We start from the raw sequence: 72089 nt of genomic DNA, 5'->3' as shown, positions 1-72089 counted from the left end.
CATAGTTGCATCATAAGCCACAGTTGTGGCAATGCTGGATCCTTAACCCATTGTACCTGGCCAGGGGTCAAACCTGTGTCCCAGGTGGAGAAACTCACATGTCCTAGAGATATATGGATAGACAAATTGTGGTATATCCAGACAATGGAATATTATTCAGCCATCAAAAAGGAGTGAGGTATTGATACATGCTACAATATGAATCAACCTTAAAAACATGATAAGGGAAAGAAGCCAGACACGAAAGGTCACATATTGTAGGATTCCATTTATATTAAGTATTCAGAGTAGGTAAGTCCTCAGAGACAGAATGTAGATTGATCACCGACAGGGACCTAGGGCGGTAGAAAAATAAGAGCTATTGCCTAATGACATGAGATTCTTTTTGGGGGTGATGAAAGTGTTTTAGAACTAGATGGTGGTGGTTGTACAACATTGTGAATTTGCAAAATGCCACTGAATCGTTCAATTTAAAATGGTTAATTTTGTATTATATGAATTTCACCTCAAAAAACAAAAAACAACTTAAAGATAATTATGTTCCCCAGACATATATAGACCTAGGATCTGATGCTGGTTGTTTCATTCACTTATTGTATTGGCCCTGGCCAAGTCATTTAGCCTCCTCTGAAACTCGGCTTCATTACCTGTAAAAGAAAAGGAATAAAAGTACCTACTTTGTATAGGAAGAGTAAGTAGCAAATATTAGTTCTTTATCTTTAACACATTGGAATTTGTGTACAGCCAGCATAATCCCATGAGACTCATTAGAATTAATTATTTAGAAAAAAACCACATTCCTGTTTTTTGAAGATAAAGTACACGTATTATAGAAAATATAAAAACAAAATGAGAAGAAAGAAAAAAAATTAAAATGGCTTGTAATTACACTGCTCCAAAATAAACACTATTCATATATTAAAAAATTTTGTTTATGTTTCCCTACTTTTCATGCCCTCAATTCCTAATCTGTCTAATCCGTCTTTTTTTCTCATCCTGTTTCACCTTCATCCTCCTTTTTCTCCTTCTTCTTTCCCTTCCTTGTAATTAGATAATAATATTTCTATAATTTTCTTGTTTTTATCCCCCAATCATCATTACACTTTAAGTATTTTTCCATGTCATTAATATGCTTAAAGTATACTGTCATGACTAAATAACATTTCTATGTATATACAATAATTTAAGGATCTATTCTTCTATAGCTTTATGTCCAGGTTATTTAAAAATTTCTCATATTATACATATTGCCATAAGGAAGTCATACGTAGTATTTTTAAGGGTATGAGCTATGGGGTCAAAGTTATTTTGGATGTTATTTAACTGGCTCATCTTCAGAAATCTTACCGGACAAACAGGCTTAATTATGATCTTTACATCTTAAGGTTACCGGATCAAATGAGATGTTTAGGGTAAAGCAATTGGCTTAGCAAATAAGGATGAATTTGAGGATCATTGTCATGTTTCCTCCTCCAAAACCAAACAACAACTTTAGTGGCATTCGAATTCAATTTCATTGAAACCATACATCATTAGAAAGATTGAACATTTTAATTAACTCAGTGTTTTTGTGTGGGTTTTTTTAAAACATGGTATCAATTTCCATTATTGAGATAGATTTCATTCTCTCCATTGCTATGGGGCTAATCTTTCTAAAAGCTAAATAAAATCTTATCCCTTCTCTATGCAAATCATTTACTGGAAACATGGAAGCATGTTTCCATGTTTACTCAGCAGTATATGTTCATGCAGTTGACTAGTAAATGTACTTTTCTGGTACAGTATACCTGTTTAGGTGCTTCCCGAATTTCAGTCATCCAAGTTTATATCACTGTAAAGTCACCTCTGATGTCTTTGCCCGCCCTGCTCCTCTGCTTCTATAATGTAATTACTGCTTTTGTTCGTATGTCTTTTTTTCTCTCCCAATTGATTTTTGTCTCTTGAGAGCAGGGATTGTTTATTTTTAAGTCTCCGGTTCCCCTGGATCCAGAACAGAACTTTGGCATGGAAGGTGCTCAAAAAATTAATTATTTATGATTGTATGGAACTTCTTAGAAAAGACTGGCAAACTTTCATATTTCGAAACCTGAGAAAACTGATTAAATAGCAAGTTTATAATGCTAATAACTTTATATAATATACACATTGAAATAAAGAAATATAAGAAAATGTTGTTACAGTCTACTATCTTTGCATCCACATATATATCATCCTTTCAAGAGTTTATGCTCAGAAGATAAACTCTGTGTGAACAAGGAAACCCTTTGGAAATCCTAAGGAAACCTTTTTAACAACTTGAAAAAGACATCTTTCCCATAATCTATTGCGGTATGTATTGTTTTTGATAATCTCACAGTGATAAACACATCAAAGGACATAGTCGATATTCTAGATTTTTCCCAGCAAAAAAGCTGAAACCCATAGCTAGTGTCTTGGGTGTAAATGCTCAGCTACACGAATCCGTGTTGATGGCCTTTGCTTTCATGTCACATCCAATTAAGCAATTAAATCAAATATTTGAATTGCTTGGCAAGGCGTTTGCAGAAGGTAAATCTCCTCGTTCTTTTTAATTTGTCCTCGGTTGAAAAAAAATTAGTATACAGAGCTCTCCAGGTTTATTCTTCTGTACCTGAAAAATAATAGATCCGTCTACTATTTGTAACAACTTATGATATAAAACATTTTTTTCTTTGGAACTGTATAGACAGAAATGCGTGTAATTATTGTTCATACATTTTATAGAGGAGTTCAAAACTTTAGTCTTTGGGGGTAGTTCTTAATTTTTTTCCACCACAACACATATGAGAGATGACTGTCACACACCTGACACCTATGGTTTGTGATGCAGATAACTCTCTTGTTTTCCCCTGCAAGTCCTTGCAAGCTTACTCTCTCTCCACACACCATGCTTCCTCTTATGAAAACATATTTATATGTAACTAAAGGGACTAATCTTAATTAAAAGGATAATCTTGAATGTAAATTCTTTTAATAAAGAGCTAACTCATTTGCAAATTGTGTGGGTTTTTAAAACAATTAATAGTGAATTATAGCTGACCCAACTGGTGTTCTATACACTGGATCTGAGCAAGGAAAAAAAACAAAACAAAACAAAACAAAACCCAATATCAAAGGCAAAATTTACCAAATATTATATAACAAATTATAGAAATAGTTGAGAAGCTTAAAAGGTATTTTTTCCCCTTAAAAAAAAAAAAGCATAATTCTGAAGGAAATTCTGGAAAGTTTTGAGTAAGTTGTGATTATAGCAAAAAGGTTGTAAATTTCATAGGATGTAGGAACTCACCCTTTATAAGGCAGTTATTTCATCTATTAAGTGAGTCTACTCTAAAATTAACATTCCATTGGACTAAGGAAAGAGAAAAATGGATTGATGCCTTTTAGGGCTTAATATTTTTAAAGTCGGTTAAATTATGTTATAAAAGAAAATACTTTACATTAGTGGCTAATGAAAGAGCAGACCCAATATGTTCCTTCTTTAGTATGATTACAAATTTCTTCCTGGAATGTCCTTCAGTCTCCATATATTACAATTCTGTACATTCTTGAGAACTCACTTCATCGCTCAAATAGCTTTAGCCTTGAACTCACCTCTCGGAGCAAATGATTTTAGCCTTGGTCGACCCTGAGGGTTCTTAATCGGTATGAGCCAGCTGCCTACTCTTATCTTCACTTGGTCGTCTCAAAGGCAGCTCAAATGCAACAGGTTCAAAACCAAAAAGACGTAACTTATCTTCTCCCTCCGAAACTGTTCCACTGTCCCCGAGGACGATCCATCCGACGTTGCACCAGGGTTTCATTCCTACCTCCTGACTATCTTAGGACAGATTTTCAGCACCTTGTACCGGCATCAAGGCGTTAGCTTCCTCTCCGGTCGTAGCAGGTAGCCTCATCCCCGTGTCTATTTCTTCTCCGTGTCTTAGCCAGTGTGATTGAGTTGGAAAGTGCTTAACATATAATCACAGTTATACTATAATATGTGTACGACTCTTGCTCCAAGGTGTCCAAGAGCAGTGTGAGTGGGTACACAATGTGCACCCACCCACACGTTCACTCCAGCACACACACTGATACAAAACCTTCCGGTGGCTCTCAGACTCTTTTAAAATAAAGATCAAGAGCTTCAGTACAGCAAGGAAGCCCCTGGGTGCCCAGCCAGCCTTGCCTTGACCTGATCTGCCTTCTTCTCCCTCAGCTTTGTGCACTCCAGCCACACGAGCTTTTTCTTGGATACATCGTATTCCTGCAGGCTTTGGTGCGCTCCAAGAACTTGCTCCCAACCCTAACATCCCCATTGCTTCTCTTCCCATCCTCTCCCTTGGTTAGCCCTTTGTCTGGTTAATGCCTACACCCCCTTCAGAGCCCAACTCAAATATTATTTCCTTGGCTAAGCCTTCCCTGATCCTCTAAATTAGCTTATCTCTACTGTATTGTCATGCACCATTCTCAGTGCACCCTGTGCAATGAACAGGTACACATTTTGATTAATATCTCCCTCCCACACTAGATTGTAAACTCTGTGAATGTTAGAGCCATACATCTATGTATATATATATATACACGTACATATTTTTTTCATTTACCATTTTATTCCCTGGATATCATACTGTTCAATATCACCAATCATACCCAACCACAAGTCTTATGATGCCAAGAATTACTTCTTTCATGCCACTTATTTATTTATTTATTTATTCATTTTCTGTCTTGGCCACCCCCGTGGCATATGGAGGTTCCCAGGCTAGGAGTCAAATTGGAGCTCTAGCTGCTAGCCTACACCTTAGCTACAACAATGCCAGATCCAAGCCGTGTCTTCAACCTACACCACAGTTCACAGCAACACTGGATCCTTAACCCACCAAGCAAGGCCAGGGATCGAACCTGCATCCTTATAGATGCTAGTCAGATTCGTAGCCACTGAGCCCCGACAGGAACTCCTCATGCTACATATTTAATTGAGATGTATTTACTCTTAGAATAGTGTAGACAATGAACAATCCCAAGGAATTTTGTGTTTGACACCGACTTTGCTCACATTGGCTGGAGATTGACATTTTAAAACTATACTGGATGCAGGCATGAACAAAAACAGTTTTGGGAGACGAATGCAGTGTTCAGGTAGGAGAAAGTAGGACTCCACTCACCCCAGTGAACAACTATAAATAATAACGGTGGCATTATTCTTTTGTCTCCTCCTCTGCAGCTGCTAATGTGCTTTGACAGTGAGCTTTGCTCTTTTATGAACCCTCCACCAGCTATAATCAGTCATGGGGAAGTCAGGCAGGAAAATTTGCATGTGCCAATTCTCACCCTGGCTTTCTAAAAAAAAAAAAAATAGCATTTGAGTGTATAAACATTTGAATGAGAATTTTCTCATGTTCCAACTTATGATTTCATCTTCCAATATATTATTGTCGGCTGTGAGTGGAAAGTTATTTTTCACCTCTGAGTAAATGGATGATATGCTATTTCTGTAAGAGGACTAAGGCAACTTTTTAAGACATGAAGATATTACAATGTCAAAGAACTAATTTACTTTTGTAACATATAAACTATGCATAGGACTTCTTCATGTTGTGGAAATGCATGAGTTACCCTTGTGGCTCAAGAGTTTAACCACCTGTGCCTTATCCACAGTCTAATGAGAAATCAAGTAAGAAAATAATATTTTAGTAAATGCTGCCTGCCATCACTCACTCAGGCTCACATTTACTTGCTCTGATGTAAGGCATGGAAACTTGGGCAACTAGTGTGTTATTTGGAAGTTGATGAGAGAATGGAAGTTTCCTTGAAGAAAAAAGCCATAAGGAAGGTCAAGACCTTAACGTGACCTCGAATGTAACTATTACCCTACTGGTTAGTTGAAATTGGAGATCAAAGACCCAACGTGCTAAATGTATTTGGCTGTGAACTGTTTCATGAAAAGGGTAAAAAGAAGCATTTGACAGTGTGGCTTTTCTTTTTTTTTTTTTCAAGGAAAAATCATTTACTCACTTCAAAATACAATTGTGCATGGCATAATAAAGTCATCCTTTACTATGTAGCAGAAATTATCGCAACCTTGTAAATCAACTATACTTCAGTAAAACTTTAAAAAAATGGAAAAAAAATACATTGTGAGAATGGACTACTTGATCTTTGTTAGTCTTCTTTATAAGTTAAATGATCTGTACAGATTTTACTAGATTGGTAATGTCTGCAAGTGCTCAATTCATACTTACCTGAGTTTTTATTACCTTTTGGGCTTATATACATAGTTTTAAGGGTTTCAGACTTGGAAGAACAGAGAAGAAAATCTTTTACCAGGTACCTGTTTCCTTTGCTCTCTCTCCTGTCTAGGAAGAGCACATTCCTCCTGCGTGTTCTCTTTGCGCTGACACTCACAATACTTCTGACAACAGATGTTAGAGTTTTCCGTACACCGAGCAATTCTCTGTGACACCAGCTGGGTGTCCTCTAACCAATTCAGTTCTGACACTTATCTAGAGTTAGCGTCAGATCTCACAAGTCAAGGGCTTAGTCCTACAAGACTGCTCTCACTTCAGATGCCAAATGCCAGTCGGGGATTCTCATCTGCACTTCTGACGGGCCGGTTCCCATGACCCCTCTGTCGGGTTCAATAATTTGCTAGAATTGCTCACAGAACTCAGGGAAACACTTGGGTTTACTGGTTTGTTACAAAGGATATGGTAAAGGATACATTAGAACAGCCAGATGAAGAGACACACAGGGCTAAGTAAGTGGGGAGGGCTTGGAGCCTCTCTCTTAGCACCTCCACGTGGTCACCAGCCCAGAAGTTCTCCAAACCCTGTGCTTATGGGATTTTTATGGAGTCGTCATCCCCTTAGTCTCCAGACCGTCTCCCCTTCCTGAAGGATGAGGGTATAGGGTGGAAGATTCCTAGCTTCTAATTATGGTTTCGTCTTCCTGGTGACCTGTCCCCACACCGAGGGTATCCAGGACACCCCCGAGTGTGACTTCATTGGAACAAAAGACACCACCATCACCCAGGAAATTCCAAAGGATTTCGGAGCTCTCTATTAGGAACTGGGGTCAAAGACTAAATACTAGAAAAAGATCTTCCTAGTGTTCTTATCACTTAGGAAATTACAAGGATATTAAGAGCTCTGTGCCACGAACCAGGAGGGAGAGACCAAGGTATGTGCTTTCTATAATTTCACGCTCCCTTTCTTATCTCCTTCCTTCCTTCCAGAAACAAGTGGTTACACTGCAGAACACACTTTGAACACTATAGTCATGAGATTACCTGGATCAGAACCATGACAGAGAGAGAGCTTGTTAAAAATCCAGATTCCCGAGCCTCATGGGAGACTCGTTGAATCAGCATCTCTGGGTGAGATTTTGAAATCTGAAAGTTTAGCCATCTCCCCAGATGGTACACACTTAAACTTAAGAACTGCTTAAAAACTTGTAGGCAATGCTAGGAAAATTGGTTGAAGGGTATCATAATCTTGGCGGGGAGCCCTATTCTCTTTAAAAGAGATCCGGGAGTTCCCGTCGTGGCGCAGTGGTTAACGAATCCGACTAGGAACCATGAGGTTGCGGGTTCGGTCCCTGCCCTTGCTCAGTGGGTTAACGATCCGGCGTTGCCGTGAGCTGTGGTGTAGATTGCAGACGCGGCTCGGATCCCGCGTTGCTGTGGCTCTGGCGTAGGCCGGTGGCTACAGCTCCGATTCCACCCCTAGCCTGGGAACCTCCATATGCCGAGGGAGCGGCCCAAGAAATAGCAACAACAACAACAACAAAAGACAAAAAGACAAAAAAAAAAAAAAAAGAGATCCGGAATTTCCAATCAACAGTTCGCCTTTCTCTTTCCCATGCCGTCTTTCCAGTAAATAATTTGCCTTTCTTTTTTCTCAGATACTCATTCTCACTCACCTCACAAACATTGGGTCTTTGTCTCACTCTTTATTCTACTGACCATGACCTTGGCTTCAGCTGAGGGGAGAGATGGCTATTCCAGGAGTCTGGAAGAAAAGCTGTCCTTGGGTGGATTCTCATTCTTTCTCTCCCAAATTCTTCTTGCTCTTTGTTTGGCTTCACCTTCTTCCATTCTATTTTTGCTCTTGGGTGTCAGCAGAAATAGTGCTCGGAGCTGGTCACTGATACTCCATTATTGATAAATACGTAGAACACAGCCAGGATTGAACAGTCAGGCACCCATACCAACAAGAGAGCTAATACTGCCTGGCCGCAAGGTGCAGGTTGAGTTTTAATGGTGAACCAAAGGGCGCAAGCAAACCAAAAGTGGTTTCTGAGGGTGCGAGGGTGACTTTCCACGGACAGCGCTCAACTCATCATTTTTTTTTCCTGTTGAAAACAAGAGACGTATATAAGAACTGTGTGCAAGCGACATGGAAGACATCCTCTTGCAGGCATTTGCAAGCAGTTGTCTTAATTCTGCAGCTAGGTATTAAGATCAGAGGTAGCCACATTTCAATTAGGTACCAGGGAGTTCCCGTGGTGGCGCAGTGGTTAACGAATCAGACTAGGAACCATGAGGTTGTGGGTTCGGTCCCTGCCCTTGCTCAGTGGGTTAACGATCTGGCGTTGCCATGAGCTGTGGTGTAGGTTGCAGACGTGGCTTCGGATCCCGCGTTGCTGTGACTCTGGCGTAGGCCAGTGGCTACAGCTCCGATTGGACCCCTAGCCTGGGAACCTCCATATGTCACGGGAGCGGCCCAAAGAAATAGCAAAAAAAAAGACAAAAAAAAAAAAATCAATTAGGTACCAAAGTGAGTCTGTTTTAAAAAATGAATATTTGAACAATTGTAACCTAAGAAAATTATCTGAGAATAGTGTATCAGTTCTGATACAAAGGAGATTTCAGATATTCACAAGGAGGGTTTGGGAAATCGTAGCGAATCAGAATTGACAGGGAGGGATGAGGACAAATTATATATTTCCCTGACACTCTTTTGTAAGGGGCTCATGGACCACAGTCCCTACCTTGACGAGAACGGAAGAATATTAGTTACAGAATCATAACCATACTGCCTGTCAAGGAGGGGTCTTTATAACTGTGCATTAATTTCAAGTAATTTGCATATATTCCAGATGTGGGTGTCCTTTTTCTCACTGTAATTTCTTTTTTGTCTTTATAAATTTGCACATTAAAAGGACCCCTCAGGCATTGTGAATGCGTGAGTGACACTGATAGCCCTTACCTTGATGCTCAGAACTGAAAAGCCAGGTACGTAGCAGGAACAGTACAAGGTGCCTGAGAAGGAACTGTTCTGATTTAGGTGATTCCGCCCATTCGTGCAACAGAATCAGAAGAGAATTAGATTCGTGGTCAGAAGGCCTGGCCTCTGGTCTTAGGCACAGAGGGGCCTGGAGACTCAATTTTTGCTGTTTTGAAAGGAGGGTGGTGCTGGGCATGGGGAGAGATGGAAGAATGAGATTGTGGGAACATGGAAGTTCTCAAAGGTCTGTTTGTTCCAGTCCTAAAATTCTTTAAAATCCTTTCATTTCCTTAGGTGTTCTATAAATAAAAATTTTAAAGGTTAGCACTGTTCATTCTCTCTCCAGTTCTTTGCTTAAGAGTTTTGTGGGACTGCCATGGTCCCTACCTGGTTCTTTTAACTTTGTTGACACCTGGGCACGGCCAAGAAGGGGCTGGAATTCATTGCCTTAGTCCTGGCATGTTCCCCACCAGACTCTGGGCTGCTATAAATCATTTTACTAGGTTCTATTTCCTGAATATTTCTTTTAGGTAGTGGCGGAAGGGTGGGGCCATAGAATTCGAAACAGATTTATCAAAAGGCCTTGGAGAATAAACTGCAGCGGATGACCCGCTGTTGCTGCGCCCACGTAACTCCATGAGGGACTCCCAGCCAAAACCACCAGGAATTAGTTTCCTCTGTAGGTGAAAGAAGGTCTTTGAAGACGTCTGGCATGAATTACAATGGTGGGTACAGTGGCCCTTTCCAAATCCTGCTTTTTAAGATCATGACCTGCCGGTTTCGACAAGGCTTTGCATCTCTTCTTAGGAGGAAGAGCATACTTCGCGGGGGCATAAGGGGTAAACACCGCAGAAAATTTCATGGGCAACGTTCAATAACGTATCATGTCCCGTTCTTGGAAATCTCCTTCCTGAAAGTCGAATTCCAGGCTCTTTGTTTTTGAATAATTGGGACTTTGACGTTTTGTCCTAAGAAAGGGGCCACTCTTCCAAGTGGGAGTAATGCATGAGAGTTCTTGGACTCGCTCATTGGCCCAACGAAGGCCTTGTTTCTTACCATGTGCATCTCATTGGTTCCTCTCTGCTCAAAGCTTGTCCTGGTGGTCATTCTTCTCCATGTTCCCTCTGAATCACTCAAACTCTGCCCTCGTGCTCTGTGGGAGGAGAGCTCCAGACGTGCACTGGTCCCGGGATTATCTGCATCAGCACGTCTCCAGGTCCCACACGGCTCGGCCCATGGAGTCTCTGGGCCCCGTGAGACCCTGCAGGTTCCTCTGGGTCCTATATCTTTAATATACAGGGGAGGTCCCAGGACCCAAGAGCACTCACGATGTTACACTCAAAGCCTAGTTCTACTCCTCCTCTTCGCTCCTGCAATTCTACTCCTCTTAAGAATCAGCATTTGTCGAGACTTTACTGTATGTTAGGAACTAAGTACTTTGCACACAGGATCACTTTTAATCCTCACAGAAACGTGGTGAAGTTGTTTTTTTTTTTTTTTTAAATATTTGCATTTCACACATGAGACAACTGAGGCATAGGGACACAAAATAATCTGCACATGTTACACAGAAAACCAGATTTAGATTTATTTTAAAACTGTTAAAATTACAGTTGATTTACAATGTTCTATAAATTTCTGCTGTATAGCAAAGTGGCCTAGTCATATATATATGCATATACACATTCTTTTTCTCATATTATTTTCTATCATGTTCTATCACAAGTGGTTATATGCAGAGTTGGGATTTTTAGCCCAGGACTGATCCTGAGGCTTAGCTCTTAACCACAAGTACCACTAGCCGTGTGGAACCCCAGGAAGCCATGATCAAATGTTCTATTTGCCTCCTGAATTTGAAAAAAATTTTCCATTCCTCTTTGTTCTATTCAAGGCTTCAATTATGGGATTCTGGGCCCCAGCCTCCACTCCTCCTTGATATATTTGTCCTATCTCTAAGAATCAAAGGCCCTTACAAGCATTTTGTATTAATTATCTGTTGCTGCACAACAAATTACCTCTAAACTTAGTGGTTCGAAACAATAAGCCTTTAGTGTCTCATAGTTTCAAAGGGTCAGGGATTCGGGAGTGGCTTAGTGGGGTGCTTCTGGCTCAAGGTCTCTCATGAGGTTATGGGCAGGATGCACCATCTGAAGCTTTGACTAGATCTTTTGAGAAGGCTCATTCACATGGCTCTTGGTTGGAGTCCTCAGGTTCTCACTCCACAAGGATGCCCTGGGGTCCTTAAGATGAGGCAGTTAGTTCTCCCGGAGTGAGTCATCAAAGAGACAACCCCCAAGACAGAAACTGCAGTCTTTTTATAACCTAAACTCAGAAGTGAGCTTTTTTCTCTATTCTTTCCTTTCTCCTGTATTCTCTTTGTGCCAAGCAAGTCACTAAATCCAGCTCACTTTTCAGGAGAAGGGAATTAAACTCCACCTCTTGAAGGGAAAAATACCAGATAATATATGGATGGATGTAGTTTTTGAGCCACCACATGCAGCTACTAGAAAAGTCACTTCATGCGAGATACTTGCAGGTATTCGAGATGTTACTTCATGCAAGGCCCTTCTTGCTTTAATTCTGCACTTCATTGATGAAGGCACCTGTGGTATCAAAGACTTTCGGTCAAGACACTTCTTCAATCCAGGCCTTGCCAGGTATCAGCTGGGGGATCTTAGACACTGGCCGGTGCTTCATTTCCTCATGTGAAAATGGAGATAATAATTCTTACTTGACTTTTATGTTATGATGATCATTTATAATTTAGAATTCCTGGGAAAGTGCTGTGGGCAAAGTTAGGCAAATAAAAAGGATCTTTGAATCAATTTTAAATGTTAGAAAGCTCAGCATTTGTTTATATCTCCTGGATAATACAGAAATAAGAATTTCAGAGCCAGGAACCTATGTGAAATTCTCATGGTCTTCTTCATGTAGCAGCGTGTTTTTTAAGTCACCAGAGCAACTTTCTAATAAGCCTATGTCACAGGACCCACTGGATGGAGAGAAAGAGTGTTATTGAGAGTACAACAATGCACACATTTTGATCAGGATAAAAGCAAATAAACAGAGGGAGAGCATTAAGACAATAAAAATAAGCAAGTTGGGGTTCCCATCACGGCTTAGCAGTAACGAAACTGGCAGGTATCCATGAGGATGCCGGTTCCACCCCTGGCCTCACTCAGTGGGTTAAGGATCTGGAATTGCTGTGAGCTGCATTTTAGGTTGTAGGATAGGCTCAGATCAGGCGTTGCTGTGGCTGCAGCTGTGGCATAGCTGCCGTGCAGCTCCAATTCGACCCCTAGCACGGGAACTTCCATATGCCGCTAGTGCAGCCCCCAAAAGACCAAAAAAAAAAAAAGCAAGTTTACACAGAATGTAGTTGAATATGTGACTCTTCAGAGGAAAAGCATCAAAGCTAATTAACAAATTATGAAACTCATACAGTTTTAAAGATAATTTTATGACATCTATTTCTTGTTGTAAGAATATTGCTATCAACAGTTCTTGTCACCAAGTACTTATTAAAACTTTACTCATCCCCGTCTACAAAGTAAAGTCAACAGCAAACAAAACAAAACAAAACAAAACCAAAAACCAGTTGTGACTGTAAGGATTTTATTTGGAATCTCAACACAGTGAAATTTGCATAAATTCTAATAAAGCAAAATTAAAATCCATTAACACTTGTCTCTGGTAATTAACAAAAGCTTGCTGTTTTAAATGACTGTGTTTCAGACATATGGAGGGAAGGAAAGATGGGAGAATGTGGAGCCATGGAAAAATATGAAGATTATAAACTAGGAATGATGTTATTTAGAAAATCCCCAATTTTAGGAAGGAAATAAAAGTTATTTAGGCTTTTAAGAAGCATTGAAAAATGCTTTCCATTTTGTAATGTATAGATTCACTCAAGAATTTCACCAGATGTTTATTTTACAAGATGCATATGATACTTACATTTATGTACATTAATGGTAATTTACTACTCAATTCTAATTACTACCCTCTGGAGAGAACAGACATGTTGACAAATATTGATTATTTAAGACAAACTACAGAAAACCCTTATTTTCTGATTTGAAAACACAAGAGAATTTAAATTTTCTTTTTCCACAGATTCCCAAATATTTGGAGAGAGTTAAGCCTAATGCATTGAAAATTATAGTTTCAACTTATTAGTGTATTACTTTATATTGTGGTGTATTTATTTTAGACAAAAGTCCTTCTGCTGAAAGGGAAAGTAGGTTTTTCTGGAAGTAATATTAAAAAAAAAAAAAAGCTTGCCTTTAGAACATCTTACGTAGGGTCCCGGTTGTAGGTGCACTTACCCTGCAAGTAAAACGTGTGGAAAGACTTACAGAAAGGAAAAAGGAGACGTCGTAGTATTAGGATGGTGGTGAGGATAACGACGATGATGAGGAGGTGAGATTCATTGAAGGCTTTTACTAGATACCGTGCATCATATTAATATGGGATTACCGTATTCCTATTATTTACCTATCTTTGTCCCCTTTACCCATTTACCTTATTCCTATTTATCTATTTTACTACAAATAAAATAACAATAATTACAATTTCCTGAACATCTGCTATGTGCCAGCATTTGGGCACTGTGCTAGGTACTCCATCCAAAGTGTTTCTAATTCTGACTGTAATTTTTAAGAAAGGCATTGTGTTTGCTATCCCTCATGGGAAAAAAATTGAAGCGCCAATGACAAAAGAACAATTTTTCCAGTCGCCTTTCCTAAGTGCACGAACCAGGATTCAAATACAGGTCTGTCTTGCTCCTTAAGCTTTTCTAGCTCCCCACTCTGCAGTCTCATGCCATCCTCGATGGATAACAATATTAATAAAAATAATGATCATAGTAACACCACCGTGGCTTTCACCACCATTGCCAAGAGAAATTTCTATCTGCGGAGCGCTTTCCAATTTACAGAGTCCGTGGGGCAGGCGATGGTCACCTAATGGAAACATTGTGTTTCATTGAAAAAAAATCTCTTATGACGTGCACTCACACATTTCAAACCTATATTGTTCAAGGGTCAACTGTATTTTATTACTTTTGATGCTATGGTAAATGGGGTTGTTTTTAAATTTCTTTTTAAGATGTTTAGTGTTCATGTATAAATATGTCACTCACTTTTGTGCATTGATTTTGTATCCTACTACTTTGCTGAATTTGTCCATTCACTAATTTCTGTGTATGTGTGTAAAGTTTTTAGGGTTTTCTACATATAAGAGCCTATCTGCAAACAGATGTTTACTTCTTCCTTTCCAAGGCAGATGCCTCTTATTTATTTGTTCATTTATTTATTTATTGCCAAATTGCTCTGGCAAAACATTCAGTACTTATGCTGAATAGAAGTAACATGTTCTTGCTTTGTTCATGATCTTAGAAGTTTTCAGTCTTTCACCATTTTGATGTTTGTTATAAATGTTTTTATATATTACTGTTTGTAAGTTGAGGGAGTTTCCTTTTATTCCTGTTTTGAGTTTTTGTATCATGAAAGAATGTGACTCTTGTCAAGTGCTTGTTTTGCACCACTTGAGATGGTCACTTTTTTCCCCCCTGTTTATACTGTTAAAGTGGAATATTACATGAATGGACTCTCATGTGCTGAACCACTGTTGTATTCCAGGAATAATTCCCACTTGGTCATGGTATATAATCCTTTTAATTTGCTACTGAATTTAGTTGACTAGTGTTTTGTTGAGGATTTTGTATCTGTTCATAAGGAATGTTGGTGTGTAATTTTCTTTTCTTGTAGTATCTTTTTTGGCTTTGGTATCAAGGAAATGCTGGCCTCAGAGAATGACTTAAAAAGCATTTTCTCAGCTTTGCTGAGACTTTTATTCACTCATATAGCTTCAAGTTACTGTCTAGTAGCTTTTCTTTTTCTATTTTTTTTATTCATAATGATTTTTATTTTTCCCATTATAGCTTTTCAACCTGAAGGACCTGCTATTGCATTTCTTGCAGGAGAGGTCTACTGGTAACAGCCTCCATGAGATTTTTTTTTTTATCTGAGAATGTCTTAATTTCTCCCTTACCAGTTTTGCCAGATAGAGTATTCTTTTTTCTTTTTTCTTTTTAGGGCCTCACCTGTGGCATATGGAAGTTCCCAGGCAAGGTGGATGAATTGGAGCTACCTGCAGCTGCAGGCCTATGCCACAGCAACACAAGATGTGAACCGTGTCTGAGACCTACACCCCAGCTCACGGCACTGCCAGATCCCCAACCCACTGAATGAGGTCGGGAATCGAACCTGCATCCTCATAGATTCACTTGGATTGATTTCCACTGCACCACAAGGGGAACTCTGGAGAGAGGATTCTTCTTTGACCGATTTTTCCTTTAGAATTTTGAATATATTAGCCCACTGCTCCAAGTTTTCTGATGAGAAATCTGATTACCTTAGTGAGGCTCCTTCACATGTGAAGGATTTGATTCTTGCTATTTTCAATACTCTCTTTCTGCCTTGGCTTCTGACAGTTTGATTTTAAGTGTCTTGGTACAGATCTCTTTAAATCCACCCTACTTCATTTTTTTGAGCTTCTTAGATATTTATATTAATGTCTTTCATCAAGCTTCAGAAGTTTTCAACCACTGTTTCTTTAAATAGTCTCTACCTCTCTCTCTCTTTTCCTTCTGAGGCTCCTACAGTGTGTATGTTGGTCCATTTAATGCTGTTCCACGGAGCCCCTTAGGTCTTGTTCACTTTTCTTCAATCTTTTTTCTTTCTGTTTCTCAGAGTCAATACTTTCAATTGTCTTCAAGTTTATTACTTTAATCTGACTGCTCAAATCTGATTTTTGGATCCCCCTAGAGAAAATTTTATTTTAGTTAGTGTAATTTTCAACTCCAGAATTTATTCTTTTTGGCTTATTTTTATGGTTTTACTGTATTTATTGATATATTGATAAATTTTCTTGAATTTTCCCACATCTCCTTTTAGTTCTTTGCATATCTTTAAGACAGTCTTTTTAAAGTCTTTGGTAAGTTTGCTATCTAGTCCTTCTCAGGTATAGTTTCTGTTGATTTTTTTTTTCTATGAACAAATCATATTTCACTATTTATTTGTATTCTTTGGTTTTTTTGTTTAGAAATTAGATATGTGAATCTTATTATAATGTGGTAAATCTGGAAATTAGATTTTTCTTCTTCCCCAGAGGTTGTTGTTTTTTGGATTTGTTTTGTTTTTGTCCTCTCTCTGTTTCTCTCTGAAGTCTCTCTAGTCTCTCCCTCTCAATTCTAGACTGTCTCTGTGCCAGAGATCAGCCTGAGGTATAAACTTAACATCTTTTCAGGTCTTTTCTAAGTCTGTACCTTTCCCAGGGCATGTGCAAAGACTTTCTAAATCCCCCTACCTATGTGATTGCTTTTGAATGCTCTCTGGCTCCTAAGAGGTTAAAAAAAGAAATACGAGGGGGGAGGGAATGTATCAGCCTTTCAAGTTTCTTGAAAGTCATTTCAGCAGGAGAAGGATGGATTTGCCATGTGTCTGCCCATTTCTGTCTCTGCCTTTGCAATCAAGCAGCGATCATTGATCATAGCACAGATTATTGTATTTGTAGGGCAGTGTCCTTATTGTCTACTCTGGCTCCTGTAAGTTGCATGTAAGCTGCTTCAGAAACATGTGCACAGCTCCCTGCCTTGAATGGGATGGGTGATGGCCACCTGCTACCGGCTAGGAGCTTAAATTGACCAACATCCAGCACAATTTACCAGTGGAAGCCTTCCCTAGAAGTTATAAGTCTTCAAATAGACCCCAGAGTTCCCAAATAGTTACATCAGACAGAGATACTGCCAGCACTATTGTTGTCCAGTTGAGGAGATGAATTCCTAGTTCTTCCTAATCTGCCATCTTCCCAGAACCCTTCTGGCTGATTTATAAGCACAAATATTTTCTATGCAATATTGAGGGAAATTGTCATTTACATGGATGCAATGTAATGATCCATGGACTTTAGAATTAAAAAAAAAAAGGCCTACATTAAGTGACAAAGAAAGAAGTCTTTCATGAATCAGATATGGATATGAAGTTCAGAGGATCTTGAAGGGATGGATGAGTTGAATGAGTCTGGGTTCTCACTCATCTATGTCTTCTTTTTTGGAGGAGAAAAGGTTAAACAAATGTCCAAATCCTGAGACAAATTCTTAACAGCAGCTGTGCTTCTGGTTAAATATTTTGTGGTTGTTACTATAGCTTTGGACTTGTCTATCTAAGGATGGCTGGGTCTGTGGCTTTGAACTTCAGGATCTCATGGTCCATATTCTACAAATGGTTATTTCTGCACCTGTGGCCAGCTCTGAGATTTTCTTCTGCCTTGCAGGTACCTTAAGAGTTGGCTTCTAAAGTCACAACAGGCACCGGAGTAATTTTCTTTCCAGGCACCATACCAGTTGTCTTTTGGACTAGAAATAACATTACATCAAATGTATTTCTTTTTTTTTTAAATTTTTTATTACTCAAATGAATTTCTTACATCTGTAGTTGTATAATGATCAAAACAATCTGATTTTACAGGATTTCCATCCCACAGCCCAAGCACATCTCCCCACCCCCTAAACAGTCTCCTTCAGAGACCATAAGTTTTTCAATGTCTGTGAGTCAGCATCTGTTCTGCAAAGAAGTTCAGTCTGTCCTTTTTTCAGATTCCACATGTCAGTGAAAGCACTGGATGTTGGTGTCTCATCGTACGGCTGACTTCACTTAGCATGAAAGTTTCTAGGTCCACCCATGTTGCAAAAAATGCTGGTATTTCATTCTTTTTAATGGCTGAGTAATATTCCATTGCGTATATGTACCACATCTTCTTGATCCACTCCTCTGTTGATGGACATTTAGGGTGTTTCCATGTCTTGCCTATTGAAAATAGTGCTGCAATGAACATCAGAGTACATGTGTCTTTGCGAGTCATGGTTTTCTCTGGGTAAATGCCCAGGAGTGGGATTGCTGGATCAAATGGTAGTTCTATGTTTAGTTTTCTGAGGAATCTCCATACCATTTTCCAAAGTGGTTGCACCAATTTACATTTGCACCAACAGTGTACTAGGGTTCCTTTTTCTCCACACCCTCTCCAACACAAGGGAACCCCAATGAGGTTATCGGCAGATTTTTTGACATCAAATGTATTTCTATTAGTGCTGAAATACAAGAGTCCCTAAAGACTCACATGATTACAGAGGAACACCTCAGACAATATTTAAGAAATAGTCATATTTTTGAAAAGTAGTCCATGTATATAGAAAGCATATCTGTATACATGTAGAAAAACATATATGTATATCCTATGGTTGGAAATCTGTACGTATTCTCTCTCATTCTATTCTTACAAGGCCAAACAATTAGGAATATTTCCTATTTCAAACAGCAGCCAATAAAAGGTGCCATCCATACAATGAAGAACTGAGAAAATAAAGACAAAAAGTTCATATTTATGTAATATGTAGGCTTGCAAACACACATATGCACATACCACCAGTAGCTGACTTTGAGTCTCATGATTTGATGGAATTATTCTGTTTTAGGATTTTCAGTATTTACCTTTTTAAAAAATTAAAGTCTAGTTGATTTACTTGAGTATTTTTCCATTGGATTTTCTTTCCATCCAAGGATGGGAGTTAGATTTTGTAACACAAAGGTGATCCATTTGCTTAAAAAGCAGGTGTAGTTTAAATGATAAAAATTAATTGAATGGATCTAGATACATTATTTTTTATTTCCTTCTGAGCTCTTTAAACATAGAAAATTAGTTGCTTCATTCTCAGGTAGTCTTCATTGTTGTTCCTTAGTGTCTGAGGCAGCATCAATGACAAAACAAACAACCAAAAAACACTCTCCCCCAAAAAAAGAACACCCAGTTGCCAATCACAAGCATTATCTGACTGTTATCTTTGCTTCAGGCACTGTACGTGGTCCTGGTGAAGGAAAGAGGTATCACCTTTGCCATTTGAGTCTTAGTGAGTAGGAGTAAACACCCAAACAATAAATAAGTAAATGAATGTACACATAAGAAAGAAATCAAGAGGGCTCGCTGAATTCCTATCTTTTTTAGCTTTTTCCTGTTTTGTCGTTGCCTCTTTCCCCTCTAGAATAAACTGTCTCTGATGCTGAAACAAGATTCTACTCCAAGGGGATGAATGCGGAAAGGAAAGAGACAGTTTATCAGTTCTTCCTTCGGAGAATCAAAACCCTGATACTGATGATAGTGACCTTGCAGACAGAAGAGTTTTGGGGGTGAGAGAAAAAGGATTTCAAGCGACTTAGTCACTGCTGAAGAGAGTCTCTTCACTCATTCTTTCTGAAATGTTCATTGAGTTCCGAACACATGCGAGAAACATGCTATTTCCTTTGAGTACAACTCTGGGAGTTCCCGTGGTGCAGCGGAAACGAATCTGACTAGGAACCGTGAGGTTGTGGGTTCGATCCCTGGCGTTGCTCAGTGGGTTAAGGATCCCTGTTGCCATGAGCTGTGGTGTAGTTTGCAGAGTTGGCTTGGATCTGGCATTGCTGTGGCTGTGGTGTAGGCTGGCAGCTACAGCTCTGATTCAACCCCTAGCCTGGGAACCTCTATATGCTGCCCTAAAAAAACAAAAAACAACAAAAAACCCCTCTGAGCAAATACTTGCCTTCAAGAAACTGGGGGTACAGTGCAGGGGATACAGCCGTGTAAAACAGTGTGGTGAGGGCTGCATCAGGAGTAAGTGTGAGGAATCATTAGGATTCGTGGGAGAGGGTCTCTCTTAGGGGGTTGATGGCCAGCAAAAGTCTATTGGAGAAACCATTGCTTAGGTTGAAATGAACATGGATAGACATTATGGAAACTAGGTGACTCCAGTAACAACTTGAGAACCCACAAGTTAGTGCAAACCTTTCTTTTGCCCATGAAAGAAACAGGCAGAAGCAGGTGTGGAACCAAGCTCGAGCTGGCTGTTTTTGCCATTGACCCCTGTTCTCCAAGAAAACTAGCAGAATGGCAATAGCTCCCTTTCCCATAATTCATAGGGCTTAATATTTACCTTAATTTCATCCTGCTCACATGGAAAATCAAATTGTCTCTGAGATGTAAAAATAAAGATATGGCGAATTTCTTTTTCCATCTTTGACAATGTTCCCTCTTATTTTCAGAAGCTGGTTCATTGCAATATTTTGGGGTGGTGGTGGGATGGGAGTCCATTTGTTCTGTATCATTTATACAACTTAACTAAATACTATTTTCAATTATCTGTATGAATTTTTGGTTGATGGAACAAATGCTTTTTTAAAGAAAACTTTACATCTTTGAAGCCAGACACTCCTTTCCAATATATCAGAAAAGCAAATGGTCCTTTGAGTTTTCAGACTGATTATTACTATTATTATTATTATTTGCTTTTTAGGGCCATACCTGTGACATATGGAAGTTCCCAGGCTAGGGGTCAGATCAGAGGTGTAGCTGCCGGTCTACACCACAGCCACAGCAACAAACGATCCAAGCTGCCTCTGCAACCTACCCCACAGTTCAGGGCAACCCTGGATCCTTAACCCCCTGAGCGAGGCCAGGGGTGGAACACAAGTCCTCCTGGATACTAGTCGGGTTCATAAGCCCCTGAGCCACAAGGGGAATACCCTGAGATTTCAGACATGTCTATTGGGCCCTGATTTCTTACCAAAATGTATAATCTTCTTATCTAGTTTTAGTCCCTGATTTTCTGTAAGTGTTATGATAGCAAAATGCTGTGTCAGGCGCTTGAGGGACAACAGAAGACACAAGCCAAAATATTTAGGTTGAAATTACTGTATAATAATAAGCTAAACAAACATTTGCTCTAAGCCTCAATCCTTTTATTGTTTTAATTGGAAGCAGCTAGGAAAGTCTTCCTTTGGGTTGGTTTGCTCTTGGCATGTAATGCAGTTGAAACATAGCTATTTCTATTTATTAAACCAATTACCCACTTCTCAAAATAAGATAAATTATTTCCATTGAGTTTACATTTTCTTAATACGAGGCAAATCTCGATCCTAAATATTTCTTTCTTTCTTTTTTACTTCTCAGCAAAGGAACTAAAATGTTAATGGGCCAGTTGGATAACAAGAGATTTCAACATGCCTAGAAATGAAGAAAGAGTTTGTGAAATACTAGTCAGTAGCCCCTATCCTGGTAGTTACCTGTCACTCAGACTGCTTTCTCTCAGAGAACTTAGAAATCTGAGCAAGAAGTGTTCACCCCACAGAAAACAATGATAGACCTCACAAGCAAAAATATTCATAGAATCTAGTAAAGGCACTACTGCACGAAATATTAACTATCATTTTAACGTTTAAGATTTTGACACAGGATCCTCCAGCTACGTTAGTTCAGATTAGTTAATATATCAAACGTCACGATGTCAGGTTGCTTCACACTGCCGTTCTGCTCAGGATGTGCGAACTGCACACCTCCAGGGGGCACCATCAAAAAAGGCTATTGTCTCTTGTAGTGAGCCAACACCAAGTGTTCAAGCACTTTGAAGAAATTAGTGCGAGTTCTTACTGTTGTTTCAAGAGCGTTTTCTTTGTTACCATTCAAACTGTCTGCCTGTGTTCCCTGGGGCAGCTTTAGAAAGGATAATTTGAGAAATTGCAAAAATAAATATATGGAATGGCTAGACCTGGGAGCTCCAATTCCTGTTTCAAACACACTGATTTGCCAGTTGACGTGGAGCAAGTTGTTTCGACACATTTTAGTTTGATGTATCCTTCAAGAAACTATGGCTGGTGATGTTTGCTTTATACATCAAATGGGATACTGTGTGCCATGCCTTTTTTCATTCTCAGATAAAATCAGACACTATAAATATATTTACGGTAGCCTTCAAAAATTCGCAGAGTTAGCACCAGCTCAGGTCTGCTGAGAACGCCAGGAAGGGCACTGAGCGTGTCAAGGTGTATTATCATGAGACATTTCCTTTGTTGGCTGTTCCACTCAATGATTCTCTTAAAAGGTAGGGATTGGGAAGGTGAGGATTAGAGCTGGAAGAATTTTTTTGCTTTGCTTTGAATTGTATTATATTTATCATGGTACAACCATCATCACAACCTTATTTTATTTTATTTTATTTTGTCTTTTTAGGGCCGCATCCACGGCACATGGAGGTTCCTAGGCTAGGGCTCCAGTCGGAGCTACAGCTGCTGGCCTAGGCCACAGCCACATCAGATCCCAGCTGTGTGTGCGACCTACACTACAGCTCGTGGCCATGCCAGATCTTCAACCCACTGCGCTGGGCCAGGGATCGAACCTGCAACCTCACGGTTCCTAGTTGGATTCATTTCCTCTGCACCACGACTGAAACTCTGCAACCTAATTTTAGAATATTTCCATCCTTGTCTACCCCTTTCTTCTCTCACAATCTGTCCCCTTTGGTAACACTAAGTTTTTCAAAGTCTGTGAGTCTGTTTCAGCTCTGCCTGCAGATAAGTTCATTTATATCCTTTTTAAACCTGAAAGGTTTCACCCAGGTCCTCACCTGTCGACTCTGAGGGGTCGTCATTTCTATAGATTCTGCCTTCCTTACTCTCCTCGCCTTTGCAAGATGTAAGGACCTTTGACGGCAAAATGGCTTTGTGCGGGTTCAACACGGAGGGCGAGCGAGCATGATCCGTGGGAAGTTGAATAATCAAGCACCATCCAGAAATGAGAGATCACATAGTACACAAATGTGCTCGGGGCCTGTCACCTATTGTGAGTTCAAAGGTGCTTTTATTAAGGTGCAGGTGAACCTGTTTTATTTTATCTTATTTTTTGTCTTTCTGTCTTTTCTAGGGCCGCACCCACGGCGTGTAGAGGTTCCCAGGCTAGGGGTCTAATCAGAGCTGTTGCTGCCAGCCTACACCACAGTCATAGCAACTTGGGATCCGAGCCCCACGTCTGCGACCTGCACCACAGCTCACGGCAACGCCAGATCCTTAACCCACTGAGCAAGGCCGGGGATCAAACATGCAACTTCATGGTTCCCAGTCAAATTCATTTCCGCTGCACCGTGATGGGAACTCCGAACATGTTTTATTATTCTGCTAAAATGGTAGGTCCTCAATAAAGGCTAAGAAATTTCATCATGCATATTATTTAGGACCCTTTGCTATAAAAGTCAAAAACACTCTTCGGGATATATGTTGGTGATTTTTTTTTTTGTATTTCCTAGAGACATTATTCTTTCAGAGTATGTGATATATCATATTTGCAGGATTCTGTTACATAAATGAATATATGTATATGGATGTAATTGTACATATGTTAGTAAGTAACATATGTAATAAGTAACATATGTAATAAGTACTATGTTAGTAACATATGTAATTAGTAAGTAACATGTAATAAGTAATATGTTAGTAAGATTTTTCAGAGCCCACAGTGAAATTCCAGACAAAGGGGAAAAAACTGTCCAAAGGACCGTCCTTGTTTGATTATGCTATAAAGCCTTGAAAAGTTTTAAGGAATGAAAATTTTCTCAAAGGGATGTGCGTGTGTGTGTGTGTGTGTGTGTGTGTGTGTGTGTGTGTGTGTGTGTGTGTGTGTCTGGCTGTGGGCAGTGTTTCTGCCTGCTACACTGAGTTCCATGAAGAGCTTACCTGTAGAAACAGGTCTTCTTTCCATACAGTATTAAGATGCTCTTAAGTCTCATACAAAGGCCATGACTTTGAATAAAATGACAAATCAATCCAAAGCTTCAAATGAGGACTTTTTAAGGATTTTACTGTCAAAAAAAAAAAAAATATATCCGGCTTTGCATGAAAGAATGACGGAAAGAAATCACTGTAAAAGCCACATACCTTCCTCTGAGAGAATTGACACAGAATGGAACCTTTGTCACACACACCCCGCATTTGTCTTTTTCTTTTCAAATGGGCTATTATTTAATATGTGGTGAACCAGATCCGTGCAGTGCATGAACTGCTGTGATAAGTTAAACGCCTTTGCTTGTGGCATTAACGTGCACCCACAAGAGTGCCCGTTTAGTTACTGAATTATAGGACTTGTGCATTAGGAGAATTATACAGGTGCTGCTTTATGTTAAGAAAAACCCCGAAAGAGTGAAATCACTTTACATAGAGACTTCCCTCCTGTTTCTTCAGATGTTTTTCTTCGCCTTGATGGCCTCCGAACCTATTAATTTCCTTGGAAACGTCTTTTTAAAAATTATTTGATTAAAATTCAGAAAACCAGCAGTTTTGCAATGATTTTTTTTCATCACCAGTAAGCCACTGAATCCACAGAGTTCATTAGAAGTTGTTTGCTGAGGCAGTGATCCTCAAGCCTTTACTTCAGCAGTCATACCTAACAGAAAAGGCTCATTCAGGTGTCATATTCCCTAATATTTTCAGTTTCCTTAGCATCATTTATGACACTGAAGAAGAAAAAGGAAGGGGAGGAGAAGGAAGAAGAATTTGGGTTGGTGTTCCTAATTATTTATTCAACGGCATAACTGCATACACAAACATACTTTTTTTCTAGAGATAACACAGCGTCTGAACTTATTCAAGTCAGCTTCTCTCTCTCCCCAGCCCCCACCTTGGATAAGTCACACCCTGAAAGCTTCATTTATGATTTCCATCTCATGTTTCTTTAAAGTGGAGCAAGATAAGTCCCAAAAATGGTCTGGATGTTTTTTCTGATTTGTATTTTCTATTTTTACAATTTTTCATCCATATTTGACAATATTTCTCCCAGTGACTTGCTTTTATTTAAAAAATGTTCATTGAGAGTATTCGTTCTCTTTTTCCATCCATACTTAGTTCAGTACCTATTTAAATTGCATCGCCCAATTATAGGTTTATTACAGTGACATAAACAGGAGCAGACATGACTCTTAGGAGTTAACCACTGGCCTGGGGGACATAGAGCCTTGTAGGTGATGGCAGAGGGGCCAAGGGCACCTAGAAGGTTTAGTACAAAACTCAGTGAAGACAGAATTTGCATAACATCCTTTGGAACAACTGCCACAGACAAAGCACTATGGTTATAATTGGGAAGGGTGTTGGGTAGCTTTAGTTCAGTGGTTTCCAAACCTGGATATATTCAAAGTCACTGGGGAAGCTTTTACAGAGACTGATGTCCAGGTGCCTTTCAGACAATTAATTAGAATCTTTGGGGCTGGAATCTGGACTTTAATATTTATAAGAAGCTCCGCTGGGAAGCCTGATACACAGAACAGGTTGAATCCTCAGCTTTGTAAAACATGGCTTGTTGAAGTTAAAAATGATGTCTTTTGCCCAGTTACCTGAAAGTGAATCTGCTGTGTCTCCCAGCAGATAAAAGGCAGAAGGATAGTTCTGTTCTACTTTAAAGGTTTTAGGATCACCATGGACTAAACTTGATAAAGAAAGGCTGTTGGTCACAAATGAGGTAATCTCATAATGGCTGGAAATTGAAGCCAAACCGAGCTGGGCAGAAAGCAGCTGGTAATGCCTGTGTGGTGGTCTGGGCAGCCTTTTGACTTTTTCATAACTTCTAGGAAAAAGCAATCTGCTACCCAACCAAGAAAAAACCCAGAAGTTGCACATTTCTGTGGTGAGTGGAGTGCTCTTACTTAGTACATTTGTTTTTAATTAATATATTTTCATATATGCATTTGGAGATAGGCCTCCTTGGGTATATTCACCTTTTCTTAAATTTCTTTTTCTTTTCTTTCTTTCTTTTTTTTTTTTCTTTTTGTCTTTTTAGGGTCGCACTCATGGCCTGTGGAAGTTCCCAGGCTAGGCATTGAATCGGAGCTGTGGCTCCTGGCCTACACCACAGCCACAGCAACGCAGGATCTGAGCTGTGTCTTTGACCTACACCATGGCTCATGGCAACACTGGATCCTTAACCCACTGAGCAAGGCCAGGGATCGAACCTGCATCCTCATGGATACTAGTCGGGTTCGTTAACCACTGAGCCATGGCAGGAACGCCTATCTGCAATTTCTTGTTAAATGTCTTTGGCTCTTTTCCTAAATGTATCAAATCCAATATACACACAGTGAAGGGTGCAGAAGGGATTTATGTCCTGGAGCTGTTTTTGTTCATGAACTTTTATGCCCCGTGCTCGAAGAATTTTTAACAAGTATGATTTCTCTCGTCCCCCATCCTCCATGTTCCTGAACTGTCTTTAACTGCAAAGAACTTGTACCTGTTGTACACTTTTAAAAAGGAATTAGATCAAAGTTTAGCCATGCACGTAAAAGGCTAGAATTAGAAGACAAATTTATTTCCAGTCTTTTTTTTTTTTTTTTTGTCTTTTTGTCTTTTTAGGGCTGCACTCACAGCTTATGGAGGTTCCGAGGCTAGGGGTCGAATTGCAGTGGTAGCTGCAGACCTACACCACAGCCACAGCAACGCAGGATCCGAGCTGCATCTGCAACCTACACCAGAGCTCACGGCAATGCCTGATCCTTAACCCACAGAGCAAGGCCAGGGATCGAACCTGTATCCTCATGGATACTAGTCGGGTTCGTTAACCACTGCGCCATGATGGGAACTTCCTATTTTTGGTCTTTTAGTTTGAGGTTGATGTGTTTATTCAGAAACACACACACACACACACACACACACACACACACACACACACATAGAACAAATATATACGTGTTTGTTAGGAAAACAAATAAAATAATACAAGCAAAAAAATCTAAATTCAGCCTGCAGTGAACGTCAAGGGTGGTCATTCTTGGAGTTCCCGCTGTGGCACGGTGGGTTAGGAATCCAACTACAGTGGTTTGGGTTGCTGCAGAGGCATGGGTTTGATCCTTGGCCCAGTGCAGTGGGTTAAAGGATCAGGCGTTGCTGCAGCTGTGGAGTGGGTCTCAACTATGGCTCAGATTCAATCCCTGGCTGGAGAACTTCCATATGCCACAGAAGGTGTGGGTGTGGCCATTCAAAAAACAAAGAGAGAAGTTATTTTTATAAGACTTTTGCAGTTTTCAAATGTTTAATTTCTTTTGCTCCTGTGTTTATGAGAGTAGGTGTGACTGTAACAATTCCAGAGGAGAGTTGCGGATTCCTGAAGCTAGAGGGCTGGAAGCTGAGGATTTCATATAAAGAGGTAAGAAGGGCATCTCCCACAGTGGGTGTGATTCTTCAAATGCAGCCAAAAAGAGGCTGCTTGTGTTTGATCTCCAGAGACAGACACTCTGTTTACACTAGACGTTTGAACACATTGTCAACTTCCTTGGCATCGTTGTGTGTGTGTGTGTATTTGTATGTGTTTCCTAGTTCAGCTTATTGTTTTGATCAAACTACTTCTTTGACAATTTAATATTTGCTTAAATCACCTCTAGTTTATCATGTAGTTAATAGGTGGTAGAGATGGAATTCAAGCTTTGGATTCTCTAACTCAGAACCCCATGTGTTTCATGGTACAGTGTGGATAGAACTTGAGGATACATGGTATGGGAAATAATCTAGTCACAAAATTCAAGTGTCATACGATCCCACTTACAGGAGGCACTTAATGCAATCAAATTCACGGGGACAGAAAGTAGAATGATGGTTGACGGGGGCTGGAGGAGTGAGGAATGGGGAGCTTTGCTTTTTTTTTTTAATGAGCACAAAGTTAGAGTCGAGGAAGATGAAAAAGTTCTAAAGATGGATGGTGATAATGACTGTGCCATGGTGTATATATGCTCAATACCACAGGACTGTATGATTAAAAACGATTCAGTCGGTAAATTTTATATTATATATACTTAAACACAATTTTAAAATGAGAAAAAAATGTGTTTTCCGCCTTAAGAGTCTAACTCTTCCCGGGCCTTTTTTTTTTTATTATTATATATTAAACAGCATGTAATTGATTTTTATTTTAGTGTAGTCAATTTTAAATGGTCGTGAAAATAAATCAGCTGTTTAATTCACGAGAACATTAAATGGAAGGCCCAGACTTAAGATAATTCCTGAAAAGAGGTCAAAACGATGGTCAGTCGCCACTTGATGTAAAGCTATCTCAGTCACGGACAGGCTCCAATCTCAAGTTCTTTAATGTTTCCTTATATGTGACTCGCGTTTCACCGTGTACGAAATGCCCTTAGACATACGTCAATTTTTTAAAATACAATAAATTTATGACTATTATCCAGAAAACTGAGGCTGACAGATTAAAGACCCTGCAAAGCTGCATCTCTGACTCCACAACTAGCTGTTTCCATTAGACTGAAGAGAGAGGGAGAGACAATGGACCAGCAGTTTGGTCCAAGCCTTGTCAATAGAAGCACCAAACCCAGACTATTACCTTGGTTTAGGGACAGCGACTCCATGCTTCAGGCACATGAAAGATACTGGGGGCCCAGATGCAGGAGGGCAGAAGGTATCCAGAGATGGGGCATGTGAGAAGACATCCACAGGCTCAGATCATGTTAGTTTGGATAATTGACGCTTCCGCCTTGTAAAGCCTCTGTATGCCTTGCATTGGGCACTGGGAAGAGTCCATGAAATGGACTATTGAAACTTTAGAATAATAACCAGCCATCTGCTGTCTTACCCTGGTTCCTTAAACGTTCAGTGGTTAATCTTGCCTCTCATTCTTTTTATACACACACACACACACACCCTTAAAGTAGACACAAAAGCCAAATACCCCCAATACAGCCAATGCACAACAAACCCTCCCTTTCGGGTTGGGATGGATTGCCTCCTATTATGTGCTGGGTCTGTCGTCTTTGTATTAGAATGTAAGTGCCCAGTGGGCGGGGACCCTGTCCCTCTGGATTAACCCTCCCACAAGCTTCCTGCATCACCGCAAGCTGGGGAGGGCTCATTAAACATTTCTTGAGTGACTGATAAGGCAAAGTAATTGCGCCAGAAGAAATGCTAATTTTGAAAATGTCTGTGAATTCCTGAATTTCACACGTGGGAAGTCCGGTGACCTGGGGTAGCTCTTGGGAATTAGTAACCTGATACTGAATCTTTCCCCTTTGTGTCACCTGTTGCAATGTGGCCTCCCTTTGCTGGGACTGGAAATCGTTACCAGCTGACAGCTCTCCCAAACCTGGTGTCTGCCCCCAAAGGGAAGTGTCCGAATGCTGCTGACTTTGGGCGGGAACAACCTCCATCCATAAATTTGCTCAGGTTGCTTAGAGAATTGAGATCACTCTCTGCAGACGTGCAAATCCGTGTTGATGGATATTCCTTTTGGATTTGAGGACCACAAATCTTCATCCGAGGCCAGGTCTAAGTTGGTTAGTTCTCCCTTTTATTAACATTATGGGAAGATGAAGTCTCTGTTGCGAAGGGATAGTATAGAAGAAAAAGCTCTATTTGAGAAGACAGGAAGCTGTCTGGTTCTTGGAATGAAGAGACAGTAGATCCCAAGCAAACCAGAATCTCCCCTGAGAGAGATACCCCTTCAAGAGAATTTTAGAAACCACAGTGACCATTTGGGCTACATTCAAATGATATCAGCTAAGAGATATTTCAGCTTCAAAACAAAAAACGAATCAAAAATTGAAGTGCATATCCTTGGGCTCCCCATAAAACACAGGGCAAACCATTTCATCTGCATAGAGATGCTCAGTGTTATGGAAAAACGACTGGTTTGGGAATTAGAAGCACGGGTTTTGCAAACTAGCTCTACTATGTCCTGTTTGTGTGATCTGGTCAGGCTAATAAGCCGAGTCTTCATCTGCGCATTTTTCAAGTATGTGCTTTAAAAATGGAAAAGCTGTCACAGACACATGGAGACGGAAGGAGGCAAGATGGATAAAAGCCATGTGGTGTCTGAACTGGATCCTAGAAGAGAAAAGGACATTGATAGAAAAACGGTTGAAATTCGAGACAAGTACGTTTTGTTAATGCTGCTAATTTCTTAGTTTTGAAAAATGCACTGTAGTTAAAAAATGGTGACATTAGGAGGAGCTAATGAAGGGTCTAGGGAGACACTGTCATCTTGATGACGTCCCTAGAAATCTAAGTTTATTTCAAAATAAAAGAAAAAATAAATGATTGTGTCATGGAGATGAGGTACAGGAGGGAATCTGCAGATTCACAGGATTATAAAAATGCGGATAGTCTTCTTATCAGAATAACTACCCTTAAAGCTTACAAGCCCAAAGGACCCTCTGGGGTATGTGAATATAGCGAAGTCAGGGACTAACACATAACGTGAAGTTTCTCTTTTCCCCCCACCTTGAGTCAACCAAGTAAATTAATTGTGGGTTTAAGATGACCAGGACTCCCAAAGTGATGCATATTTCGAGGAAGAATTAAATGACTCTCCATATACTTTATTTGTAGGCAGCTCAGACCGTGATCTGTGCATTAATAACCAAATACTTGATAGAGCACATAAATACGTAAATTTCAGTTCCACAAACTTGGAGGAAATTGGGCCGTAAATTACAGATTCAAAATCTGGAAGATGCCTATAAAGATTAAGGTAATTTTCCATTTTCTTCAGAATCGGCAGCTCTAGCTAAAGTAAGATCAATATTAATTAAGAAACCTAGGGAGAAGAATAATAAATTACTGAAATTGGTGGGTTCACAGAATTTGTTATGTAATTCAGAAGTGAGAATTATAGAATTAAGGTTGAGAGGAATTTTAGAGATCATCCGCTCCAATCCTCTTAAGATGAGAGTAAGAAAACCTTTTCAGGATCCTTTCACTGGTTTGTGAGGGCGCACAGATAGGGGGTTTTCTGTCTCAATCGTATCCCTGTGAGACAGGGGTTCATTATGGGCGGGGGCCGGGGTGGGGTGGGGTGGGCAATGAGCTTTAGGGATCTCTGGAGACCTGAAATTATATGCAAAAGCTTACCTGTGCGCATATTTGAATTTTTTCTGAAGAAGACTTAAAGCAGCCTTCGCCAGAATCTCAAAGGAGCCCTAACCTCCCAAAGAATGTGAACCACTGCTTTGCAATTCAAAAAGTGACTCATTACAAGGGTTCTTGGAACATTGCTAGAAGAATGCCGCCGCAGCTTCCCTCGGATTTCCAGTAGAAAACTGGTAGCTGGGGCCTAGTTGCTTCCCAGAAGTTACCACATTCTTTGGGAAAATCAGACTCTCCAATTTTATCTAGACTTTTTTTTTTTTTGGTCTTTTTGCCATTTCGTGCGTCGCTCTCGCGGCATATGGAGGTTCCCAGGCTAGGGGTCGAATCGAAGCTGCAGCCACCAGCCTAAGCCAGAGCCGCAGCAACGTGGGATCCAAGCCGAGTCTGCCACCTACACCACAGCCCACAGCAACGCTGGACCCTTAACCCACTGAGCAAGGCCAGGGATTGAACCCACAATCTCATGGTTCTTAGTCGGATTTGTTAACCACTGTGCCATGACCGGAACTCCTTATCTAGACATCTTATCCTTTCCTCTTAAACAAAGTAGGTAAAAGATTCTAGGTAAAGATACTGGGAGCTCCCATTGTGGTACAATGGGATTGGCAGCCTCTTTGTATCCCTGGGACACGAGTTCTATCCCTAGCCCGGCACTGTGGGTTAGGGATCTGGCCTTGCCACAGCTGTGGCTTAGTTCACAGCTGAGGCTTGGATCTGATCCCTGGCCTGCAAGCTGCATATGCCAAAAGGTGGTCAAAAAAACCCAAAAACGACAACTGTCTACTAGGTAAAAGCTAAATGAACTGTTGAGCACTGACTATGTGTTGATCTTTAATTTAATATTAATACTAATATCCCCCCTTTTTTTTTGTCTTTTTGGGCTGCACCCATAGCACATGGGGGTTCCCAGGCTAGGGGTCAAATTGGAGCTGTTGCTGCCACCACAGCCACAGCCACAGCAATGCCAGATCCTAGTCTCATCTGCAACCTACACACCACAGCTCACAGCAACACCAGATCCTCAACCCATTGAGCGAGGCCAGGGATCAAACCTATGTCCTCATGGTTGCTAGTCAGATTCGTTTCTGCCTAGCCACGACGGGAGCTCTCCCTCTTTCTAAGTGAGGAAACTAAGTCACAGAGAGTTTGGATAATTTGTCTGAGAGTCACAAAGCTAATATGTGGTAAAGCCATAGTTTTTGGAGCCCAACACTAGGGCCTGTATCACACTGGGCTCTACCTCTCGATGTGTTATTTATTTGCATGGTGCATTGGATAAGGAAGTCCATCACTCGTCTTCATAGAGCATCTTAGTTTGTAACAGCAGAGACCAAAAAAAAAGTGGGACAAGACAGTATTATGGGCTTGGTAAGTAGGATTGTATTCATGCAGGTAGTTCTCTTCCCACCTCCTTCTAGCTCACCTTGGACAAGCAACTTAGTCTTGGTTCTTTAACGATAAAATGGAGCGAATGATATTTATCTCATAGGGATGTTCGGATGACGAAATGCAATAATGCATATGTCAAGCATTAACATGGGACGTGCCAAGATATCTATTCTCTATAAATGTTAGTGATTATGTGTGTAACTGGATATGCTAATTCTCATTTACTTCCTAATGCATTTTTCATCAAAAAAAAAAGTGAATAAAAGGAACAAAAAGATTGACATATATAGTTAAACCTTAACATAGCCTAAAGGAATTCACTAAGATTTCAATGCCTCCTGATGATCAACTTCATAAATTTCTAAAAGAGCCAGATTACAAAATGACCACAGCTGTGTACAGCCCTGTTGTTATTCCGGAATCCACTGATTGTACACTCGAAATGGGTGATTGGCATGGTGTGGGAATTGGGTCTCAGTAAAGCTGTTGGTTTCCAGAAAAAGTTACAGTGGCTGATCCAAGTCAAAGTCCATTAGGTCCAAGCAAGCATTTACTGGAGGATAGACCCTTTATTTTTAGAATCAAATGATGTCAAATGGAGCCTACTCCCTGTATCGGCCCCTTCGTTCTTTTAGAAACTGTGGAACTTGTTTCTGGTGTATTACTATACTTCGCCCCACTAATTCAAGGGCCTGAGACACAGTTGCAAAAATGGCAGGTAATACATGATCTGGGAGTAGCTTAAATGAAGCGAGTGTCTGCCTCCCTATGTCCAAATCAGTAGGAGATATCAACATATTACCTTGTGATAAATGATTTGTGTGGCACATTTTAGATACGCAAGTGATGAGTGCCTGCACTTCTGTTGCCATGCATTCATATGCCAACATGGTACCCAGTGAGCTCATCTACAAATTGCATGGAAATTCTGATTTATAAAACACTGTTCCACAGGGCTTCCCTCTACTCATTTTCCTTTTGCTTTCTGGTTACCATGGCACTTTGCAAAGGATCAAAGAAGCCCTCACGCGGTGTATCAGTGCATGTCAGTGGTTTGCATTTGTAGATGTACAGAATAATGGCATCTTGTTAAAAAAAAAAGTGTGTCCGCAGGAAAGGTGTTGAAAAGACATTGAAATCAAGTGTGTCAGGCTTTTTCTGGATCCAATTGTATTTTGAACAGACAAAAATCTTCATAGCTGTATTGATGCTGGGTGATTCCAACTTCAGAAACCAAAGAACAAACAGGAGGCATTATGTGGCCTGTACAAATTCTTCCTCATAAGTTTAACCCTCATATATTTCTTTGAGGTGAGACAAGTGCCCAAGTTGAAAGGCTGACAGCTGGAGGGGTACGGCTTTCCGTCTGTGATCTGCCATTGTGATCAAATGTAAGATTTTTGATCTGGATTAGCTGTCATAGTTTCCCCATTTGTAAAACAGGAGTTAGAAATGCATATTTGGGGAAAGAGTGAAATTTCATATTTTGGTAGAAGATTAACCTCTGTTGTCTTGTATTTCCCCATTCGTTAACAAATGAGTGGCACTAGACAATGCCACCACCGAGAAGACGGTCAATGACCGATTCTCCCTAAATCAACAGCAGTATCAGGTGACAGCACCAAACGTATTTCATTTTAAAAACTAAATTATTGAATCTTTGACCCTAGGTGAAATGGAGTTTTAAAGAAGAAATTTGCAATGTGAAAATTTTTGGCATCTCATTTTCCTTTAAAGCATTTATTGAGATCCTATTTGTTCAGGGAAAAATTCAAGGTACTGTTCAAAGTTCTGTATATTCTCTGAACTTACCTTCTTCAGAAAAGCTCCATTTTTTTTTGTCTTTTTAGGGCTGCACCAGTGGCATATGGTAGTTGCCAGGCTGGGGGTCAAATCAGGTGCAGCTGTTGGCCAACGCCACAGCCACAGCAACGCTGGATCTGAATTGCATCCGCCACCTACACTACAGCTCACAGCAAGGGCAGATCCTTAACCCACTGAGAGAGGCCAGGGATCAAACCTGTGTCTTCATGGATATTAGTTGGGTTCGTTACTGCTGAGCCACCACGGGAGCACCAAAAGCTCCATGTTTTAAAGCAAGTCTTCGGAGCAATGTGTCAATACTCAGAGGAATCTGGCCCTTGGCACAGAGCCCCATTGGGAGGCAGCGGTGGGAACTGCTCTTCTACGGGAAATTGCTACCTCTTGTCCAATTTGTCAGAAGCTTGACGGAGGAAACAGGTTTCAGAAGTTGTTTGAATGATGAAAACAAGGAAACTCACTACATGGGGTCTGCAGAACATGCCGTTTTTTTTTTGTTTGTTTGTTTTTGTTTTCTTTTTTAGGGCTGCACCTGCAGCATATATACCCAGGCTAGGGGTCATATTGGAGCTGCAGCTGCTGGCTTACCCCACAGCCACAGCAATGCAGGATCCAAGCTGCATCTGTGACCTACACCACAGCTCACGACAATGCCAGATCCCTAACCCACTGAGCGAGGCCAAGAATCGAACCCTCGTCCTCACAGATACTAGTCGGGTTCATTAACCACTGAGCCACAACAGGAACTCCCACTTTTTTTTTTTAATTAGGATTTGATGCACACACAGATGTCAGAATAAGAGGCAGCAGTATGAATCCCAAAACACTGCAGGTTTTTGGCTGGAAAGATGGAACTCCAGTGCTATTCTATATTTGGTGAAGCCGAGCAAAGTTGTGGGATATTGAATGAAGATGAAAAGCTCTGTCTTGGATGTGGCAATTTTTGATTACTAGCCAGCTAGAGGGCTAATCACTATGTCTCAGATACTGTTACAGTAGCAGTTAATGGCTATTACTGTCTTGCAGCATCTCAACCTAGCTTAAAAGAGAACAGTGCTCGCAGCTAAATGTGAATGCTCATCACAACCACATGAGATGAAAACAGAAATTTCTAGGACTATTGATAGCCATAGATGACAAGAGATGATATTTATTACCATAGACAGCTACATTGCTGTGTTTATCAGAGAAGGGAAAAAAAAAAAAAAAAAGGAAACTTTTGAGAAGCCAACGTACTGACAGGAAATGCCTGAGTTCTAAACACATTAGTCGGGAGAAGAGACCTTCATTTTTGCCTCTTAAGATTAAACATGGGCAACCACCTTAGGGCCAGATTGGTGACTGCCCTCTGTCCATTTTTAATTTCCACTGTTGTGTCATGCTTAATAAGAGTCTACTCATATTTCTGGCGTTCATGACTTTGGGAGCAATACTTATGGAGATGTTCTAGAAATTTCAATAGCTTTTAAGGGTTTTTTTTTGTTTGTTTTGTTTTTTGTTTTTTACTTTTATTTAAACGTGGAAACTAGTGTAAACAATACCAGCCATTGCTATGGGCTAGTCAACACCTTTCATTTTCCCTGCTTAATTAGTCTATCAAGGAATAGAATTCTTTTTTTTTTTTTTCTTTCTATGGCAGTGCCTGCAGCATATGGAAGTTCCCAGGCTAGGGATCGAATCAGAGCTGCAGCGGCCAGCCTACACCACCGCCACAGCTCTGTGGGATTGGGGAGGCATGCCTTCAACCTACACCACAGCTCATGGCAATGCTGGATCCTTAACCCACGGGGCGAGGCTAGGGATTGATCAGCATTAATAACCTCCTGAACCACACCAGGAACTCCCAAGGGAATAAAATTCTTAAACACTGCTTAGCAACAAGAATTACATCAATATATACTTTTGCTCTCTTTGGTCAACAATATAATAATGTAATAGACACATTTTGACATCGTTGCAACCATAATAGAGTCAGAGAAGCCGGTGAGGGAATGTTTGCCAAATGACAGTGTTGATAGACATAATAGCTGGTGTGTACAGAATGGCAGGCTCTACTAAAACTTGCTTCTGCACTTTTTTTCTTCTATTTTTTTTTTTTTTTTCGTTGGCTGCCCTAAGGCATATGGAGTTCCTTGGCCAGGGATCCGATGGGAGCCAGAGTCGCGACCTATACCGGATCCTTTAACCCACTATGCCAAGCCAGGGATCCTGGCGCTGCAGAGATGCCACCGTTCCCCTTGTACCACAGCAGGAGCTCCTTGATTCTGCATCTTTCTATTTAGCCCTCATCATGGCGTAGGGAAGCAGACAGAGTCTTTGCCCTCATTTTCTGTTCAGGAAACCCAAAGGCTGTGAGGTTAAGGAACACGTCCGAGGTTGCTCAACCTTGGCAAGATGCGATGTTGGGCAGCTCGAAATCAGATCTTTCTCCTGCCTATTAGTGTGATTAATAAGCCAGACTTGATTTTCCACAGCAGGGTGGGCACCGGGTGTCATCATTCAATATTTTAAAGCTCCTAGGTGAAAAAAAAAAAGAATCTGTGTCTCAATGTACTGTTATGACTCAAGAAGTAAACTTTTTTCCTTGGCTGGGGCTCAATCTGCCTTTTTTATTTTTTACTTGTGTGAATTGTAGGTTTACAGGCGTGTTAAGTAACAAATATAATCGCAGGAAAGATTGTTTGCTTTTGTGTAAAGTTACCATCGGGGGTCAGGATGGTTCGTGTGACATTGTTTCCTCTGCATGGTTTGATTCCACGGATAGAAATGAAAAGATTCTGGCTAGGAGAATTCTAGTCGTATGGCCTGACACGTTCACAGGGGTTTAAACAGCTACACACTTAGCATGGAGAGAGAGAGAGACAAAATATGTGATTTAATTACAATTGCTGCTATGAATTCCAAGTTGATCTTGCTTCTCCTACATGCGCGCTGACCACAATTTTGAGCCTGGCATCGCCCGAAAGCTTGAGGAATGTATTTCCAGTAATTGCCAAGCCACTTCATTGTTCCTCTGTTTACATAAACACCGGGCTGTGATCCGGAGTGGTCATGCTTGAGCTGTTATCTGAAATTCACTTTTGCTATAAGGATTGACTAATCTGGTTCCTACTGACAGCAGTTTCCATTTACCGTATTAGCTTTCTCTCACTTCAGTGCTGCCCAGCTCCAGTTCGGAGAGGAAAGCCAAAACTGTTAAAAGCAGGAGACGTGCTACTCCTCACAGCTCAAATTGCTCAAACATCCCATGTCATTGCAATCCGTGTCCTTTCTTTTTCCTTCAAGTGAAAAAGAAGTTAAACCGTATCCAGGGGCTGGAGTCGCACTACCGCTCTGCACGGCGCAGGTTAAATGGCAAGACTGCACATGAATGATTCAATGATTCAGTGTGTCTGCTACACAACACTAGCCACAGCCTCCCTGTCTCCCCATGCTTCATCGCTCTTCCACGGCTTGGCCTTTCCACCCTTCACCCTTGCCCTGTCATTATCTGCAGATGTTATCTGCCGCGCATATGTTGTAACCTAGAAGATTCTGTGACTTGTTCCCACCCTGCTCCACACCCCGCCTGCCCGCCACCCCCTCTGCACTGGGGCGCAGAATCCTTCCAAAGGGAGCACTGAGAAAACAGGAGACATGGATGGAGATGCAGCAGGGAACAGAACAGCAGCCCTTTTATAGTAATTGGGACTATAGACTGTAAACTATTGCAACCTCTTTGAATGACAGTTGTTTCGACACAGTTTAAACAGTAAATACGTATCTTATGGGTCTTAAGGAATTTGACTCTATGCCATGGACTGCAAGTTAAGTTCTTTTTTTGACATCAAGTTTCATAAAAGAGACATTTTTTTGAAAGACAGGACCTGCAGAATAATAATTTTCTAACCCTTCAGTGGCTACCACCATCAAATGATTGTTGCAGCTAAGTTTTTCTTAACTATCTTTTTTTTTTTTTTTTTTTTTTTTTGGTGAAAGAATGAAGTCTTATAGGTGCTAAAATCAGTAGCATTGTACCATGTCTGCCTATTACATTATATCATGGTAGAGTAAAGAGAAACACGTTTACTATCTAATATGAATTATGGGTATAAAGCAAAGACAGTAGCCAATAGCAAAAAAAAAAAAAAAAAAAAAAAAAACCACAAACAAAAAAAGTGTTATTTTACCTCCAAAACCACAGGTGAAAGTTAAGATGCATAATTTGTACAATTGAAACTTGGTGCTGAAAAAGTAAAATCAGTGCCAAGTGGATGGCCAGGAAAGGCAAAAGAAAGAACTCAGTTTGCTAGTCTATCAAAAATATGGACGTATTATTGAAAAGGAAATATTTGAATTCAGTCTTCAGTGAGAATTCCAATTTAAAAACTGCTTCATTTGGCGTTACTGCTTTTATTAATTTCTCCATCGAATAATTTTGATAGTTTTATATCTTTCTAGATACAGAACAAAAGAAAAAGTGTAAAACATAAAAATTATATATCCAGGCATACTTTTTATAATCCGCATAAAATTGTCTTTCCATGCTCGACTTAATCTTCTCTGTTTAAGGTCATGTCTGACTATAGAAGGAAGAGCATTTTTAAACTCTCAGGAAGGAAGATGACTCTACCATCACATATCAATGATGCTGGGCTTTGCAAACCACTCTCCAAATCTCCCTCACTTTCCTTCTTCCCAGCTGGGAAAGTGTTCATGGGACAGCTGGGACTGAGGCAACTTCAGACTCCAGACTCCAGAAGCAATCCACCAGGGTCGCTACAGAGACTGTGATTTGTCCAAAAAGCATCTACATTAAATTAATCTAAAATCCTATTTTAGAGTTTTCTATTTCTTCCAGGCAGCGGCCAGAGTTTTGCTACAGACCTTTCAAGTGCAGAGACTTGTTAGATAATATTCCCTTTGATAAAACAAAATTGTCCTGAGAAATCTTTGGAAATATTCCTACCATATGTTCCTTAGATAAGATCACAAGTGTTAAGTAATGTGGTAACTTTTAGCAGGTTAACAATCACAGCTTCAATTTCATACGATCTCTGGGTAACCCCCATGACCCAGAATCAAAGTCCTTGGTATTTGCTTTCACATACTTCTAAACAATAAGCTCCATTAGCAACCTTCTCAGATGGTCTCAAGGAGTTTCATATTTGCAAGCGGTGATCAATTTTGTAAAAACATACATTAGCCATTAAATTGATATTTCCCTTTGGGAAGCATTTTCATAAACATTTACATTTCCTCCAATAAAAGACCTCAGCTCTTTTATCATAATATTTGGGAGAGCCATTTATTGTAAAGCAAGAGAAAGAGAAGAAAAAAAAAAAAGAATGATGGGATTGGGGCTTAAATACTTAGAATGTACAGGGGTTCTCTGCTTAGCGGTTCAAATAGTGTTCTGAATGATATTTTTCATGTTTGTCTCTGTCTATTATTTCTGAATTTAGTTTCTTCTTTATTTTCCCAGCTCTATCACTAACTAATTACGTGCTCTTGGGCATTTAGCTTAATCTTTTGCGGCCCGAGTTGCCTCAACTATAGGATGTTGTATGCAGGAATTGACTCCTTGCTTGCTAAGGTCTTTGCCAGCCTTCAAAGACTTTGATAGTACGGTCTCTATCTCGTAACAGTCCATTTGGTCCTAGGCACAATCAAGGAATAGTTCAAAAAGAAACAGTACCAGTGTCGCCACCTGTAGGTAGAAAATATATTGCAAAAAAAAGAAAGAGAATGATCATATCCAGGTAAAGAACACCAGAAAAAAAGAAGACGGATTCATTGAAACCCTACACATTCCAAACTCCACCCACAACCGTATACCTGGATGTTTCTCTTTTCTCTTCCTTCCTTTAATGCTACTTCAGATTTCTATCTATATTACAGCTCCATAACTAGCTTTATTTTCCTTATGTGTATTTTAAAAACTGGGCAGGGTGATCTAGATTCCGTGATCTCACGAATGTACGAAAAGTTTCATGACGTCGATATTATCAATGGCTTCTATTAGCAACATGGCTGGGCTCTTAATGTTAAGCAGCATTTCAGGTTAGATATTCAGGAAAAAAATGAGTACAAACCACCTGGAGGGAAATTTGAGTCATTTTCCAATGGAAGGTGTTGGGGTGGCTTCATGGCTTCAATTTTTAATGAAAATGAAACAAAGCCATGGTAGGATTGTTAGCATGAAGATACAGTAGATACACTGAAGTCCAACTTCAACTCTTTTCTCCATTATGGCTAAGGGGAAATCTCCCCTCTAAGAAGGAAAAATGAACAATTAGAAGAAGAAGAAGAAGAAGAAATGATAAATTAAGAAAGCATCTACCAGTTAAACTGACACTCCATATGCAGAGGAAAACAATTTCCATGCCTGTTATAAAAAATGCGTTAAATCAACGAACATTGATATAACTTCAAGCAATTAGGGGAACGCTAATAATGATATGAGTCTTCAGCTGTAAATAATTATGCTGCCCCAAGGCTATGCTTTAATTCTTGGCTTGCTGTATCTATAAACAATAATCAAACTGCAAAGCAAGTTGTGTTGTTTTTGTTCACAGTTTGTGAAATGATTTTTATACCCTACAGTGATGCTGATGGCTATTTTGACCTTCAAGAACTCCGGCCTGTGAGGCTAAGAGCTAATGTGTACTTTCATCGATCTGAGTTGGAGACACACAGCGGGTTATAGTGCCTGTTTTCCATGAGTACAAAAGCTGCTATCGTCAATCAGTGTGTGTTGTGAAAAGGGGGCTTGCTGCTGTGACTCAATAAATGGGGACATTAGGAGGAAATGTTATAATTGCTGCTACCCACATCTTGTTAATGAGTAATGTACAGTTAGACACCATGCGATTGCCGCTAAACTGTTTATACAATTTATTCTTATGTTGCAACTAACATTTAACATAATGAAGTATCATAATTGCAACCATTAAAGTCAAGATTAAGATTTGTTTAATTAGAATTAAGAAAATGTACAATGGAAACCTACTTTCAAATGTTGGGTACGCAGGATGGATTCAGTGGTAGGAAAGGGAAAAAACTTACAGGGCACCCGTAGCAGACATGGTATAGATACATAAAATTGTTTGCTGGAGGTCTGTTTGTTGGATTTTTTTGTTGCGGTCGCTAATGCTCTAGTCAAAAGTATAGAGAAGACAAACTATAAAGGGCATTACCTTGGCCATGTACAAATCTAAAGTGTTATTATTCAGACTGTTAGAGTTGTAGCTTTTAAATTTCAGAATTTACATTACCCCTAGGCTAAACAAATAATATCTTAAAACACACAACTCATATTACCATCAAGGCAAGTTATCGAATGAATTAGGGAGGAAATAAGCCCCCGACTTTGTATAGGAAATGTCATAACTTCGTAAAGCCAAATGGACATTAAACCTCTGCTTTAATTATCCCCATGTCCAAACACAGGCACTTATATAACAGGATATTTTTACATCAGCGAAGGGACGAAACGCGGTTAATGGAATGCTTTGAGGAAATATGGCTTGTCCAAATTCATTAAGTGACACGGCTTCCTTTAGGTCACATCATGTTTGCCTTTCCCTTCCTATGTTGTTAAATGCTGAAAAGTTTGCAAGGTGCGACCAGCCACAGAATTGTTTTGATTTTGATCTTTCTGAGAACTGCCTTTTCACCTTCTAACGCTGCTGCTACGCACGTCAAAAACACCAGTGTTTTTTCTCCAGATCTACCTTCTGTCTTCAGCTTGCTTTCCTTTGGATGAGAATTTCTCCCCTTGTCTCTCCCAAATCTGTCAATTTTAGGCTACGTTGTGGTGGAGTTCAGTGGGAACAGTGCTAGGTTTGGAGGAGGAGACCTGAGTTCTTTTTTATTTTATTTTATTTTATTTGCTTTATTTATTTATTTTTTTAGGCCCGTACCTTCAGCATCTTCGACCGACACCACAGCTCACGGCAATGCTGGATCCTTAACCCACTGAGTGAGGACAGGGATCGAACTCGCATCCTCATGGATCCTAGTCTGGTTCGTTACTGCTGAGCCACGATGGGAACTCCGAGACCTGAGTTCTTTAAATCCATGTCCATCTGCCTAGTTGCGAGATGGTCCTCTGAAATCTGGTGCCTTCATCTCTTCATCAGACGATGCATTAAGTGTTTCTGTCCTCTCACCCCACAAATGTTTAGGGAGAATCTAATCCCCAAATATATAATCAAAGGCACTAAACAGTTAATGTGCCAAAGAAAGGCCACCTGTGGTTCAATTCACTGAGATTGACTCATAGTGTTTTCATGGAGTGCAGACTGTATCTGGAAATGGGGATAAAAAAATAGGGGTTTATTTCATGACTCTCAAAAGAAACACAGCTGTTTTCTCCTTTTCTTGTATCAGACGTGGACCTTATTGGGGAGGGCCTCAGGATGAATCAGGTTAACGTCAAATCTTTGTTTATAAATGTGAAACCAATTTTAAACAAGCTTGGCTGATTATATCAAAAACAGAGATCGTGGATCCCTTCTTAGTTATTCCTCAACGGAGCTGTGAGACAACGGTAAAAAGCAAGGGACCACCTGATTTTGGAAGCAGCACATAGTCCCGGATGATGGGTTTGAGAACTCTCTCGGATGGTCTTGCTGGTGCAGTGTCTTATGCAATGCTTGATGTCAAATTCCTGGGCATCCTATGGAATTTATTTATTTTTTATCTATTATTTATTTTTTTGTCTTTTTGCCATTTCTTGGGCTGCTCCTGCGGCATATGGAGGTTCCCAGGCTGGGGGGGTTGAATCGGAGCTGTAGCCACCGGCCTACGCCAGAGCCCCAGCAACGCGGGATCTGAGCCGCGTCTGTGACCTACACCACAGCTCACAGCAACGCCGGATCCTTCACCCACTGAGCAAGGACAGGGACCGAACCTGCAACCTCATGGTTCTTAGTCGGATTTGTTAACCACTGAGCCACGATGGGAACTCTGGAATTTATTTTTATAGTCTCTTCCCTTCCCCTCCATTATATGTTTAGAATAACAGGTTATTTTTGCATGTACCTGAAACTTTGTATAAAATTTGAGTTTATCCACTTGTAGAAATGCTTGAGAACCTCAGTTTACAAATGCAATTAAATTTGTTCATTCACTTATCTCATCATTCAACAGCCATTTATTGAGAGTCCTAATATATATTCTGGGCTAGAGACTGGGTATAAAGAATGCATAAGAGGAAAAGGGTAATTTTGGGAGGAAGGAGTGATTGATAACTTTCACTTTGGACAGAATACATTTGAACCTCCTGTGAGACTTCCAAAAGATTGGGTCCGTTGGTGACATTATGAATTATCCTTGCCTGATAACATGTTAAGGTCTAGTGGCTATCACGAGGGTTTAAAATGTGCACCTTCTATTTGATTGCGGAAAGCTCAACAGGGTTCAAGATACTGATGCTATGGAGTTCCCGTGGTGGCTCAGCAGTTAGTGACCCAGACTAGCATCCATGAGGATGTGGTGGGATCCCTGGCCTGGCTCAGTAGGTTAAGGATCTGGCGTTGCCGTGAGCTGTGGTGTAGGTCACCGACACGGCTCGGATCCCATGTTGCTGTGGCTGTGGTGTAGGCTGGTGGCTACAGCTCTGATTAGACCCCTAGCCTGGGAACCTCCATGTGCCATGGGTGCAGCCCTAGAAAAGACAAAAAGACAAAAAAAAGAAAAAAAAAAAAGAATATGGCAAATGTAGTTTATGGCAGCAGAGCCTATCAGAGGGGCTGGTTTGTTTGCTATGTAAATAAATTTTTAAGATGAGAAAGTGAGCAATTGTAAGGAGACATTTTTCTGGCGTACACAGTGAGTTTGATAAGAAGTTTCCTCTCAACAGAAGAAATCAATGAAATTAAGTGCCTACATTCCACAAAACTATTTTTAAGCAATTTCTAACAGTACCTGAGCTTGTAACATTGACTCATTTCAAGAGAGCTTGCATTCTTACACACACAGAGAAAAACTCAGTTTTTAGCTGAAGAGATGATAAGAAAAATTATTTCAGTTATGGAAATGTGAGCAAATTACAAGGACAAGCTGAAACGGTATTTTATACAAACGTCAAAGATCTGTAGTTAAACTACCAAATAATTTTCTGCAGAATACAAGACTTTGCTGACAACATCAGAGATCATTTTATTCTACATTTTAACAACTTCAAATACAATTTTTAAGCTTTAGATGAGTCATGTGATACGAGACACTCTGCTCCAATACTTTGGATATATTTTAATCTCGAAAGACTTTGAAATTTATGAAGAAATGTTGCCAATTCATGACTACAAAAATCGAACCGATAATACAGATGTTTTTGCATCCACATCTGTCAAAGAATTTCATGTTGGTATACAATTTTTAGTTTTTATAATAGCAATAATATAACTATACTAATTAGTTTTTATAATACTACTTCCAGCTATGTTAGATAAAAAAAATCAAGTTTTGCTGGAGTTTTAAAACAAGAGACTGATATTTCTCGTACTTCCTTGTTCTACTGTATAATACATATTGGAAATACTTCTGCTGTGGTTTCTAAAACAGATTCTATGAAAAAACGCCATGGGTATGGTTGTTAAAATCATTTCCCGGGAGTTCCCGTCATGGCTCAGTGGTTAACAAACCCGACTAGTATCCATGAGGATGCGGGTTCGATCCCTGGCCTTGCTCTGGCGTTGCCGTGCGCTGTGGTGTAGGTTGCAGACACAGCTCAGATCCCATGTTGCTGTGGCTGTGGTGCAGGCTGGTGGCTACAGCTCTGATTGGATCTGTAGTCTGGGAATCTCCATGTGCTGTGGGTGTGGCCCTAAAGAAAAAAAAAAAAAAAGACAAAAAGAAAAAATCATTCCATGGAGATGTGCAAATGCCGTGAATTACCACCAGTTTATAAAACTGTTGAAAAAAAGAGAAGACAATGCATATCGAATATCTCTGTTCTTGTCAGCGCTCACTGGTGGAGGCATAGAAGAATTTTACAAAGGTTTACTGTGCTGTTAACTCCAACAGAAAGAAAGCTCAGTGTGTTCAGTGTCAGTTATCAAAGGCAAAAACAGAAATGTGATTTCCTTGTTCTCACCCAAATTTGCAGCATATAAATGAGCCAAATTTGAAACTCCAAAGGAAGGCATGCTCATTTGTGACCTCAGTGGGCAGGTACAAGAATTTATGTTGAAATCAATAATAACGATTTTACGATCAATACTAATGATTTTATACATTTTTTTCGAATAGGATTCACGGTGCAGAATATTTTAACTGCAATCAACAGCACTATGTACCTGGGCTAAGGAAACTACAAGAATTGATGAAGATCGGGTCGGGTATTCCACAGACAAATCGTGTCTGGAAATAAGGGCCGAATGTCCTCAATATGCAATTAAAGGCGAGTGTGGTGGATAAAGACATTCTTGGGGAGTGTGCAGTGGCAAAAAAAAAAAAAAAAGACCACGATCGGAGGTTCAAGAAGATGAAGGGGCAGTAGCGCTTAATGGGGAGCAGAGCAGTCGGATTCATCTTGCGTCGGGAACGTCAAATTAATACAATGGTATTAAATCCATCTCCATGGCCTTTCCGACTCTGCGTCTCCCTTGGCCCTGATCTATATGAATGACACGCGGTAAAGTAATGGCCTTGCGTCGTTCCTGGAGTTGCTTTCGAGATGGTGACCACTGGAATGTTTTTCTTTTTGACGGAGGAAAAGGGATATTTGTTTATTTATTTATACATTCAAGTCTAGTTGTCTTACAATGTTGTGCCACTATTTCCCCCAGATGTCCAAGTAGACACAATCAATTGAAAAAAACAAAACAAAACAAAACCGCAATGGGATGCTTGCTATGTGTAGGGCTTTCTCTTGGCGAGCAGAGCATAGACGTGACGCTTTGGTAGCCACGTAGTTCAATTCGTAGGGTCCATAGTTGCACAATGAACTAGAATCGCACCATTGGTGAAAATGTGGTGCCATCAAGGGAACCATGGACAATGTTATTTATTTTTATTTATTTATTTATTTTTTATTTTTTGGTCTTTTTGCCTTTTCGAGGGCCGCACCCACGGCATATGGAGGTTCCCAGGCTAGGGGTCTAATTGGAGCTACAGCTGCCAGCCTATGCCAGAGCCACAGCAACTTGGGATCCAAGCCGTGTCTGTGACCTATACCGCAGCTCGCAGCAACGCCGGATCCTTAACCCACTGAGCAAGGCCAGGGATTGAACCTGCAACCTCATGGTTCCTAGTCGGATTCGTTAACCACTGAGCCACGATGGGAACTCTGACAATTTTAAATATTGGCTTCATGTAATGCTTGCTCTAAGGAGGGAAATTTTCTAATTGAGTCTCATTGGCTCATATCTCCTCTTTCTTTTCCTTTTTCTTAACCTTCAGCTTTTTGTTTTTAAAAAATTGTCATTATAGTCTCATACATATATGCACTGTTTATAGTCTCATACATATATGCACTGAGGGGGAGAAACTTTTTTGGTTAAGAAATCATATAAGTTTTGGAGTTCCTGTTGTGGCGCAGCGGAAACGAATCTGACTAGGAACCATGAAGTTGCAGGTTCGATCCCTGGCCTCGTTCAGTGGGTTAAGGATCCGGCGTTGCCATGAGCTGTGGTGTAGGTCACAGATGTGGCTTGGATCTGGCCTTGCTGTGGCTGTGGTGTAGGTCGGCAGCTATAGCTCCAATTGGACCCCTAGCTTGGGAACCTCCATAGACCGCAGGTGCAGCCCTAAAAAGCAAAAATAAATACATAAATGCATAAATACATAAATAAAGTAAAAAAAGAAATCACGTAGGTTTTGAAATCTCTCCCTGTCGGACGCGGTAGTCCTCTGTGAGTTAAAAAGAAAGCGTGGCCGTGACCTAACGTCCACTGCGAGGAAAAGGAGCTGGCAAATCCAGGCATTTCTGACTTTTGAAGTCTAGCTCTGGATTTGCAACTCTAATTGTTTGAAGATTCTTTTGTTTATAAAGATACGGAAAACATAGAAATAAATGTATTTTCAACGGGGGTTTTTTATTGAAATCCACATGTCTCGGGGGCTATTTCTTCTCACAACTTAGACATGAGGGAGTCACCGTGAGGGGTGAGCTTGGCTAACCCCTGTCCCTCTGCACCAGCCGCTCTCTGTCTGCTGCTGGATGTCGTGCCACCTGATGTGAAGAATTAATACACGGACAGAAATAGAATCCCAAGCTAATTATTGCACATCTCTTTCATTCCTCAAATGAATTTGACATGAACGTTGGAACTCCTAAATAATACACCCAAACAGCTAATACCTAGTAACTGGTTAGCATCGTAGAAATCCTAAGCATTCTCACACATACTACCTTATGGGACCTCACAACGATTTTGTGCGAAGTTAGGGATCATTGTCCCATTTTGCAGATGAGTACATTAAGGCTCAGAAGAGCCGTCGCTTGTCAAAGAGTGGAACTAGAGCTTGGGCTTTCCACTTGGACTCACAAGTCTGGGAAGGGGCAGCGAAGCCCTCTTTGAATAGAAAGATTTCTGTTCAGGTTCTTAGACATACAGGTGCAGGAAGTGAAATTACAGCAGCTATGTCACTGTGGCTGGATTAATTTTTAAAACCTGCAGAGGATTTGGGACTCTCTGAATTTTCTATCTCCACGAATGTGGTCCATGACTAAGGAAGGTGGCCATAAAGAGTTAACGTGGAAAAGAAAAAAAAATCATCCGAAACATTGAAGCGAGCGTAGACAAACAGCGGTCCATCGAAGAGGAACTTTGAAATTCCAGAGGGCAGGTGACAACTGACTCGTGCCACTGCTGATCACTCATTAAGCATTTTCTTTTTTAATAGCCTCCTTCGGAGGCAAACTTCTGCAGCTGCTGGATTTGAAGCGAGTCCACACCAATCAATATCAATCTACTGCCAACTGTTATTAAATATCTCTTTGATGCCTATTTACAACTAAGAAAATAATTTCGCTGCCAAGGGATTGTAAATGTGTGAAAAGAACCTCTGACAGCTTACCTCACTCACTGTCTCCAGCCCTGCGTCTGGGCGCTCAAGCCGGGAGACTAAGATGAAAGACATAATTAAGGAAACATATGAAGGCTAGCACTGGGCTGGAGATTAATTAGCTCTGCGTCAATAATCTCATCAATATCCGATTAACAAATGACACATTGCCCAATGAAACATATTGATTCATGCACACTCCTCACTGTTAATAAATTGAAGCTGCTTTGCTAAATGAGAAAGCTGACAAAGTAATAGGCTGCTAAGACTGCCCTGCTATTGTGATAAAAAACATAAAATTAGCCTGAAGTATACAGTACTTAATTTAGGAGGACTGTCACTCCACTTAGGAAGCTTGTTAATGAGTGACAAGAAAAGGCAAAGGAGTTTTATGGATACAGTTACTCAAAACGGTGAAAGAGAATTCCCCCCGGGGCAGACGTTTGAAAAGCTGATATGCGCGCAGAGGGCCCCAAGCTCGGTTCTTAGGTGGTGGGTGCGGGAAAAGTTTTGTTTGTTTGTTTGTTTGTTTGTTTGAGGTATACCATGTGAATAACAAGAGCATTATCTTCAGTTCTGGAAGCAACTCTTTCATATTCATCCACGGAAGATTATGCGGATTGTATAGCAGGGCACTGTTTTTGATCTCTACTTAAAGGAACGGATTTTTTCAAAATATACAATTTTTTGTTTTTTGTTTTGTGTTTTAGGGCTGCACCCGAGGCACATGGAAGTTCCCAGGCTAGGGATCAAATCGGAGCTACAGCTGCAGGCCTACCCCACAGCCACAGCAACCCCAGATCTGATCCGCATCTGCGACCTACACCACAGCTCACGGCGGCACCGGATCCTTAACCCACTGAGTTAAGGATCGAACCTGTGTCCTCATGGATACTAGTCAGATTCATTTCTGCTGAGCCAAGATGGGAACTCCCCCAATTATATTTTTATACAATTTTTAAAGGTTACTTTCCATTTACAGTTATTACAAAATACTGGCTCTAGTCCCCAGTATTAGCTCCTGGAGTCTGTTCCATACCCAATAGTTTGTACCTCCCACTGCCCCCTCCCCAACATCACCTATTGCCTCTTCCCCCTGGTAACCACTACTTCGTTCTCTGTACCAGTGAGACTGCTTCTTTTAAGTTCTACTCATAGCTTGTTATATCTTTTAGATGCCACTTATAAGTGATATCATCCAGTATTTACCTTTGACTCATTTCACTGAGAATCGTACCCTCCAAGTCCATCCATGAAAAGCAACTGTTTTTCAATGAACTTGATTACATGTAAGTGGGTGTTTGTGTGTGTGTACTTCTTGGGTAAACCATTAGACAGTAATTGCTTTGTCTACCACATGGCATCATCGGCAGGGGTCCCCCTATTGTGCCGAGGCTGTTCTCCCTTCTTACCTGTGTAGCTCGCTCCTCTCCCGGCCCATTTTCGGAGTTAAGCAGTTTCCAAGCCCGGCAAGCCTGTCACGCTGTTGTGAAGGCTCGAGCCATTATAATTCAGTTTTCTCTTTAGCCCATGACAGAGAGGTGGTAATAGGGTTGGGCAGGAGGGGGAACAAAGTGATAATGGTGAAGGTGAGACCCACTGCGACTGTGGTCACGAAAGGCGAAGGGCCCCGCAGGTGGGTGCGAAGAGAAGCTTCTGCTAATGAGGGGCTGCCTCCACCTCCCCACGGCCCTCGCGACCACAGCATCTGCCCCCCAGGACGCTCACGGAATGTCCCCAGGAGTCCCCAGCCCTCGGAGGAGGAGGAACTGGTTAAGAGGAGGAAACCTCCGCTTGCAGAAAACGTCTTCTCAAAACCCACGGTCGCCCAAAGATGCAACGGGGAAAGGAATCGAGCTCCTTGACTCGGATGGGTCATGAGGGCTTCTGCATAAGGTGGAGCTTGACCGAACGGAAGCTTATTAACCCAACTCTTCATAACGGGATCCCCTCCCTCTACCACTCTCCCCACTTGTAGGAGGAAGAGACAAGTACAGCAAGTGGCTCTTGGGGACGCCCTGGGGCTGTGATATTAGGATAGAACACAGGCCTGTCAGACGGAGCTCAGTCTCCCATCTCGTCTGTCCTGAATTCCCGGGTGTTCAGACGCCAGATCCCTCATTGACAACCCGAGAGTTTTCAACATGAGGAATCTTTACAGGAAAATCAAAACAGGAACACAATACAGGGAGCCTCGGGACACTTGCGTTCAAACTCGACCTTGCTCTGCAGCGGCTGTGGGAGCTGGAACAATGACTTCACTGTCCAGGGTCTCAGCATCTTTGTCTCTGAACGATTGGACTGGACTAGATGTGCTTTGATGTTCCTTAGAGCAGGAGGATTTACGGAGCATCATCGAGATTTATGTCCATATCCGTGTGTTGGATAAGGTTGAAGTGGTTTTCAGTACAATGATTGTTGAAAAAAAAAAAAAAAATAGGCTTTTCCAAACTCACCAGAATTCGCTCTTTCCAGTAATTCTGGCATGTTCAGGGCCTGAATATTTAGTCTCTTACCAGGGTGTCTAGAATAAGCATATGCAGCCTCTTAGGGTGTCCCTCTTTTGATAAGTGGTTTGGAAAGAAGCCGGGTCATAAAGTTGCATTAACTCTAATTAGTGATCGGAAGGGAATTATCAATCAATACTTTTCATTAGGCCTCCTGAGGAATGTTAAAGCCCATTTCCTCAAAGTCCAAGCTTTGCCTTTTGAACAAAGTAACATGCGTGGGAATGGACTTTCTTTTTTAAAGGTCTCTGGGATAACAATTAGCTCGTTTCTTTTAGCTGGGGGTCTACAGAAGAGAGGTTTATATTGCGTGGGTGAGTTCTTAAGAATGAAATGTTTTCAAAAAATAAAAACAAAGAAGCACTACCTTTGGAAATGTATGTCATCAGGGGAGACAGTTTTGTGTAAGAGACTCCCTGCTTGTGTCTCCCGGTCTTCCTAAAACCAGTCTTGACTCTGTGATTTCATGAAAGAAATGCCATCTAATCCTCGTGTCTATAATGCTAATGCCTTATATTAAAGCACTCTTTCTGCATAGCAGGCACTTTATATCCACTATGTTAATTCACTCACATAACCATCCCATGTGTTAAAAATAAGATGCAACCTCGGATGAGAAAGCTGAGGCTCCGAGGGGTTAAGTAACTGGCTCAGCATCTCCTAGTGATAACTGTTCGCCTTGAGTCTACCCTAGACTGTCTGATTCCGAAGCCTGCGATTTTAAGCCCTGTGGGATTTTGCCTTCCGTACAGAATGTTTGCCTAGAGTCCGGCAGGGGCCCGCCAGGAGTAGCCACTAAGCACTGGTGGTTTACTGGGGCACCGATCTTCAGCCCATCGCCTTCTCCCGAGACCAACCTCCTTACCGGGAGCCGTGCTCCTTACTCTCTAACAGGATAGATAAGCTGCTATAAAAAGAACCACTTACCACGCCAGTGTGATGTCACTACATCTACTGTTAAGATAAAAATATCCAGACTCTTGGTCTACTTCTAGCCCTTGGGAGGCTTCGAGGACAAACACACTGGGACAGTTCAGGGCCGTGTGTGTGGGGAGAAGGGAGGTGACTCGAATTCCTTGCAGCATCTGCCAGGTGAACAGGGGTCCCCTCTTTCATCTCACATCAATTTCAGTCACTGGATGAGGGTTATTCAAGGGGTTTCACAGGCAGCTGCTCTGTTGGCCGGCTCCAATAGAACTTGTGCTGGTGAGTCAGATTTCATGCCCAATTAGGATACAAGGGGAAAGCTTCCCTTGTGTAAAGGACACAGCTGCTCCAGATCAGCAGCTTCAAGATGCTCGGGACGGTCTCATGGGTCTGCCTTCCTCATCCTTCTCTGCAGGCACAGAGAGGTGGAGGCAAAGAAAGCTTTCGTTCCTTGCAATTTTTAAGATACATGCTTTATATATTTATATAACTTAATGTATAGAGTTTATTTATACAGTTTATTATGTATAATTTATATATACATACATATGTTTTTTAGGCTAACTACACCATATATATGTAACATATATCATTTTATATATTGCGTGTATGCTTGTGCATATATGTATATTTGGATACGTGTGTTCATCTAGCTATCTATTCAGAGTTGTTTTTGTTTCATTGCCATATTCATGAACTCATACATACATATGCACACATATAATTATATATACATATACACATGACATACATGTGTACCACCTATATATTAATCTGTGTAGTAGGCATCTGTGTCTGTATATGTCTGTATATGTTTGTGTGCGTATATGCATATATATGTATTATTGCCATATTCATGCGACTACATTAAACACCTTTCCCCAAGGGGTAGGGGAAGGGAAGATTAAAGAGGAATACCAACCCTATAAGCCATGTTCTAGATGCATGATCTTCATTTTACCTTTACCTCAAAATCCAGAAGCCAAAATATGATTTTCTTTCAGATAAATTACTGCCCTTGTCCACTCTTTCCTCCTGGAACTATGGACAGGAAGCTGTTTCAGTGCCTGAATTATCTGTGTTACCGATACTGATCAAACTCACCCAATTACAGCTCTACTTTCCATCTAATGTGGCGTTTGGAGGCCTGGTCTTCCTTGTGCTCGAGGTTTCAAGACTTTCTTTCCGCTGCAGAATTGCCTTCTGTTTCTATTCTTGTTTTTTCCGATTCTCATTCACCAGTGCTTTGAGTGATGTTCCATGGTGGCCTTCCCATCTTTCCATTGCTTCCACCACCCACATTCAGTGGGTGATCGGGTCCCATCTTTTCAATCTCGGAGATGTCTTTGAACTCTTTTATGACCTTGCTTCCCTACTCCCCCGTTTTCCTGATTCAGTCACTCACCGTCTCCTGCTTGGACTGTTACTGCTTCTCCAACAGTTCTTACCCTCTTCCTCCTTTAAAACAAGCTCTGCACTTGCGGCTAATGCACATATAGGTACCCTTGGCTGGGCATCGACAAATCCAGGTCCTTTAATCCTCAAAGCCACTCTGTGAAACATCTTTTCACATATGGGGAAATTGGCTTCAGGGGAAATGGGTCCCTTGAGTGCAAAAGCAGTGTTCTTTCCTCCGTGCAATGTGTTCCTAAAATATGGATCGAACCCACATCTTTTTAAAGGTGTTGGTGCCTCCCCTTTGCCCATAGGATAGACTCTAGACTCCACAGAATTGTTTACGGGACCCTTTACAATCTGCCTTTATGGTTCCTTCAGGACGCATCTTCCTCACCATCACTCACTCCGTGCTCTGAGTGTACTTGTTCCTTGACATTCCTTGACATTATTAAATGTTCATGTGCTTTTAAGTGTTGATGCTTTTGTTCAAGCTGCTTCCTTTGCATGCAATGGCCTTGCCTCCCTTGTCTACACATGGGATGCTTGTCATCTTTCAGGACCATCTAACAAGACACCACGTCCTTAAAGCTGCCTTTTATTCTCCTGAATAGAACTATGTGCTTCTTTGCCTGTGTCCATCGAATTCTTTGGTGATGCCACAATGATGATCCCATCACATCATTTTTCCATTTAATAAGAGGAAAATGCCCCTATAAACAATCCCATGTTTATTAAATGGTGCAGTGTGTGTACATTAAAATATATTTTCAAAAAAGTATTGTGATTTTGCGAAATATGATAAATAAAAAAAACAGAATGCAAAAGTGAATTACAAAAAGATGACAATTTGTAACTAGACAGTATATACAAATTATATAGTGTATATATAATATATATATATATATATATGAGAAAGAACATACAAATGCTAATTTACCAAAACTGTGCTTATTTCTAGATAGTGGAATTAATGATGACTCCTATTTTGTCCTGTAAAGTCTTTTGCATTTTCTAATTTTCCTTTATGGACAGCTGTTATTGTTATAATCAGGAAAAATTATTATTATTGTTTACTTAGGTAGGTTCTCCCTGCTTTAGATAGCAGTATAATAATATTGAAAATATTAGTTTAGTACAGGTTCTAAAGAAGCTAAATGATTAACTGAATATGCCTGAATCCATACTATGTTTTTAAAACCAGCTTGTTAGTAGAATGATAAAATGCCATAATAATAAATTAAAAATAATTTAAACAACATAGAAGAGTAAAAAGGGGAAAAAAAGAAAAATTTTCCTACGTCTCTCCTCCTTCACATCCAGACCCACACCATTTGCATCCAAGGTAACTTTGTATCAGTCAGCTAAGCAATGCTCTGGTAACAAGCAATCCCTCCATGTTGGTGACTTATGAACATACGAGTTATTTTTGCTTGTAGATGTCTATTGCAGAATGGCCTCAGCCCTCCATTGCATTTTTATTCCAAATTTCAGAGCTGAGCCCTTTAATGAGTTGTTCCTAGGGTTGAGACAATGCTCCCTGGGCTCTAAGGGTAGTTCTGAATTTATTTTTAATATAAGTATATGTGCAACCAGTTATAAAAACTATATTGTTGATCTGACTGATTTTATTTCCTTTTCATTAGGAATTTGGTGAAGTTTTTTTTGGTTTTGTTTTTTGTTTTTTTTTTTTGTCATTTCTTGGGCTGCTCTCATGGCATATGGAGGTTCCCAGGCTAGGGGTCTAATCAGCACTGTAGCCCCTGGCCTATGCCAGAGCCACAGCAACATGGGATCTGAGCCGAGTCTGCAACCTACACCACAGCTCACGGCAACGCCAGATCCTTAACCCACTGAGCAAGGCCAGGGATGGAACCCACAACCTCATGGTTCCTAGTCAGATTCGCTAACCACTGAGCCACAATGAGAACTCCCTTGGTGAAGTTTTTAATTCAGGTGGCTAACAGGATTGCCTTCTTTCAGATTTCTCTTCTTTCAGCTTCCAAGTTCTGCTGACACTTTATAAAATGTGTTCAAACCTATCCTGTGTCTCATGGGTCTGTGCTGAGATGACCACTTCCCTTTTCTCTGCTTCTTGTCGGTATTGCCAGGGAATCCTTGCACACTGTGGCTGCAATTGCTCAACGCTCAGTTTTCAGGGAAGAGGCCCTCATCAACTACATGTAAGGAAGACTCATTCTCAAATAAGCGGAGTCAGTTATTGCCTTCAGAAACCAGCCTTGTCTCCTTTGTACCATGCTTCCTCTGCCTTAGCTTTTCATGCTCTGCCTCATATGGGTAAAAAGATTGGTTTCAAATCTTGATTTATTTTGGCAGATAGGACAGAATACAGCTTTAGACTGACCTTCAAAATGTGCCTTCATGGGGAAAGTATGATATATTTCCTATTATTAAATATGATGTGGCCCAGTAATGCAGTGGGTTCTGAAATCAGATTATCCCAGTTTAGAGCTTGCTGTGGCTACAGTGCTAGCAAGTGTTCTTGGAAAATTCATTTAACTCTATTCCTGAGTTTTCTCAGTGGATAAACAGAGATAGTAATTGGCGTTACCTATGTGGTTGTTGTAAGGATTAAGTACTTTTATCTGGGTAAAATATTTAGCCCTATGCCTGGGATACAGTAAGCATTCAGTAATGTGAAATTATTATTCTTATTATTTTATGTTCATTGTGTTGGCTACTATTTTAGGAAAAAAATCAATTTATATTGTATGGCTAAAGGGAATCAACAAGTGAAAACTGGAGGCGGGTATGTGAGTTCAGTATAAGCATATATTCTTACAATGAGAACGAGCAAAAAATGGAGTGTGCTGACCCTCAAGAGACTGGACAAGGTCACTGGGTATGTTCAGGCAGCATCTGAGCATCGGTGCTCTATAGAATTAAATCTCCCGCCAATAAACCATGAAAATTATTTGCGGAATTGTTATCAGTAGTGCATTTTTATTATGTTTCTCAGTATTTTCTTTTTATGCCATAATTTAGAAATATTCATGAATGGTACAGAACTTTCCTCTTGGTTTACTGCTCATGCAGCTTACATAGTCTATTTTTCTATATTTACACTGGAGTCAACCTGCAGGTTTAAGAGAGAAACAAAGGTCAAAAAATTAAGAAAGATGAGATTTCCCATCACGGCTCTGACTAGTAACCATGAGGGCACAGGTTTGATCCCTGGCCTCGCTCAGTGGGTTAAGGATCCAGCATTGCTGTGACTATGCTGTAGGCCAGCAGTTATAGCTCCAATTTGACCCCTAGGCTGGGAGCCTCCATATGCCATGGGTGTGGCCCTAAAAAGACAAAAAAAAAATTAAGAAAGATGGACATTAGATTTGAATTTGTACATTATTGAAGTAAGTTACACAGCATGTGTTTCACTTAGCCTCCTGGAATGAGGTCCAGTCTCATTCATTTTGGTTCATTTTGGGTCATTTTGGTTTTAAGAGGTAATTTAATTTAAACTTCAGTCTTCTGAAGTTTGCTTCCAGTTAACAGTTTTAAAGCAGAAAGGCCAATTCATTGACATGTATACACACACACACACATATATATGAATACATACATATGAATATATATATGTAATATTATACATAAAATATATATCTTGCCACCTTTCTTTAAGCTTGGCATAAAGTTTAAGAAAATAAATAATTTTATGTATACATATTTTTACTTTATGCAATAATTTCTACCCCTTTTTTTCTGTAATTTATATCCCCTTAGCATTTATATATTCGTTTTTTACAATGTCATGTTGCATATATAGTTTTATGGTCGTTCTCTGTGACTGGTGGCTATGCGGGAGAAATCCAGAGCTAAACCATGAGACCTCTGAGGGTAGAAAACACATCTTCTGTTTTTTTTGTTTGTTTGTTTTTTGTCTTTTTGCCATTTCTTGGGCCGCTCCCGCGGTATATGGAGTTTCCCAGGCAAGGGGTCTAATCGGAGCTGTAGCCACCAGCCTATGCCAGAGCCACAGCAACATGGGATCCGAGCCATGTCTGCAACCTACACCACAGCTCACGGCAATGCTGGATCCTTAACCCAATGAGCGGGGCCAGGGACCGAACCCGCAACCTCATGGTTCCCAGTGGGATTCATTAGCCACTGTGCCACGACGGGAACTCCTCTTCTGTCTTTTTTCATGCCTCCCTCTTCTCCCCTAACATCTCCCATCACCATCCCGATGTACTTAGAATATTGCCAAACGCATAGCAGACAATCAGTAAATGTTTACCAAATGATTGAATTAGCAGATTCATTATCAAAGGGAAACAAAATAAATAAGCCTAAAAGTTTGTAAAATTCTTCCAGTCACCTGTCCTTCAAACCTGTTTGTTCCCAGATCCCAAGAAGACTATGCTATAGCAATTGGGTTCACTGTTAAGGAGATAAAAAGTAAATAATTAATGAAAATCCCATTTTTTCCCTGCATTTCTAAGTTCAAAGTAAATTATACCCTGGGTCATTTGGTTTCAAGAGGTAATTTAATTTAAAGAACTTGCCCATGTCCCCACTTCTACAGAATCAATATGTAAATTCGAGGTTAAAAATCATATAAGCTAGATGCTTAGGCCGGACATAAATAATGAAAGGGTTATTTAAAAATAGCAGTCTAGCCACATGCGTGCCACTTAAAGTCAGGCTAGACGGCTCTCCATATTCCTGTCGAATGGCACTTTGGAAGAAGCTTTTTCTTTAAAAGGTTATCTGGTTGAAAACCCACTTTCTTTTTACGAGTATAATTCTACCGAATGATGTATTTATTGCTGATCTTAGCTGAGCACATGCTATATGCCAGGCACTGTTTTGAATTTTTACATGAGTTAGGTCGTAGCAATCATATGAGGTAGGCACGATTAATGACCTCTTCTTACAGGTGCAGAAGTTGAGACACCAGATGTTAAATGACTTCCCCTATGGCACCTGCCTAAGAAAGGGATGGAATCGGAATTTGCGTTAAGACCACCAGATGCCAAGTCATGTCCTCTGGACATCATATTATACATTCTTCCCCTCGATAGATCATTTTATGCAACAAAATACGCTTCAAAAGGTCCAAATTAGTCTCTTAAAGTCAAATGTGCTGTTGTCCCATTGCGTTTTCAGCAGGGTGACCAGTTACCTTCTGCCACATTCAAAAGTGCAAAGAAGACAATAGTTTCATTATTTTTTCAGAGCTAATATGCTATTCCTATGAGCTCCACCATTCCAAGTGGTGGGAAAATGAGATGAAGTTCAATTTGGTAAACTTGGCAAAACGAAGATCTTGAGTAGTTCAATTATTTTGGGACAACTTAGTTTTTTTTTTTTTTTTTTTTTTTGGGATTCTCTTTTCTTCCCTCTGCTCCTCTTCAATCTGGGTTTGGGGATTTTGGAGAGATGACATGACCTGGTGGAGCTGGTCTTTAGAAAAGTGAGAGCTGGTGTCCCCCGGGATGTAGTTTGTCTGGTTCTGTCCCGAGGACTCTGCAGGTCCACTCTGATGTCAGCAGTGACGTGTGGGCTCTCCTCCCATGACTTGGTCAAACCTGGAGTCCTCGGCTGATGTGGCCCCAGATCCGCACTCTGTGATACCCTTTGCAGCCCCCAGGTCACTGATGACTGATCACATTTGTCTGCAAGGTCCCTTTATCCTGTTACGGAAACTACCGCATCTGAAAGACTCTAGAACGGGATCGAATGACCAACACTCCACCCCTGAAAGGCACAGTGAAGATTTTGGGGTCACAGGCACGTAACACGAGAATCATGTAGAACCCAGGAGTGATCGGTTCAGCCTTCCGCATGTCTGATGATGGCTCCTCTAAGTTGTGGTGTTAACACTGAGCAGGTGGGTTGTTTTCCCCAGAGCCCCCCATGGAGAGTGACCCCGAAAATTCACGTCTGTTCTTCTCTTTTCTCTCATCCTGTATAAAATGCCTCTCCTTTCTGAGGCTTTGGACCTGTCACGGCACAAGATACCAAGGACACTGAGACACCAAGCCGCTTTGATCTCTTTCTTTGGCCCTACTTCTTCTGGTCTCTTTCGGCTAGAAAGGGTGAGCTTTTGCAGTGTTTCGACCCGGGCAGACCAGTTTCCTAGTTCGTAGCTTCCTTCCACCCATCTCTTTTCCAGTGGCCTGCCGTTTACTCCACAAATATTGAAAAGTAGGCCAGTGACTCTTCTAAGCACTTACAAATACAAGCTCATTTCGTCAACTTCACCTAATCGATGGACCAGCCCTACAAAGTAAATACCATTACCCTTCCTCTGCACAGGAGGAAACAGGAAGTCGAGTCACTTTGCCCCAAACCACACAGCTGCAAAGGGGCAGAGCCCGGACCTCAAACCTCCGCAGGCCCGGGTCCAGGCTTCTCGTCCCCACGCTCCACTGACTCTCATGCAGAATAAGGGCAGATGTGGCCAAGTGGAGAGGAATGGGAGTACTGGATAAGGAAACAGGAACTTGGAATGACGTCAAAAATATTGTATCCCTGACATGTTCATAAGTTCGAATGAGGCTCCCTTGGAAAACTAGGGCTGAAAGGAAAAGAAATCACTTAAAGAACTCTCGAGTTAAATAAATATTTTAACTGCCAACAATCTTTCTAGACTTCAGCTGAAAGAGAGGTGATCTTTATAGGTCACTTGCATATGCTTGAATGACATTGTTGGAAGGCTGGTAGCTGTAGCGAAATGATTCTGTTTTTGTAAGTATGTAGGTGGAGAGTTTGGGTATGTACATGGTTGGATTTAAGCAGTCCTGGAGAGCCCATCTATTCCTAAATATTTCCCTCATGGACTAAATTCCTTAACTTTCTCTCAGTTTCCTCTACTGAAGCATTTGCTTGGAGCAGGTGAGAGCTGATTTGGAGCATAAGGGATTTGAAAGCCCGCAAACCAGTATGAGGCGATACAACTGGGGTTTGCGGGAGCAAGACAGAGAAAGGCAATGGCCACCTGCGGCCTGGGAGGGAGAGTACCACCGAGAAGAATTAAGGTTGAATCATAAAAATTACCAAAATTCACTCTTTTTTGGCCCACAAAAACGTGGCTCTCATACAGTTTAAAGACAGGATTTGGAAATTTAGCTCTATTTTGAAATTTCGCCTAGTATTATCTTAGACTCAACCTACACCCTAATTCTACCCACTCCTCTCTAGCCTAACCTTGAATAAAAGTGAAAGATGACTCTAGGTAAATATGTATTTTCAACCTTTTTTTTTTTTTTTTTTTTTTGCTTTTGGGTCACACCCACAGCATGCAATAGTCTCCAGGCTAGGGGTTGATAACCCAAGCCACAGCAGCGACCCCAGCTGCTGCAGTGACGATGCCGGATCCTTAACCCATTGCACCACCTGGGAACTCCTTAACCATTTATCTTTACCAGGAGGTGTGAACACTAGGTATGGCCTCCAATATGTACAAACTTTTTGATTTTTTAAGATATTTTGAGTCAGCTGTAGGATGCTTGTGGATAATCCAGTGTTGATAGGCTATAATTTAAGAAATTTTTTCTTGAAATAAAGGCCATAATTTACCAATTTTAAGACTCGATGTTATGTAATAATATGATTGCAATTTCCTCAAACACGATGAAAGAAAGTTTGCATTGATATCTTATTCTTCCAAGTCTATTAGTTAGAAAAAGAAATGGAATGTGACTGAGCTTTTGAGAAATGGGTGCCATAAACTTATTGCTTTATGCATATCTCAAAAGTTATGGGTGTTCCCTTCATGGCTCAGGGGTTAATGAACACAACTAGGATCCATGAGGATGCGGGTTCAATTACTGGCCTCGCTCAGTAGGTTAAGGATCCGGCATTGCTGTGAACTGTGGTGTGAGCTGTGGTGTAGGTCGCAGAACCAGCTCAGATCCCGAGTTGCTGTGGCTGTGGTGTAGGCTGGCAGCTGTAGCTCCGATTTGACCCCTAGCCTGGGAATTTCCACATGCCACGAGTGTGGCCCTAAAAAGCAAAATGAAACAAACCAACCAACAAAACTTTATAATGCCAGACTTACACTTGATTTCAGAAGGAAACCCTAAGAACTACGCTTTTTGAGTTTTATTAGATTTTATTTAAGATAGGAAACAAGCTGGAGGATAATACATTCTTTTTATGGATTAAATGTTCAAAGAAATTACCATGGCTGACTTTCCAATGTGATGTATTTGAAGGCAAACCAGGTCTCCAAAACTTGTGGGTTTCTAATCTGGAATGAGGTTAAATTTTTTAGTTACCTGGGGTTATACACAGTGTTTTCAGCAAATGGATGATGAGGCTGATTCTCTTTATGACTTGCACTATTGTTGGCTTGCTGTCAAAGTGGTTTAGGTTTCAGTTTTCTGAAGTATATAAAATATGAATTTATTTCAGTTGTGAAGCTGTGCCTTTGATTCTCCCTGAGTATACATATCTAGTAAGATGGTAATTAGAAACTAGGTCATGGGGATGGTTTCTCATATATTTAGAGAGGAAGTTCTTTTACCCTTTATTCAGATCTGCTCATGGAACGCCAATCATGCCTGAGTCCTCAACAGCAGACGATGCCATTTAGTTCCCTTGACACGAAGAATCACTCAGATCTTCATTCCGGAGGCAAAGAAGAAGGGGCTGTCGTTGTAAAAATGTGTACTCAGGATGAAGAACGAAAAAGTTTCAAAATCCGCATGTATCCATAATGAGAAGCACTGCTGCCTCACTGGTAGTTCTACTGAATCTCTAAGACAAAAATTCAGGTTTAAATTTGGTTCCGCATATAGCATAATCAGTACGTGGAAATGTAACTTCAGTGATTTCCTAGGTAATAATAATCTTCAATCTTTGTTGAAGTTTCGTGTCTAGCACTATCAGAAGTCCATTGCATGTATGAAATGAACTCATTTAATTCTCCCCGCAAGACCAGGACATATGCACTCACTATTGATCCGCATTTTACTCCTGATAAAACTCAAGGACACATGTTTACACCAAGGGCCTATAGCCAATGCGTGGCAGAGCCAGAGTCTGAACTCGGGGATTCTGGATCCATAGTTTGTGCTCTTAACTACTGTGCTATTTTGTTTTATTTTATTTATTTATTTATTTTTGGCTTTTTGCCTTTTTTCTGGGGCTGCTCCCACGGCATATGGAGGTTTCCAGGCTAGGAGTCCAATCGGAGCTGTAGCTACTGGCCTACGCCAGAGTCACAGCAATGCGGGATCTGAGCCGCGTCTGTGATCTACACCGCAGCTCAGGGCAATGCCAGATCCTTCACCCACTGAGCAAGGCCAGGGATGGAACCCACAACCTCGTGGTTCCTAGTCGGATTCGTTAACCACTGAGCCACAACGGGAACTCCTATTTTGTCTTATTTGAGATAAATATTTTTTAAAAAACAAATCGCAGACAGCAGAAACATCTTTGTTTTCATTAGATAGCCGGTCTCTTGTTTCTTGAAGGCTATCAAATCGATCTTTCTTTTGAATTGTTCGGAGGCCCAGCGGTATCTACCGATGCGTTGAGTAGTTTTTCACCCTGTTGGATTCATTAGAGACTGTTGATAATTTTAGGCATTTCAACTACATACTCAGCCACGTGGAAACTGATAAGCCATCTTAAGTTATCAATTCCTAAGCCGTTGGCTTGTGCCGGGCATTCCACTGTGCTCGTTTTATGCTTATCTCCTCTAGCCCTCACTATCATCCTTCGAAATAGGTGTTCCTATTATTTACGATGAACAGAACGGCGCTGAGAAGCTCACTGAGCCTAGGGATAAGACATGATCATCTTATGCTTTTAACTGGGTTTTTACCACTCTCTTAAAGGTTAAGCCAGGGTTTGTACACGGTGGTAAGATGTCCCGCTGGATCAAAATCACCAAGCATGTGATTAAAAATATCTACTGAGTCAACATTTCTGTGGCATGAGTCCTGTTGAATCAGAACTATTAATGTGTACCCAGTGATCCTTACAATACACCCAGATTTGAAAACTGTACCAGGCCAGAGTTTTCTCAATCTTTAGCAGGCAAGGGAGTTACCTGCATTGCTTGTTACAACACAGATCGCCGGCCCTAAGGCTGTCGTTCCGTAAGTCAAGAGAGGCTTGAGAAGATGCATTTCTAACCAGGTCTTAGGTGACACTGATATTGCTGGTCTGGCATCCGCATTTTGAGAGCCACTGTACTGGGCAATGCAACTATGTGATGGCAGACATACAATTTATGTTTGTTTGTTTAAGTTAAAATACATTTCATAATATCCTTGCGTTCTTTTGCCTTGCTAATTTCATCACACGTTACCTGTATTGGAAATTATTTTCAGCATTTCTGTTTTTTTCAACTACAACCTTCTGACCACTTCTGTAGTTTTTACTGACATAACCACCTCTCATACCTTTAAGAATTACATCATTCCCTCTCTCTGAGTCCTAAGAGCCTACAAATAATGCTTGTTGCTGCTTCACTTAGGTTCCAAACAAGGTAAGGAATCGATGTTTCTGATCATTCAGGAAACAGAGAGATGGCAATTTTCAAATTAAGAGGAACATAATCTAAAATCACATGCATCTTCTGGCTGTCACTCCAGCCCCCATGGAAACCCCCTCCCCATCAATGGATGGTTGCCTGAGTGTAAAGCCAGGTACAGTAAAATGCTAGGGTATGTAGCAATTATTCTGTGAGTCGCTGAAGCCCTGCCTCACCAGAGAAAGCCAGATGACGCAATTCTGCCTGAAGGGCTTTTCAGCAGAGCATCTGTTTTTTTTGATACACTTTGCCTATTAATTTTTATCTCCAATGTGTTGGAACTGAGGGAAAAAAAAAAACTCCCCTCCTTGAAGCCTGTCTTTACCTATTTCTCATGCAGGTATCATGGATATTTCAGTAGCATTTAGTCTCAGTAAGCAAGAAATGATCATTTTTTCTCTAATATTCTCTTTGCTTCAATGTGTATTTACTAATAGCAGATTAGATATCATCCAACCTTTTGTTTCTAAACTTCTATTGCCTGCATGCATATATCTGTGTGTGTGTATATATATACAAAATAACTATATATTATATATCTTTTAAGTATATATGTTGTATATCTTATATATAACATATAATTATATATGTTATATATTATTTTATATATTATATATACTTATATAATATATAAGTATATATTACATCTCATACATAATATATCTTTTCTATATAATATATATCAATGTATACTATATCTTTTCTTAATGTATCTTTTATATATATAAAAACATATATTATGTTATCTTTTTTTTCCAAGAATTATCTTTTCTTTCCTCCAAGAGAATCACACAAATTTGTACTCAAACCCATCAATGATAAACTTTTTTTTCCTAGTTTGCTATAATGGTCCTCATTTCCAGAAAGATATAATTAGGACTATTATTTTCAGAGATTATCTCTTTAATGTCACAGGACTCTGTCAGGCTAAAGAGCATTGGTGCACTGAAGTCCTGCCAGGACTATTGAATTTAGCAACGATCTTCTCACCGTGAAACTCGGACTCCAGTTGTCACTATAGAAACCACATTAGAGCCAGAGATACAGTTTCAAATGGAAAAACGCTGCCTGGAACTGAGAGGCAGGTAGGATTTTCTCAAACTCTTCAGTCATAAGTTAAACTTGGGGGATAGTGAGGAATTTTTAAGAATAGTTTTGAACCTGCCTAGGGGTAGAAGAAATACAACTCTGACACTTTCCTGAACTACTTATATTATAGAATTCCCCCAGGGTTTTCAGGAGGGATTATACTATGTTAGATCTTGTCGAAGATGGCATTTTACAAACCACCAAGATGAGAAAGTAACACTCAAGCTGCGTCAAAGTTGAAAGATACTATGTTTGCATTTTGTGTACATGAAATCAGTCATTTAATCATTGGATTTGTTTGTTTTGAGGGGACTAGGGGTCGTACTCGTTAAGTATTTTATGTTGGGTAGTGTCTGTCTGCTTTATTGTCATTTCAGTTGCATTTTACCTTCTTTCTAACAACATTTTTTTTTTTTTTTGACAAAGCAGTGGCCATGATAAGACTCTGAACCTTAAGTCATCTGTTATATTCCTCTGTTTATCTAATGTCATGCTTTTAGGCTGGTTCAACATAGTGTTGAAAACAGTAAATAAAATGACATTGCTGCCTTTGTCAACTTAAACTAAATAATTTACATTTGAACTACTGAACAGCTTAAGCAAAGGAAAAAATAAAATGGTGAGATGCAAACACAGAAACCGTTCACTCTCCTAGCCTGCCATATCCACCCGACCTCATCGAAAGTCAGCAGGCATCATTTTCTTTTGTTTTATCAACCCAGTATTGAACCAGCCTGAAAGTACCACATTAGAGAAACAAAGGCACAGAACATACCACCTACCATTCAGTCTTATTATTTTCCTTTCTTTCCTCTTTTCCTTTGCTTATTCAGTTCAAACAGAAGAAGATATAATTTACATACTGTTGATGCCCAAAAGAATTTTGGCTTCAAACAATTTCCCATGTCTCATCCTAGAGTAAATAGTTGATTTATGTATTCATTGAAACTAAATGGGCAAAGAAATTATTAATGATTAGTGAGTTATTGCGGAGCGTTGCCCAAGGGGAGTGAGAACAGGATCAGAGAGCTCCGGTGCCTCCGTTCTACTAGAGCTTCTGAGAAAAAGCTCTTGGCATTGTTGACTATTTATAGCCTTTTTTGGGCTATTCATGCATTTTATTACTAAAAGAAATTGGAAATAGCACAATTTGCAATAAATGGAATTTTAGCGTAGTAGAGCCTTGAGCACTGAATTCTGGAGTTAATTTTATTGGCATGAGTCACATTTCTCACCAGAACCCACTTCTAAGAAGCACCACGCCTACAGATCAAATCTTACCTTGGACTTAACTCGACTTGGTGCCGTTTCATTGCTTATTACTAACTCTCAATTACAAACACCACAACAGTAAAATCTGGCTTCTATAATGCCTGCTAGAGGAATGAAACTGGAATAGTGTTTCTAATTTGGGGTGTATGCTTCTTTGAACATTGATGGAATTTTAAATGGTTTGGCAGATATTGGAATAAGGGGGGAGCATTGTAAGAAAATATGGAAGAAACTCTTTTGTTAGAGTTTGGAAAGCTGAGATATCTGATGAATAGGGGTGGACTCCCTGGCTTGTTTGGGTCAGATGCTGTCCTGATTGGAAACACTTAACACAGGCTGATATACTATGTAGGAATTTCAACTAGGCACACATCTTCAAGCCCTCATATCTTCCTATGAATGTATGATGTTAAAAACTATGGAATTTATGAATTGATATAATCCATACAATGTCAAGTAGGCACAACTCATCATTCTCATATTTTTCATAATGTGTTATGTTCAAAAAATCAAACTTATGAATTAACATAATTCATCCAATTGATATAATAAAAATAAAAAGCAGTTTTTATTAATTCCTACAGATCTTCTTATACCAATGAATCTTCTATCAAAACCAAAGAGGAAGACACATTGACTGATTTAACCACCGTCATGAAAACAAATTGAATTAAATAGTCATTGAATGAATGAATAAATAATGGTGAAAGAATTAGATCATTGGTACATGTAACAAAAAGCGCTGGATATAGTATTTCTTTTAGCATAAAGGGATGTTCAGAAACATTGGAGCCATACTGCCCAGAGAGACAGTTGGGCATTCCTATTTGTAGGTATTCAAATTCAAGTTGAAAACATTTTTTAATTAGTAATTTTCTGGTAGTGATTATTGCCTATCATTACCTACTGTCTCTTCCTTTCACCAGGAAACCCAGGGCATTTAACACAGTGCCTGATACATGTGTGTTTTTTTTTTGTTTTTGTTTTTTTTAAATGGTAAAGCAAATAAATAAATGAAAGTACATAAATATGTAGCTATGCTGGTAGTCTTGCTTTCTCCTCAAATCACACCGTCTGGTGGATATACAGAGACGCTCTCAAAGTGCTAGGGGGCTTCTGAATTCTCTCGTCTTCTGAAATGAGCCTTCCCTTGCAAGTCTTGCTTTCTGCTGATCTCAGTTGCATATTTCTTGACTCAGGGTGTCATCTTCAATTTTTCAAAGGCATGCAATGTTTCTCAGATACTCTGGGTGCTGTGAAGTGATATAACAGAAAGAGTAATAAGCCTTTTAGCAGAGTTTATGCTCTTGGCTAGAAAAATGTTGGACCTTGGCTACTCCAACGTAACTTACTAGTTTTAGCAAAAGCTGCCACCTGTGCTTCTTGCTCACAGGTAAAACATTTGTGAAATGTTTCCTCTCCTTTGGGTCTCCTTCTAACAGGGGAAGAGTAGACAGATTTGGGACTGCTGCAGAGTCAAATGACCATGATTACGATTAGGCTTAGAAAATCGGGCAACTATGCTTCTAATTTTCAGAGTTAAACTAGCAAATCAACTCAGCTGATCTTAAGTTTAGTGCCCATGAAATCCTTAAACCCAGGTTAAGAAGGCAAATTAACTCAGTTGATCTTAAGTGAGTGCCCATAAGGCATCATAGCATGCTATGCAAACCCAGCATATGCATGAAAAAAGCAAGAGACCTGCACCAACCACAACAGACCGCTTAGGTCTCCACAAAAGGAAGTCAAAAGTGATGGAAAACGTAAAGGAAAATGTTTTTCTTTTCTCAACATGCTATTAATTAAATTATTATACAAAGTAATGCCTTTTGAGTCTCCCATCTTGTTTTTGTTTTCTCTTCAAACAAATGCTGGCTTTATTGTCTTAAGGTGTCTGGAAATTGTTTTCTTTGGAATTTGATTTTTATCTCTATAATAATTATTGAAGAAGGAATATACTATTTTTCTAAGGACAAAGAACTATTTGAGGATGGGGAATAATAGGTTGCATTTAATTAGTTCTGGCATTACCATTGGAAAAATGATTTTAGGTGACTTATCTCTTTAGTTCGTACTTTCTATCTGCGAGATGAGATGCCAGCCCTTGACATAAACAAACTCACCTCAGATAGACACAGCCAAAAGCAACTAATACAATCTTAGGCACACACCACGGACATTCTTTAAATATTGCTGGCTTAATGAGGAGCCAAAGTCCTTCGCATGCAATGCTCTTTGGCTTCCTAGTACAGCACCATCCAAACAGAAATAGAATGGAAGCCATATATACATCATTTCAAATTCTCCAAGAGCTACATTTAAAAAGTAGGAAGTGGAAATTGACTTTAATGCCATATTTTATTCACCCTCCTCCTGTCTTTAAAATATTTTCATTTCCACATGTGATCAATATAAAATTTTTAATGATATATTTTACTTTTTATGTCCACATCTTTGAAATTTCATATGTGTTTCATGCTCCCAGCACAACTCAGTTCTGACGAATCCCATTTCAAGCGCTCTGTAGCTACGTGTGTCCAGTGGCTACCATGTCGAGAAGCACAAGGCTAGAAAGTAGGTATGTGTTTGCTTTGAATGTACAAATGGTTGCCACTCCAGACTTCCCAACGACTCCTCAGGGTTACTACACTGAAGAGCTTATGCTAGTGGTTCTCGACTGGGGCTGTTTTGCCTCCCAGGGGACAGCTGGCCACATCTGGAGTGTTTCTGGTTGTCACAACTGAGGAGCAGGGGGTGCTATCGCACCTAGAGGTGAAGGATGTGATAAACATCCTACAATGCACAGGATGGCCCCTCCACCCCCTAGAAGGATTAGTCAGTCAAGGTGTCAATGTGGAGAAATTCTAGACAGAACTGACAGAACTTGAGGCTTCTATGGGGGGCGGGGCTGTGCCTTACCTTCCTTATTGGAAATCTCTGAAAACATGATGGGTATCTATAGTCGGTGATGATTTATCTGAGCCCCCTGAAGAACAGAGCCCAGAAAACATCTTTTCTGCCTCCTAGATATTTGAGATGCTTGATAAGAATTATCCTTTTTTTTTTTTTTTTTACAAAAATGAGAAAACTATCCAATTCCCGCTGAGCCCACACAGCACGTGTAAAATCAGAAGTTGGAGAATGCATCAGGGGAATACTTAAGAGACCCCAAATTTGGAGAACCCCAGAAGTTGAACCCAGTGATCTTCTGTTTAGGTTTGTGTAGGCAGCTTTGAGACCATAAGAGGAAGTTAGAGAAAGCTATCAAGTTGATAGTTCTGATTTTTTTAGGCTCCTAAAACATCGGTCAGCCAAGATTAATGATGCATGTTTCTCTGTTCTTTGCTCACGTCTACCTTCATAATTCAAGGGTTCTTTAGAGGATTTGGGGAGGAAATCCTCCTATTGACTGGTGGGCTCAGAAAGAGTCCAGGATAAAACAAATTATCTTAGACTGTGTTGATCTCATATTTATTGCCACCTCTGATCCCTTTGTTAAGGTTCGGCTATACCGTTTTTTGTCCTTGCTATAAATTTGGTGGATCCTCAAGAAAGAAAGTAGGAGTTCCCACTGTGGCTCAGTGGGTTAAGAATCGACTAGTGTCAGGGGGTTCCCATCATGGCTCAGTGGTTAACAAATCCGACGAGGAACCATGAGGTTGCAGGTTCGATCCCTGGCCTTACTCAGTGGGTTAAGGATCTGGCATTGCCGTGAGCTGTGGTGTAGGTTGCAGACGCTGCTCGGATCCCTCGTTGCTGTGGCTCTGGTGTAGGCCAGAAGCAACAGCTCCGATTGGACCCCTAGCCTGGGAACCTCCATATGCTGAGGGAGCAGCCCAAGAAATGGCAAAAAGACAAAAAAAAAAAAAAAAAAAGAAAGAAAGAAAGAATCGACTAGTGTCAGTGAAGATAGGGGTGAAACTCTGAGGATCTGGCGTTGCTGTGAACTGTGGTGTAGGTCACAGACATGGCTTGGATCCCTCTTTATTGTGGTTGTGGCATAGCCTGGCAGCTGCACCTCCGATTAGACCCCTACCCTGGGAACTGCTATATGCCACAGGGGCAGCCCTAAAAAGCAAAAAAAAAAAAAAAAAAAAGCAAGAAAGGAAATAATTGGAAATAATCACATCCCCCCATACACATGTCAGTGCTAGTAAGAAAAGAGTATGATTAGGAGTTCCTGTCGTGGCGCAGTGGGTAACGAATCCGACTAGGAACCAGGAGGTTGTGGGTTCAATCCCTGGCCTTGCTCAGTGGGTTAAGGATCTGGCGTTGCCATGAGCTGTGGTGTAGGTCGCAGATGTGGCTCGGATCCTGCATTGCTGTGGCTCTGGCCTAGGCCGGCAGGGACAGCTCCGATTGGACCCCTAGCCTGGGAACCTCCATGTGCCATGGGTGTGGCCCTAGAAAAGTCAAAAAGACAAAAAAAAAAAAAAAAAAAAAAAGAGTATGATTATACTTTCCCTTAAAAAATATTGTCCATTAGTAGTATGGAGCGAGGCCCAATGAATGAAATCCCAATAGAAAATTAGAACAGGAGTTCCCATCATGGCTCAGCAGTAACGAACCTGACTGGCATCCGTGAGGACGCACGTTCAATCCCTGGCCTTGCTCTACAGGTTGATTGTGGCGTTGCCGGGTGAGCTGTGGTCTAGGTCACAGACACGGCTCGGATCTGGGGTGGCTGTGGCTGTAGCGTAGGCTGGGCAGCTGTAGCTCTGGTTCAGCCCCTCGCCTGGGAAATTCCACATGCTCGAGGTGCAGCCTTAAAAAGAAAAAAAAAAATTAGAAGGGTCATGAGAGATTATAATAGTCCAGGAAAAGAAGAGTGAAGGGAGAAGCCAAAGGGATTTTGTGGAGTCAAGGAATAAATGAAGAAGAGAAATCAGTTTTTTTTTGTATTTTCAGTTTTTTGTTTTGTTTTGTTTTTGTCTTTTTGCTTTTTCTAGGGCCGCTCCCTTGGCACATGGAGGTTCCCAGGCTAGGGGTCTAACCAGAGCTGTAGTCACCGGCCTACACCACAGCCAAGCAATGCGGGAGCCAAGTCTGCAACCTATACCACAGCTCACGGCAACGCCGGATCCTTAACCCACTGAGCAAGGCCAGGGATTGAACCCACAACCTCATGGCTCCTAGTCAAATTCATTAACTACCGAGCCACGGATGGGAACTCCTAATTCAGTTTTTGAATACATATGGACTAAAAACCTACAATTTGGGGGTATTGATTTTGGTTTGGTGAGCCTGACAGATAAGGCTTTCACTTCCATAAATCTAATATTCTAAGGGCATGTGATATAGCAGATAAAAGTATAAATAATTAAACGGTAATAAAGGGTCGATGTGGATTCATTAGCTATAACTAATGGTCCACTCTGAAGAGATATTCACGACGGAGAGGGGGCTGTGGTTGTATTAGGGTAGAGATTCTATAGGAAATCTCGGTACCTTCTTCTGAATTTTGGTGTGAACCTAAAACTGCTTGAAAAAACTAAGTTTTTAAAAATAATAATAACAAAGTAATAAATGAATAAAATAGCAAGGACTTTCAAATAAGTGCTACGAGAAAAAGAAAAGGGATGCATATGATAAAGCAGGGGGCACTTTAGTTTGGGGGACCATCAGCTCTCTCGGGGAGAGGAGACCTTGCCTTGAGACTTGGGTGATGGGGAGTCAAGCTCTTCTTTGAGAAGAACAGGTTCAAGGCTCTGCATGGGGAGCGGGCTTGCCATGGTCAAGAGAAGAAGGAAGGCTGGGGTGGTAGTTCTTTGCATCCCCCGAATAGTTTAGTCTGATTTACGGAAGCATTTAAAGTTCTGTGACTCTTTGTCACCGTTTCCTACTACGTTTAGAAAGAAAATATCCATTTGCCCTCGACGCGAGGCTCCTCCTCGGTGACCGAATTTGTGGGGGTAGCTCGTCTCTTGCCTCTCTTTTCACAAATTTCAGAGATTGAATTTCATGCTACTTTTTTTTTTTCCCCCAAGTCTTTCCCTTATTTGCAGCTGATTAAAATATGGGTTTTGTTTGTTTGTTTGTTTGAATTTTCCAGGTTTAAACAGGTGGCCACGCAGTGAGGTCTTTCTTTTGGAATTATCCTTGCGGGGGTCGTGGGCGGGGGGGGGGGGATCCTGAGCCCTCTCTGAATCTGTATTTGACTTTCAACACGGGAAACTAGGCT

The sequence above is a fragment of the Sus scrofa genome, chromosome 7, assembly GCF_054392235.1.
Source record: "Sus scrofa isolate SSC_HxYL_T2T_F1_AM1 chromosome 7, Sscrofa_HxYL_maternal_Yorkshire_Landrace_v2.0, whole genome shotgun sequence".
NCBI classification, from domain to species: Eukaryota; Metazoa; Chordata; class Mammalia; order Artiodactyla; family Suidae; genus Sus; species Sus scrofa.
The sequence above is the reverse complement of the archived record's forward strand: the minus strand, read 5'-3'. Positions refer to the sequence as shown.